This window comes from Rhodamnia argentea, chromosome 5 (assembly GCF_020921035.1).
Source record: "Rhodamnia argentea isolate NSW1041297 chromosome 5, ASM2092103v1, whole genome shotgun sequence".
Taxonomy (NCBI): Eukaryota; Viridiplantae; Streptophyta; class Magnoliopsida; order Myrtales; family Myrtaceae; genus Rhodamnia; species Rhodamnia argentea.
In genome coordinates, this window is record NC_063154.1 from 3462722 (window position 1) to 3526690 (window position 63969).

Consider the following 63969-nt stretch of genomic DNA (forward strand, 5'->3'; position numbering starts at 1 on the left):
GGTAGACTCTCTGGAACTTGTGACATGGTAGATTTCAGAGTAGGCATGGTAGGCATCGGGTTTTAAAAAGGAGGAACTTGTTCTGACGGGTAGGCTACTGATTTCAAGTGGAACCCGTATTATTGATAATAAAAAAAAAGTGAAATCAGTACGGAATCTGGAACCGCTCACCCCTATCATGTATGGCTATAAAAAAAAAAACACGCATGACCCAAACGCACCCATCGGAATTTGAAAAGTCCGGCCAGAACCTTATAATTATAAAAGTGTTGCGTTCATTTACTTTTGAGTGATTGCCCTCAATGTATAGCCAACTGAGTTTCCCTTGACATAACTTTAGCATGACATCGGAGTCATGGCTCGTGATGAACGTCAACTCTTCGCTTCACCTCGTATTTGCACCGTATAAAATTTTCTTCTTTGTTTGTTATATGCTGCAATAATATTTTCGGTCACGCGTATCATTTGCACGCTTAAGGCTCTCCCTGAAAACTTCAATGATAAGAACAAATTCGTGGGATTATTGACTTTAACAACGATAATTTGATTTGATTCAGATGAATTATTAGGGATATAAATGCATTCACTGTGTGTGCCCACTCGAATCCTATTCATAGGTTAAATAATTTTGAATAGATCTTATTTTGGTCGAAATCTCTCAAATACGTACAAACGTACATGTTCCTAAAAAATCTCGGTACGTAAATTCCTTTTGATAATGAGTATAGTTTTAGGTGTTAGGAGTGAGCACACAAATACAACGAAATCGAGAGTAAATGCGAGAAAGAGGAGTCGAGACACGGGATTCATCATGGTTTACCCTTAAATTAATGATATATCCAGCAGAGACTTTCATTATATTTAGCATCTCTCACATCTTTATTATAACTCTCAAGTATATGAGAAAGAGATTATATTAGAAGGCACAAGAAAATCTTAGAAGCCGAGAAAGTCCTTGGCCACTCAAGGCGCGCATGATAATAATTCTAGAGCCAAAATCCGTTTGGTTGCTCAACTTTTTTTTTTTTTTTTCACTTTTGGCCTTTTTTTTTTACTCCGTAAGTAGTTTTGAAGCCACTAGAAGAAGTAAAAAGAAAATTTTAATTCCTTTTAGAAGTAGAAAAATCAACTTCTGATCAGAGATTGATTTCTAGAACGTAAAACGTTGTCATGCGCGCCCTCGGTTGTTATTTATTGGGCCCAAACCAAAACTATCAATAAAATTTAAACTCATAGTATCCATAGCAAGACCCGTGCCTTCCTATCGAAGGGAAGTATGAACCACTTCCTAATATCAGGTTGTGTTTGTTTCACTCAAAGTTTCATGATAAAGAAAAATAGTTTCCATGAAAAAAATTAAAAGAAAATGGTTAGTTTGTTGTTTTTAGTCCACAATGAACGTTTTCCGTAGATCAAGATTCGTTTTCAGTTATTCAAACACCGAAAAGCGTAAAAATAATTCTTCAAAATCGATTTTCTTTTGAACAAACGGACATTTAGGGACCGTATGGTAACACTCCGGAAATGTGTATGGTAAAAAATTATTTCAAAAGTATTCCGAGAACACTTTTGAGAAACAAAAATACTTTTGGAGCAAAAATGAGAAACAAAAAAAACTTATTTACGTGTTTTGGAACACATTTTAGAAACAACTCGAGCACGAGCTTGTGCAAGCCACTACCGCCCACCATCGTCGGCGAGGAGTTCAAGCGAACGCCGCTAGCAGCCGCAGGTCGCCCGCCGCCGCCACAGCCCCCATCGGCCTCCACTCCCGCCGATCGCCGGTTGCAAATCCTTCCTTTTGGTGAAAAAATTTTTTTTTTAATACTTGCCGAATGCGTTTCTATTCTCGAAAATCGTAGTTGAGAACATAAATATAAAAAAATATTTTTATTTCAAATATGCTTTCGGGAATAAAAACGTTACCATATACAGTCTTAATTTATGCAGGGAAATTTCCGATTAAAAAAAATCCATCTACTCATAGAAATACGCGACACCAAACTCACCGGACGATGGAATCCTCTCTCCACTTCACCATTAAGCGATCTCCACGTAGTGACGTGGCGGCGCCCCATTGGCCTCCGCGATTTGCGCACGCAGTGTGTGAAAGGAAAGGAAAGGAAAGGAAAGGAAAGGAGGGGCGGTCGTACGTGGTCGTTGCATTATGCAGGTGGGTGCCTCGCTTTCCCACGAAACGACACCTGGAATCTGCACCCGTCATTTGTTGTCGTCGCCAAAACGGTGGTGCGGGGTCTGTCGTTTTTGCAGGGCCGCCGGGATCGAGGTCGCGTGCGACGTTATCGTTAGTGGAGGAATGCTTAATAAATGAAGCGAATAATGTGGGGTCACCGGGGGCATGGCAAAAACGAGACGTCGTTTTCAATCAACTCACCCTTTTGAGGGCGATGCCGACGGTCTATGTAGCAGCCCGTGGTCCCCCGTAGGCTTCAACAGTATTTCCCAATCATTTGCGTAACAAGTTCAGTCCGATTTAACTCACAAACTTTAGGGAGGGCAATGATCTTATATATATTTTTTAATTTTTTTTTGGTATGAATCGTATTAATGACTATAGTTAAAAGAGTATCTTATAGATTAGTAAAATCGCATGATGACACCTCTTAAAAATTGGAATGAAGAGAAAGCGACACGCTTCGGATGAGAATGCACAACTAACGACTTCCGGACCTACTAGATTCGTGTTGGAACATCTCGTTGATCATTTTGCATGTGTAAACTAAGGCAAAAATCGAAAAAATGAAAAAGAAGCAAAAACAAAGATGTTTATCAACATCAACATCAACTTTATCTCAAATTAGTTGGGATCGGCGGTCGATGAACCCAAAAATAAATGACATAAAAGTAAGACCGATTGAGAAAAAAAAATAATTATATAAAAATAAAAAATAAAAAATAAATATATATAGGAAAAAAGGACTAAAAAGAATAGTCCGGAACATAAAAATTCTGTCCCTCCACAATGCTAATAGCTTTCCTCCACTCCATCCTAAGATAAACCGTACGCCAATCTATTTCCAACTTCATTAAATCTCGTTTGACTACTTTCCTTCAGATAAGTTTCTACGACCTCTTCATTTTTTCATGTCATGCTCTCGATAACAAACTTTTGTTCTTATCGGAGCATCTAGAAATTTTTGAAAAACATGTCCAAATCATTTCAATCTATGTTTTTTTATCTTTTCTGTTACTGGTATTATTCCAACTTTTTGTTGAAAAACAAAAATGTTTACCATTGTGACCAATTTTACCCAATTTTCAAATATACCCAAAAAAAAAATACACGACCTTTCAAAACTTACCATAACTAAATCGAATTTTCTTAGTATAATTCTACGTAAGCAGCAAAGGAAGCAACATCCTGTTTTAATATGTGCACTTGATTTTAATACGTGTGTGCCCCAACCCAGAAGGATGTATCTCTCCAGTTGAGCCCAAACCCAGATGCGGTTTTGAGAACTTGGGCCGAAAAGTACTTGCTTGTCTTTGTTGTCGGGTGCTGTAGTCGGATTCAATTGGGCCCGAAAGTTGGTAAGGTATCGGCAATCTTCCTTCTTTCCCTCGATTGCCAGCGTTAATGCCGTTCACTTCCGAGTTCAGACAACGTTCAACTTGATTTCTGAACAGAATGTTCACTATGATTTCTAAACTTTTGATACGTGTACAATTTAATCATTGAATTATATGAAAATGTACAAAACTTATATTTCAATTGATTCAAATTTAGGGACAGCGTTGAACATTTTTACGTAAACCGGAAATTAAATCGAACATGTACGAAAAGTCGAAGGACTATACTGAATAAATTTAAAAGTTCAAGAACGATATTGCACATTTAGCTAAAGTTTAAGAATCACATTGAACAAATTAAAAGTTTAGGGATTAGATTGCACATTGGGTCAAAATTCATGAACCATTTATTTCATCAACATGGTTTGTGACTACCAAAACAAATCTCCGCTTACTCGAATAGCTATTATAGTCTCGAATAGTGTATATTCCCGAGAAGAATTCACTAATCATCCGAACCGACCAGCGATAAAGGCGACTCCTTTAGAGAATTGATTGATGAGCTCTGGGATTTGATACTCCAAGGAAGAACCATTCATGGGTACCACGAGAAGGGCTTAAGCCAAGATTTGCAAACCTCCATTCAAACCACACTCAGGCCACACCAGTATAGTTATATATACCGAAAGCCCAACAAGGGTGAGATTGAGTACACATTTATTGGCTTAACTAACATGCATAGCTCTCAAGCCTCAACCACACTTTCATAACAAAAGTTCAACCAACACTCACAACGCAGAAGCAGAGATTCATGCTGCATTGACCTTCAGCGCCCATCCGGTGACCACATGCTCCTTCGCCGGCTTGGTCTTCACGAAGGACTCCCGAGAAAACAGCAGCTGCAAAAACGAATGAAACATCAATTGTTACCTAAAGAGTGTCCACGTGAACCTGTCTATTTTCCACTCTTAAGGAGCTGCATAAGATGCTAGAGAAGCAAATGACAAGACCTGGACAACGATCGAGAAAGAAACGACGCGAAAGGTTTTCAAGGATTAGCCTAGTCCACTTAAAACAGCTAAGACTTAAACAATGCCCCTCCTACATCAAGAAAAGCGATGATGAGCGTCCTATCGGAGACGATATATCTAAGGTGGTCAAGTAATCACCAAGGCAATGCCATATATCGACCACCTGTTTCTTATGCAAAGAAACAAATATTCGATATTTGGAATGGTACAAGGATCTGTGGATGTGAGTTCCTGGTTTTAAGTTTAACGTCCCTGAAACAAACGGAAATCCACGGTTTATGTCAGCAAATATCAATACACCAGACAAATGCCTTGGCAACTAGATTTCTATGACAGGACGCAGCCTCTTGTCCTCTTTCTCACCTTTCACAACACTTCGACATGCACCAAAGGTTTCAACACAAAAGAAGTGTGATCACATATTGGAAAAGGAGGGCCTCCCCAGCAAATTTGGCAACAATACCGGCACAGGCGCTAGTAGCAATAAAATCATGTTGTAAATGGATGAAAGAGGGAGCGCATCAACTATCAACAAATTACATGTATGCAGCACACATGATGGCTGTTAATTTCTGTCCGTTTATCAACCTTTCACAGACACCTTCAAAACTTTACTTACCGACGGACAAAACTAATAGCTAGCACAATGGAACCTTATTCTACAAAAACTTAACACTTACCAACATAAAACAATTTGCAGAAACATAAAAGGCTCTTTTACCTTGGTGTAGCTGTGGACATGAGTCAAGCTTTCTGGGATTGTCCATTTCTTGAAGTGGCCAAGAGCAACCTCGAGATGGAACAATTTCGGGGCCAAATTCAAGTCAACCGCTGTTATCTTTACTCCAGCAATGTATGGACCCTGCACCCACAATTATACACACCAGTAAACCTACAGAAGAAACTGCAAAATTTTCAAGCAACTTCTATGTGCAGTTGGCTGTGAACATGTATTTTACATGAGCCTTGAGATGACCATCCAGGGCTTTCAGTTCATCAAGCAAGGCCTGCTCAGTGCCGTCACTTGGGTCCTTGCTCTTCACAAACTTCACGAAGGAGATGAAAATTTTCGAGCCCCTGCAATTTGAGAAGGAGGCGTGGCACTGGTTGAAATTCAAAACTCAAGAAAACAGAATCTGATCCATCTAACACAAGAAAAGAAAACAAGCTTTTCAAGACATTTTGACAATACACATCTTACTAATCCATACATATACCTAGCCTTAAAACGAAGTAAAAGAGAACGCTAAGACCCCTATTATTAAGCACATAGCAGGAGTACCCATCAATGTCTCTTAAATCAAGAGGAAACCTTCCACGAAACTGCTGAAGAAAACTGAGAGCAAGAAATTTCAAACAAAGAACAGACGGAAATAAACCAGAACGGTGAAAATATGACAGGAAAACAGACCCACATACAGAGAGAGAGAGAGAGAGAGAGAGAGAGAGAGAGTTACACAGATGCAAACTCAGGGGGAGGAGTGAGCGAAGGTTCAGGGTATTTCTCCTCAAGAATGCCAACAATCACATCAGAGTCGGCGATCCACTTATCATGGATCTTAATCAGTGGCACCTTCCCTTCTGGATTTATTTCCAAGAACCTACAGTGAAACATCCATCACAAAAAAGATCATCAAGACCAGAACCTCTACAATCCCAAGAGACAAACACGAAAAGCATGACATTCCTCGGAAAACTGCTTCATGAGAGAAAGATTTACCATTGGGGTTTATTACTGAGATCGACGAGGCGGCTCTTGTACGGGACTTTCTTCTCCTCCAAAGTTAGCATCACCCGTTGACAAAATGGGCCTAAAAGAAAACACGGATTATCACAAAAGCCCGATCAGCAAAGAACACAACCAAAATCCCCACACCCCACATGACGAAAACACCAAACAGAGTCGAAAATTACAGTCTCCAAGAACATCGGGTGCTCCAGTAGCAGACTTGACGCAGATCTCCAAAGCCATTTTGGTGGGATTTTCTTCTTTTCAGGAGTGAATGGGGAAAGTTTTCTTTTTGCCTCTTCCTATCAGGGCGTTGATGATGCAGAAGAAGCGGCAGGGGTTTCCAACGAGCGGGGTGGTTCTTCTTCCGGGGTTTATGTCAACTTGTGGGTCAATATAGCGTGGAATGTGCTCGCGAGCTGTAACTTGTGGCCGTCGGTTTCGAATTTTATATGTGACTCGGGAAAGTTAGGTGGAATCCCTCGAAAGTTCCCTATCTTCAACCGACATGTATGATGCATGCTCTTACATAATCCTAAATCTTTAAATTGTCTTTGCAAATATAGAACTACCATACAAAAAAAAAAAATCATACACGATGTTTTCCCATCTTAACCAGATATGGTAATACTAATTAATCATGTTCGATCGTTTGTTTTTTTTTTTTTTTGTTATTAACTAAGAAGGGCACGCATGCGAAATTCTTATTCAATTTGATCCCTTTTCGTTTTATTCAATAAAAAAGAAAAGGGAGCTCACATATTTGTTATTGACAAATAGAATAAAGATTGACATTATGAAGCAAATAAAAATAAAAAATCCATCCTTTTCACGATTGATCAATAGTACGACATGGATATGGATTGTAGCTATAATGTCGTCCACGTTCACGATTGGTCTTTCGCCTGTTGTTATTGCAATGGTGTAATCTCTATTTGGCCACCTTAGCTCCACGTAATTACCACGCAAAGTTTAAGTTGACAAGCACGTTATTTTCGGCCACTAGTTGCTAGGCACCTTTTATTTCGCCACATTTGTTCCGAAATCAAACTAAACAACATAAAAGTTCTCATCTCTCGTAATGAAAAGAACAAGGAAAAAAAGACACCATGAATGTTATTACTTTTCCACTCATAATTTTCTTTGGATTACATAAATGTCATAATGTTTTAAAAAGTGTTCATTTGAGTGCCTCCGAAAAGACTTTATCAATGTCGGGGACAAGCCATGGTTGGAGTTACGAAATGAAAGGTCATAGAGTCGAATTTCGGCGTCCTCAACAGTATGGGACATGATAGAGCAAGGCTATCGAAGGGAGGGAGGGAGGGAGGGAGGGAGGGTGGGTGGCGGTGGGAGTGGTGGCAAGGGTGATAGAGATAGGGGGTCCGATGTTGGATTTGGCAGGCAAGGGTAAGAAGGGGGACGAGGTGGCAAGACGAGACGATACCGCCGGCGTGGGACATCGTTTTGCATGCTTTCGCTGACTTGAACTCATCGATGAGCCATCACACGAAGTTCATAGAAAATTAACGTCACATCGATTTGTTCGACCACACAAATCACTAATGGCATTTAAGTAAACAATCTTTAAATAATGTGGCATTCAAGCAGTTGGAATAAAGTTATGGATCTTAAATGAACACCTCTCAAGTAATGTCGTAGTTCCTAAGAAAAACAGTCCATTAATCACAAAAATATAAGAAAAACCACCTCTCTTGCACATAAATTCCATTTTGCGTGGTCTCAATGAGACCAACATGAAGTCACAAGACTTTGAAAAAGAGCATAAGGGTCCCCAGGGAGTGCTTGACTTTATGTCATTTGTCAACTTTTCCAATAGAACCACTCCTTTTCCTCCACGTTTCTTAAAATTACACCACACATGTTCCTACATTAAACATTCATCTTTTGCCGCAGAATTCGCACGTTTTAATTTGGCACCAACATTTTTTCCATTTTTTTTTAAAAATTTTGGGTCCGTATTATGTTTTTTTTACCGTTTTTCTTTTGGCTCTACTGGCCATTCATACGTACAAGGGTTCGTGTTGACTTGCTGGCCAACGGTCAACGGAGAAAAGCAGGTGGCATATAGGGAACATCGAATGACAATTGAAAGTGAGATTGAGGAATGTTCAATCATTTTCTCCTCAACCTCTCCACGAAAAAAAAAAAAAAGGTCGTATTAAATATTCTCCTCAACAACTCCACCAAAAAAAAAAAAAAAAAGAATTGAAAACACAAATTGCATTGAAGCCCAAATGCGTGTCTGGGACGGGCGGGTCCTCAGCTACATCAGCAGCGGGCCACGGCCACTGGTGCCACTGTGGCATCGGAGGTGAGGTGTCGGGTAGTGGTAAGTCTGCTTCAGTGGCATCTAGGAGTTGGCCACTCGGGCAATGTACCAGCTGGGGCAGATTGTGTCGACGCATCAGCAACGGCTACAAGTTGAACTTTGGCCATTGTGGGAGGTGACTTGTGAATTGTGGAAGGGGGTTGTACTCTGGTGACCTGTTGGACTGGTACGTTGCAAGTGAAAGGTGTGTATATAGCTTGATGAGCTAGTCTCTTGGTGAAAAAAGTGGAGCTGTTGAGTTGAAGTAGTTGATTATTTTCCCTTGTTCGAATGGAGATTAGTCCGGAAATTCAGCTCATAAGCTCGATCATTTAGCCTCAAATTAAGAAATCGGATGTCCTGTTACACTCAAACAAGTGATGATCTTAGCTGATTCGATTTCAATCTCTCAAACTTCGTATTAATTTATCAGAACAACTCTATACTTCACGAGCCACATTTTTTTTTTTTTTTGTCTACCACTAGCAGTTTTTCATGGAAAAGGCAGACAGCTGTGGAGGATTAGTCCGAAAATTCTGAATGTCTTGTGGCAAAGTTTCATCGGTTCGCTTTAGCATTGTTAATGGCTGCTGCATTATTACCATCACGATGTTGGGTCCTTCAAATCTCCATTTATACTGTACTGAGTCCTTAGAACTCGGACAATGATCGACAAAAGTTAAGTTCAAACCAGCTCAGCAGAAGGTCCAGCCGAATATCTGGTTTGCCACTTTTGAATCATATGAGATGTCAGCTTGCAGGTGTTCCTTGAGGCACTGGTCCAACATACTAAAATGCGGAAGTAAGGCTGAGAATCCTTTTGCTGTTTTTTTCAACTGATACATGTGTAGTTGCAGTGGGCATTTGCAGTACCCGGTTTCCTCAGTTTGAATGATCACTGTCTCTGATCACAGAGACATTCGGTAAAGAGGATAGAGAGAAGGAATGGAAGACATCCAGCTTAAAAGAGACAACTTTGATGGTTGATGAACTCGTAGACTCGAATGTAGCTCGCGAAACAACAGCCTGCCATCCTAAGATTTGAATAAGAAATATCTCCTGCAAGGTCCAACCCTAATGGATTACAGGGGTGCATGTAAAGATTGTGCTTCCAGATGAAGAGGATGGAATTTGGATGCATGCATATGTATGTGTTAACGATGTTTCACTAGCTAAGGTAAACTGTGAACAGAAGGTACATGCTTTCTCTTGTATCTTCCCCACTAAGGTTATATCCACCATCAATGAACTTGATACTAGCATAGCCATTTGCACCATCATACAATCCTGTACCGCCAATGACTGCGATATGAGACTCTGAGACATCTGTCCGATGAACCCCGAAGAACCTCAGTCCATCTTTCAGCTCGTTGCCTGCGAAATGTGCGGTCATTGCCATCATGTGGCTGGTTCCATCCTCGGAGCTGGCAACATACACTCCTTGTGCTTTTCCAATCACCCGGGAACTGAAAACCAAGCCTTCAAATAAGTACTCACTAATCTCTGTTATGCTGCTGAGTTGCAATTCTTGAAGGGTGGCGATGGCCGGAAATGAAAAGCCTGTGCCAGCCAGGTCAAGTGTTCCAGTGGACGAACCGGCGACCACCGGGCCCAGAGGGTTGTTAGGCTGGGTTAATGGAATGCCCTTGCTGGGAGGGAAAAGGCCTAGCGGCTTTGGGAAGGGGAGTTGATTGTTGGGGAATTTACCTGTGGCCGGTCTCGAGTAAGAAATGTTGCTCAGGACATTTCTCATTAGGAATGTGACAGTGTGATGGCTTTGGTGGGGATTTGGGGCGGGATTGCCCAGGGTTCGGGCCAACGATGACTGGTCTATGAAGGTAAAGATGATGATGACCAGCAGTGTCGATGCTAGGTTGCCGGTGTTCTTAGCATTGCCCATTGAGGAAGAATAAACAGGATTTTAATCGTGTCTGCTACTTATGAGATTCTTATAAGGGGGGAAGCAGATGTTGGGTTTTGGTTTGGTTGTGTTGGAGTTGTTTTGTCATTGAGATGGCAGTAGGTGGTCATCTTTTGTCCTCTTTGAACCGTGAAGAAGAAGCAAATTTTCAAGGAATTTTAACAACTCAGAGAAATCTCGCCGGTCGGTTCTAGTTGCAAATTGTCGAACTCGGGCATGTTGCTGATATAGATCAAGCCACTGTCAGGGCGCTATCCTGCTTTCTTATGAAAACCCTTTTTGGCCATTGATTTGCTTGGAACTTAAGGCATGGTTATTGCGTCTTTCATGTTTTGAATTCCTCATGGTCACCTAGGTTGTATTATGGGTATTTCTTCTCCCAAAGCATCGGAGATCAATGCAGAATCGCCAACGCAAGTACAGGAAAATCGTTCGGATGCTAAGTTTCGATGCTTAGGAACAGGCTAATGATTACAGAAAAGATGATATTGTTCTGGAGAAAACGGAAACTCTTAGTTTAGGCATGACTTGTGGGCAATCACAAAGAATGATCTCTTTGACATAGAATCTACCATGGCAGGCGGTGCACTAGTTAAGAAACTCGCGCATTAGTTTGCTCTTGATGGTATGAATAAGCTGCAGCTGCAGCAGCACTATTACGAGCTTTCTAGCTCGCTTCTTCGGCGACATGTCCTCTTCCCTGACAAAGCACACCAGTCCTAAGTTGATTGCCCCTAACAAGGCAAGCGAAACTTAATCACTCACCCGATGAGAACCCTCTTAAAGTCGCATTTCACAATGAAATTATCACACGGAGAGCTATCTAATCTCTGTACCGCTCGGCCTCTCTGAGTTCTACATATCTTTTGGTTGCAGGTCATTCTGTTCTTTCAGTTCTCTCTCCAGCCTTGAATTCCCTAGTGAAGTTTTCTTATCCAACCATCCCAAGATGTCGTTGAAGACGATTTCGATATTCTCCAGTGGCTCTCCGTACAGCAAACCGTGCCACATGCCTGGATACAATTTGAATGTCTTGTCCGAGCTCAAAGCGGAGTCATAGAGTTGCTTGCTCTCGGATTTATCCGTCACTTTGTCTTCTTCCCCATGGAGAACTATGAATGGCAAGGAGACCTATTAAGTGAAAATGAGATGTTTTCAGGGAGCAGGGGAACAAACATTGTGTAGCATTGGAATCAAGAGATTGTTTAACCAAGTATTTTGTGGTTGACAGCCAAAAGGAGCCGATCGATTTCTTGAGAGAATAGAATGATAGACAGGAGGGAACGATGCTGCAGAACCTCGTTAAGCCTCTTCTCTAATTCCAAGCTGATCCTCAGACATTCGTAGCCCGTTTTCAGCCGAGGCCGTCCTTTGTAACAATATTTGTTTGCTCTTACCTGTTGCAAAAAAGTTGCAGAGTCAGTCACCATCTATAAAGATCTGTCATCCGACTCATGTTCGGTAGCCCACCACCGACCTTCACTTCTCACAGAACTTGCACAATTATAAAACGAGAGCTTGCTGATCATGATAACTAGTTCAATGTCGAAAGCATACAGAATCAACATTGACAAATTGATCATCGATGATTACTTCACAGTGAGTGGGCACTCAATGCCTGCTTGTGATAGGAATGTACCTGCTCTCTTACTTCAGGAACTTTGAAAGCGAGATCGATGATGCTCGGAGTCGGGACAATCTTCCAGGTCGGGATGACATTGATCAGTTTAGTGAGTATGTTGATCACCAAGGTCGGCGGCTTCGCATCGTCGGCGATCTGAAACAGCAATTGCAGCTCAAAAACAGCATACATTTTTTAAAAAGAACTTGAATGCACACATCTGTGCAAGCACTTTAATTTCTTTTTTATAAAAAAAAACTCTCTCAAAGTCTAGAATTGTAAGACCTTCAAAAACAGAAAACTACCCGCTGTTATTAAAATTCAAAACCTACTCACTGCCTAAAAAAAACTAGTCAAATTTTCATTTATGAACTGCACTTGTCAAATCCATTTACCAAAAGTTATAGTTGCAGTAACACATCATTCAGAGTTGACTTTAGCTGGTTGGTGCTGGTGCAGGCATACCTAACAGCACTATGATCACTTTGTGGACTTCCAATCATATGAAAAGTCTTTCAGGATCTTTCCTATCTCTCTGAAGTTGCAATAATAGAATAAAACATTTCATCTAAAGCTAGAGGAATCCATAATTTTATGTTTATTAAACCGACCTGTTGAGGGCGACACAAGCGGAATTTTGAGCTGGCCAAATGCCAAACAAAAAATTTTCTTTCGTCTCGAAAGAAAAAAGGAAAAGTGGGAAAAAAAATTATGTGGAGGTCAATAATTTTGATCTTCAAGAGAGTGGGAAAGATAGGAAAAGATATATGAGGGTTGAAAAGAGAGTCGAATAGTGATGATTTCTTATCGAGAATCCGTACATCTCTTATTGTTTTAATAAGTTTTTGGAAATAAGGGACGCGAGATCGGTTTAGATGTCAAATTCAACGTGCGTGTAAGCGAGTAAGGCGAAGACACGTGTGCAAGCTCACCTTACACATGGGAGCGACCAGGACAGCTCCATCCCAGAATTCTGGCTTCTTTCTGTGTAAAAGAAGGGCAACTGCTCCTCCCATGGACTCTCCCATCAAGTACCTCATCATCTTCTTGTTCTCTCTTCTTTCTGTACATCAGCACAAACAAAATGGAAATTAAATAACCAAATAAAAAAAGGGAAGGAAGGAAGGAAAAAAAAAAAAACATAAGCAGGAACAAAAGTTGGGAGTCTGGAAGTTGTAATGTAAATTGGCCATTAATGTGTGTTATATCAGCAAGAGAGGGAAACAAGATTGAGGCTTTGATTACCAGAGATGCTGGTAAAATAAGTTGAGCAGTCATCCACAAGATCATCAAAGTTGTTGATGAAGGCCATCAATCCGTCCGATTTCCCGTGCCCTTCGTAGTCGATCCCGTAAACAGCGTAACCCGCGTTCACCAACCGGACGGCGGTGCCTGATCAAACGAATTGAAAATAGGACCCAAGGTTGAGATCAAGGGTCTTTGAAGAGAATTGCAAAGGATGGTCAGAAAGAAAGCAAAGGGGACTAACTCCTCATGGTGATGCTGCACTCCATGCCATATCCATGGCACATAAAGATCAGAGCTTTCGGCTCTCGGCCCCGAGGAAGCCAACTGCATGTGAAGAGCTTCAGCCCTCTGGAATTCGTTATGTAATCCTGCAACATCAACAACGGAAAAAAAAAAAAAGCAGCTAAATAATAAAGGGAAAATACCAGATGTTCATCGTAAAGAAAACCAGAAGAACCAACGAAAGTTTTCTTTGAGAGAGAGAGAGAGAGAGAAACCTCCTCATAGTTGATGTTTTCAGCTTCAGGCTCCTGCAGAAAGACATCAAACAAGTCAAAAACCCCCTCAAAAAAAAAAAAATTCAGAGAAAAGAGAAGAGGATGTTCAGACAAGAACACACCATGCGACCAAAATCTGAAGATGATGTCTCGGTGAACACAGAAAAGGGAAGAGGGAAACTGTGGAAGGGAAGGAGATAAGGCTGCTGCTTTTTTGCATGGACTTTCTGCAATATAAGGAGAAGAATAAGGCTAAGAATACGAATTGATATATTGCATTTGTGTATCTGTCTCCTTCATTTTGTTTGTAGCTGGAAACTTCGCCACTGCCTTTCTGCTAATTAAGAATAATTAATTACCTGCCTTTTGGGTTAAGGGTTTTGTGATATGACCTTCCTTTTATTTTGGTCCAATTTTTTTCTGTACATAGTGAGGCTCTGGATTCACCCTATTCTTCAAGCAGCAACCACCTCCACATGATTATTCTGGCCCTTATTCATTCCTTCCACTATGATTATCCAAGGAAAAAATGTCCATTAATGTTCAGAATCAGATTTCAAAAATTACCCTAATAGAGATTGATTCATCCGTTGGGGGATATCTATCTTTTGAAAGTCGTAATTATCCCACACCAATACCCTATTTGATGACGAAGGGAGATGAGAATGGGCGTAGTTTCTTATCTTTCGGCTATTTATTTTGTTGAAACCAGTGCGAGAGAAATTATATGTTCATTAAATTGGAAAGAATCTAAATCGATACGACTTGCCCTTTATCCCTTTCGTAGACGCTGAGAAAACGATGAGATGAGGCCAAAATTGATATTTAAGTTTGTGAAGAAACATTTCAAAGGGGCAGTTCTACCATAAGGTTAAGAATCATTAAAGTCTCCGGATCCTTTTTGAGTAATCTGCAATATTTGAATGATGGCCGATCTTACCCAAAGAATTACCCCGATAGAGATGATTGGTTCATTGGAAGTGTCTATCTTTTTAAACTCGTAATTATCACATGCCGATACCCACTGTTCGATGACGAAGGGTGATGAAAATGAGCGTAGCTTCTTATTTTTCAGCTATTTATTTTGTTGAAACAATGCCAAAAAAACACTTATATGTTCATTGAATTGCAAAGAATCTAAATTGTTCCAACTTGCCCTTTGTCCCTTTTCATAGACACCCAGAACATGCTGAGATGAGGCCAAAATGGATATTTAATTTCGTGAATGAACAGTTCAACGGGGCAGCTTAAGCATAAGGTTAAGAATCATTAAAGTCTCCAAATACTTTTTGAGTAATCTGCTGCGCTTGAATGATGGTTGATCCTATCCAAAGAATTACCCTAATAGAGATGATTAGCTCATTGGGGATATCTATCTCTTTAAAGTTGCACTTATCGCATGCCGATACCCCTGTCCGATTGGCTAAGGGACATGAAAATGAGCATAGCTTCTTCTTTTTCAGCTATTTATTTTGTTGAAGCAGTGCCAAAAAAAACTTATAAGTTCATTAAATAGCAAAGAGTCTAAATCGTTCCAACTTGCCCTTTGTCCCTTTCAAAGACACCCAGAAAACGATGAGATGAGGCCAAAATCAATATTTAATTTCGGGAAGAAACAATTCAAAAGAGGCAGTTCTAGCACAAGGTTAAGAATCCTTAAATTCTCCGAATCCTTTTTCGAGTAATCTGCGGTGCTTGAACGATGGCTGATCCTATTTGCTTCATTTGCTATCGCATCTTTCCTTGAAGCTTCTTTTTTTTTTTCAGTTTGAAGCTTCGTTTGCTTGCTGATAAGTATTATGTCATTTTCTAGGGTTTCTCAGTTCAAATGCGTCGATTGTCAGTATATATGACGTGAGCAGAATAATTAATTCTTGGGTATCTTCTTTTAATAAGTATTCTTTTGAATTTATATTGCGCATTAGGACCTCTACATAACGAATGAGTGAGTCAATTGTCAAATGTAGGGGTAAACAAACCGGATAGGACCGGCCTTGACTAGACCGAGACCGGCCCAAACCGGCCGGGTTAGTCCAATCCTTGAGGGGGGCCGCTCGGTCCCCGGTCCCAATAAATGGGACCGCGACCGGGCGCTCCGGTCCTCTGTTCCATGTGGATGGGATTAGACCGGACGGCTCGGATCGGACCGCCCAAAATATATAAAACACACACACACACACACACACGGTATTGTCATACTTATATAACATCCCTTTTGGAAATTTAGTTCCTGTGTCATTCGTATTTGTATCCAAATTCATTTGCACATGTCAAGATTTTGTAATGGAACTATCATGTGGTTATCTTTGACTACGTTGCATCATCTTCCTTTGGGGTTTCTAATTGAAGATGAACGGAGGGGGTATTTGCACAACTATGAACTTTGCAATAATTTTTGTTTCTTGCGTGAATTAATGTTGTGTTCATATATCATATAATTTACGAGCATGAGTTTTCGGGTTTTGCTACGTAAACAATAACCTATTAGGCTTTTTCCATTTTATCCATCCTAAACAATTTCAAACTACTAACATTACATGTACAAGGTGTGCCTCGGAGCAATGTCCTTTATGGTTATCACATGGATGGTCCATTGGGACCGGACCGGACCGCCGGTCTTGGGCCGATTCGGTCCTAGTCCCCAAAATTTGGGAGTCGGGACTACTGATCCGGTCTCCGGTTTCATATCGAGACTGGATCGGCCCGGACCATGCACACCCCTATGTCAAATGTATTCAATTATTTAGATCGCTTTCAAGACGTCGTCGCTTACAAGCTTACAACTCCTCATTCTGGACGGCCCAAAAAGAAAATAAAGAGAGAGAGAGATATTATTAATTAGTGATCGGTCAACGGTTTGAAAACTCTTCTCATTGGGCAGTCAACAAGTTGAATGATTAGAAAGTGACATGCTCAGCAAAATATAGATAAAGAAACTTAGATTCACCGATATTACTTTACATGCTTAACAACTACAAAGAATTTGCAAAATTTATACGCGGAGCGTTGGAAGTTCTAAAACTTATAGCGAGAATGGAATCGAGTCTTAAAATTTTCATAAAAAGCGCTATCAAATCATAAAACTTATCCAATTAGTACAATCGAGTACTTCCGTTTACTTTACCCAGTTTAATCAATAATGCTGATGCTGACATAGCTTTTTCTTACAACAATGAATATGCGCTTTCACGCATATGGACAGGTTATGTATGCCCATTTATGGTACTTTATTAACCTACCCCGCTGGAAAAAAAAATTGGAAGAAGAAAAACTTTTATAATTCGAGATCATGCTTTTTGGGACACGATGAAAGGATTCGCAATCGATTTGCTAATCACGAATAGGTTATAGTAGGCTCTAATTGATTATAATTTTCTAATTTAGGCTCCGATTATTTCGCGAATAGTAAATGGTTTGCAAAATATATATATTTTTTAAATAATCATTTGTATCGCTTATAAAAATTGATTAAACGAAAAATATTCTTATCGTCTACAAAAATATTTAGAAATGAACTGCTATCGAAAATATTTTCCCTTCTAAGCGATCCCAATCCCGAAAGAGAAGTGTTCTTTTTTTTTCTTTCTTTTCTTTCTTGAAATTAATAGTTGTTATTAGTTCTTTTTGCGTAACATAAAAAGAAAAAACGCTAATTAAGAAAAATGGTCGCTTTCTTTACCAAATTCTTCTCTGAGGCATCATTTTCAGTACAACTGACTTTTCAGCTGCCAAGAGTCGGTTAGTCGATGAGATTGCGACTTCTCGACGCGTACAAAGCAACGGGTGAGTGAGAGAGCTCACGGGGAGGCAAACCAAACACAGTTGGTAGCTAAGTGCTTTTTTTTTTTTTTTTATTATTACCTATAGACAAGTGCGTTGGAAGTCCTAAACTTGCCACGAAAGTGCGATCGAGTCCTAAGGCTTTGAAAAAAGTGCAATCTAGTCCTAAAACTTATTACGAAAGTGCAATCGAATCCTAAAACTCTTAAAATGTTCAATCAAATCCAAGTCCTGAAACTTTCAAAAATGCAATCAACGGAAGGGTTTGATTTTATCAATTTGACAAGTTTGAGGGCTTGATTGCATTTTTTAAATATTTTAGGACTCAATTGCATTTTCATGATGAGTTGCGAGACTCCTAACGCACTTGTTCTTATTATCCATTGGCCCAGTTTGTTATTGTTATTATTAATATCGTTATTATTCAATGGTGGACATGCTTTAAATTTTAATTAAAGGTAGGCTCATGATGAATTTAGAATTGGCTCATGATCAACGTGACAATTCAACCAATTAGAACGAGCGAATCCCATGGACCATGTCCCCTTCTTGTTGGATCTATGGTGTGATGCGCATCACTTCTTAATTTGTATGATCGAATCCGCTTCTTTTGTCTAAGGATATATGCTGATAAATTACTTTATTTGGAAATTTTGTGCTAATCAATAATTACTAATGAAACTATATATACTTTAGTGCCAACATTGCAAGCGCTTCATTAAATGCCCCTCGTTTGTATGAACAATAATTCTAATCTACCCACCTTATCTCTAATTAGATTAATCTTCTCGTAAATTTAATACTCGTAAGACCATTATTATAATTAATATTTTTTTAAATCACAATCTTTTTCTAACAGTGGCAAAAACAATAATAATAAAAAGAAACGGGTCTTAAGCCCAATGAGATATAATTTATCAGGCCCAATCTTCGTTTTTTTGGTTTGGAGGCCCAATGAGCTTTACTTAGCCCAAAATGCCATGACGACTTCGATTGCGTTCCTGAGGCCCAATACAGCTCATCGTATATATTGGCAAACCCTAGCGATTGCAAGACCCTCCCACTCAATTTCACCCACCGTCGCAGAGAGGCGGCCATTGAAGCTCAGACGAAGCAAAAGCAATAGCAATGGGTAACGATTTCCTCTCATCCTCGCTTTCGTCGTTTGGAGATAGACCCTCTGATTTCTTGCTTTTTTTCTGACTGTTCTTTATTTCAATGTGAAGCGAGGATTAAGGTTCACGAGCTGCGACAGAAGCCGAAGGCGGATCTGCTGAGCCATCAGAAGGACCTCAAGGCCGAGCTCGCTCTCCTTCGCGTCGCCAAGGTCACCGGAGGTGCGCCGAACAAGCTCTCCAAGATGTAAGTCTGCAGTCCTTCGTCACGTGCTTATGTGCGATCGTGTGCTGTATTGCTTTGTTCGAGAATGTGATTGTACCGGTGAAACGATCGGTAGTTTGAGTTATTCGCAGGTCTGCAACGGGTAGGCGGTTCTAGGACATTGTGTCCATAGATGGTATAAATTTGCTTTCGGGATTTGATTTGTGAGATGAGGGTTACTTGATTGAATTTGAGTACGACGCTGGAGATGAATCAGCGCTCTCCGCAACATTTTCATTGTGAATGTTTTAGTGAACATTGTTTCTTTCTGAGTTCAACGTGGTTGACCGGGTACCCTAGGATATGTGCTATTTGCATCCTTTGGATGTGTCTCTTGGTTGGATGGTGTTATTAGGAGGTGGGATGAATCTGATATCAATGCCAGGAAATGGGTGTCTCTCCTTTTGATTGTGTTTCTGTAGAGGGGGTAATTCTCTCATTTAGTTAAATGATGCGGGCCTTGAGCGTCTTTAAAGCTTTTGTTTGATCTGACGGTTACCTAGGGTTCTTGCTCTGTCCTTGTGGCTTGATATGAGTTTTGGGTTTCATGGTGCAGAAAGGTGGCAAGGTTGTCGATTGCGCAGGTATTGACTGTGATCTCACAGAAGCAGAAGGCTGCATTGAGGGAGGCCTACAAGAAGAAGAAGTACTTGCCGCTTGATCTGCGTCCAAAAAAGACTAGAGCCATCCGAAGAAGGCTTACCAAGCACCAGGTGATGCACTGTTTCTACTTTCTACCTTCATATGAAAAACACTTTGGAATTGGTTTTGCAAAATGCCAAGTGAGCGAATTTGTCCTGATGGGACTGACAAGATCTTCATTGTGTTTGGATTAAGGAAGTGGAAGGAGTTGACGTGAGTTGCGAAATAGTGACACTCAAATATGTTGGGTATCGAAAGTTGGGAGGAATGCGATAAAAGATAAGAAGAGAAAGGGAGTGGAAGGAAAAGGAAAAAAAATAGAAGTTGCAATCACTTCATACCATTGGCTAAACTTAGTTGTGAATAGCATATAGTCTACATAGTTCAATGAATTTATTACCATCCAGATGATTTCCCTTCTATTCACACTCATATAGGAGAAGTAAATTACTGTTTCCATTCACCATTGCTTTGTTGTTTTCCGCTGTCCTCTAACTTAGATTACCCAGAGTAAATAAGTTCATCATGTTCGCCTTCCACGAGGACTACGTAGCTTCTCTTTCTTTTGTGATGTTTCTATATTTTATTTAGAGCCTATCTTCGTCTTTTGATTTATTTTTACGGACCAACAGGCGTCTTTGAAGACAGAACGGGAGAAGAAGAGAGAAATGTACTTCCCCGTGAGGAAATATGCTATCAAGGCCTAGGCGGCACTCACCATGCAATTTTTCCATTCTATATCCTCCAATAGAGTAATTTTCAGCTTCTGTCTCACTCTTAGTTTCTTCTTATTTGACCGATATCCAGCTAGCAGAGTGATTTTGTTTGCCTTTGGACTCGTTACTGCCTCACCTAAAACTAGAATACTAGGTAGTGTTATTAAGTCTAAAGCCATGCCTTACTAGGTGGTCAAGTGTAGGGCAGTGGTGGCGAGGGACGACAGGTTGCTGTGATAGAAAGAGAAGTTATTGAATTTCAGTTTTCATCGCCTTATCGTCTCATAGGGATGATCGCGTAAGGGTAAGGGTCTCGACATCGGCATCGAAGGTAAGTGCCTAGGCAACGCTGCAGCCAAATTGAAACTTTGCTAAAAACCTTGCGGTCTTGTGGAAGGAGGGAGGAGACCATGAGATGCTTTATTTGATACGACTGCTGGTTAATTTGTCTTGCAACTCGTGGTCATTAGGTTTGCGAGTCTTGACCTCATTCCGCTCGAACCGAAATAGCTCTAGCACGAGGTTAGACCGGAATAGCTCCTAGCAAGAGGTTAGACCGACTGACTTGGGGGACTTGTGCCAACAATCACTCAAATCCCACTTCAACAACTAGATCAGAGTAATTCGAGTGCAAATCAAGGCGCGATCTAAGCTTTCCTTTTCCTTATGTTGCGTTTGCAAGCCTGGCTTAGGACTCTGTAGTTTTGAACCATCTGTAATTATGCATGTCCACGTGTGTATATTTCCAAAAGCTTCAACCTTCCTCCGGATTATAAGCGTGATTTTCTTTTTCGTTTTTAAAATGTTGGAAATTTTCAGTTGAGGACCCAAGTTGTTAATTTTTCCTCAAATACTAAAAGTGGATTTTATTTTAAATAAGGGCTTGAATTGGCTTTTGTTTCAAATAAGGGTTTGGAGTATTATTATTTTTTTTAAATAAGGACCTTAAGTGATCATGATTGTTTCGAATAAGAATCTGACTTCATCGGTCAGCTATATATTTTGGTTGCTCAAGGACATTTTTGTCCAAAGATGGTTTGAGCTACAAATAGAAAAACTAAAAGTTTTCCAAAAAAAAAAAAAAAATACATGTGGGAGGATTGCTTGTGGTCCTTGCCTCATTGCTGGTGGGGTTGCCGGCGCCTTCCCTTGTCGTAATCGGGAGAGAGGGTCATGGCAAGATATGGGAGACCCTCTCCCCTTTTTTGGAGGGCTTGCTGGCTCTCACCTCTGGTCATGGCCGATACGAGTCTGGGGTCATGGCCGACCCCCCACAAGCAGAGGGGTTGCCCTCCTGCCTATATTTTTTTGTTTCTTTTTTCCCGTAAGTTATAGGTTTTTCTTTTAAAGTAAAACCATATGGTTTTCTCAATGACGCACGCAAAGTATATTGTCTCGCAATAAGACCGACAGGACTAATTAATGATGTAATATCTCCTGTAATGGCCAATTCAAAGGGGAAGACCTGAAAGCCAGATCATCTGCGCATGTTCCAAAGTCGTGACGCATTAAAGACCAGATCATGTGCACATGCTCCAAAGTCCTGGCGCATTAAGCACGTTCTTCCTAGAAAACAAGAAATGGCCTCATTTTCCCTCAACCATGGCATCTGGATCAAGTAACGGTGGGATGTGATTCAGGAAGCAACCTGTTCGTGGACTGCTTCCTAGCGAATTTCCAAAGACGCTCAAAGTTATGCCTGAAAGACACTTGCGTTTCTCCAACACAGCATTTGCTCCTCATATTTCATCGGAAAATCTAAAGTAACCGACCCCAACTAGAACAAAGTCGTGCGATACGATGTCAAGATTTTGATCGGCATGTCTATTAGTGTTGAGTTTAGATATCGTAGTCAATCTAAAACTGATTTTACTGCGTGATTGGGGTGGAAACATTGAACATCGCATCATTTCACGTCGTATATTGACTTTGTGGCGATGTTAACGGAAGTAAATTCGCTTGTACACGAAGTCAAAGTCATTTTATCTCCTCGTCGTTCGGAACATTCGGGCGGCTTTCTCCAGAGTCAAGACAAAGCCGTTTTCTTGAAAATCTCTGTCTAGCCTTAGTTCATACGATATGTATAGAGGTGGATCACAATCTCTTAAGATCTCCACATTCTTGTCTTTCTTTCCACGTACCAAATTATGTTCTTTTTATTTTAATAGCGCTTAGATGGGTTGATTCCGTCTTCGAATTCAACAAGAGAATCGCTATTATCATTCGATTTGAAAATCCACGGTCTATCGTATGCATAATTGCATATAGATCACTTTGGAAAAAAGTGGTGAGGAGGTGCGACCGGTGTTGCCACTTCCTATGGGTATTACCATGAGAATATCACGCCCGTAATGACATGCGAAACTCTCTACGCCGAGTCATTAACCTACATGTCATATTTCAGGAGCACTTTGAAATCTCTCTCGCCTTTGCTCGACAGAGAAAGCAAAGCTTTTAGTATAATCCTTGAGCTTGTCGATTTCGTACGCCTGCAGGTGAGGCATGTGCACGAAAAGATTGAGCGTCCGATAAGGAAAGAGCACAACACGTGCCGGGAAGTCATGAGATCTAGTTAATTATCGATCAAAACGAGGGTAAATTACCAAAAAAGCCATAAAAATATTGTTATTGTGTCAATTCAATCATTCCGACAAGTACTCACGTGGTGATGTCGACGTCCAGCGGCTGACTAGTGGAAGAAGGAGAAGAAAACAAAAAGAAAAAATAACCATTCAAAAAAATACCAAAAATTCTTAGAAATTTTCACGTCAATGCCGGCACAGTCAAAATTGGCTGAAAGTACCAAGTGCAAAAGGTTTAGGACTGAATTGATAAAAAAAAAAGAGTGTAGAATTGAATTGTCATAATTACAATAAATTTAGAACTTTTTTAGTAATTGTTCCGTTGAAGCAATGGCAATTGAAGAGAAAAATCAACTCGCCAGCAAAAAGAAGAGGAAGAAGAAAAAGCCTATAAAATTTTTAAAAAGTCAAATAAGGAGCTGTTTCGTTAAACTCATTTGATTATCAATTTTTACAATCCAGAGGCATGAAGAAGGACGTGCTGCGCCTTTTTGGTTAACGTAATTGACCCATTAAAATTAAACCTCCTCTGTGAAACTTTTCTCAGCTTGGGATTTTGACTACATGTCGCTTAAAACATGTCGCTTAATCCATCGGCATCATCATTGACCGAAAAATTCTTCATGTTATGATTTGACAATGTCAACGTTAACGTTAGTCTCAAATGAGAGAATATTAAATAAACGGATCAATACTGACGCAGTCCATATTTTATGGTCTAGACGACTAAATTATATGAACCGGTAATCGCAATAATTGTTATCGAGCGCAGACCATGGAGGCGATGACCGGTTCAGATCAATCTTTTAATTATCTTAATATTATTTATCCACATTTTTTCTTATCCAGAAGAGCGATAGCCCCACTGTTCGAGCTTTCTTGTTATGACAAATATTAAAAGTCCTTTCTTGTTATGACAAGTATTAAAAGTCCATCTAGGTTTCAAAAACTCTTCGGACCGTGTTTAAGTGGAGGTCGTGGTGGTGGGTTCCTGCGCTAGCCCCTCCCGAGGACTAGTCGTGCCAAAATATTTTTGAGCGAGCTCGCCCGGCCGGGAACCTCGTCATAAAAAAAATCCTCTTTTCACGAAAATGGAACCATTTGAAAAATATTTTTTCCCAAAAATCGCTAATATCGTTCGAAATAATTAACTAATTAAAATTATTTTAATTATCGATAACTAATAATGTCTACTGTCATTTCGTCGTAATCTTGTGTAGTTAGAAGTGTGGTTAAACGATTGGTTTGCACCGGAAAACTCCCGCCCTTGTCGTGTGGAGAATGCAGCGGCAAGATTGCGTGCGGTCCGTGTACGCAATCGGGGCGAGATCGGTCCCATGACGGGGGGGTGTTGACCGACCGATTATTCAAATGGCCCGGGCGAGCTTTGAATGTCTTTTAGTGGGTGTTGACTGTTGACCAGCCCGCCGTTCGTGGAGAGAAGAACGGGGAAGGGATGAACGATGATAACGATATCAGGAAGACCAAGCACAAAACCCAGATGGATTAGGTCAGCGAAACTTGGCATCTTCCAATGAACAGGACTCTCTCTCTCTCTCTCTCTTCCTGAAATGGAAATCCGAAAAGATGAGGCCGGAGTTTGGCTTCGGAGGCACTTAGCCGTTTGTTCAAAGCAAGGGCGAGGGCACGTTTGGTGACCATTTCGATTCTCCGATTCTGTTCCTCCGAGCAAAAAAGACGAGAAATAGTTTGGTAATGTAAATGATTTCGATTCTAATTCTATTCTCGAGAATAGTTTTGAAGCAAAAATAAGAATAAAAAATTATTCTAAAAAAAAATCACTTTTGAGAATAAAAAAAAATCTCAGTTCTTTTTAAAATATTAAGTCCACACGGGCTTTCATGTAGACTTCTAAATGTAAAAATAATTAAAATTAGAATTGAAAATTTACTAACAACTGATTTTTTAAATACATTTTTTAAAATTAAATTTAAAAATAAACTTTAAAATTTAACCAAAAAAAACTTAAAATTTTAATAGGGAGGAATTTTAAAAAATTAAAATAAAATAAAAATTTTAAAATTGGGGGAAATTTAAAATATTCAAAACACTATGAAAATTTTTAAAAAATTTAAAAAATTAAAACAAATTAAAAAGCATTTTTTAAAAAAAATTAAAAAAAAGATGAAGATTTAAAAAAAAAAATTCACCATCCGATTGTCTCGAGAATAGAAATTTTGAGCAATTACCAAACGTGTTTCTGTTTCGAAAATAAAAATTTTGTACAATTACCAAACGTGTTTCGATTATCTAAAAATCATCTAGGGAATAAAATTAGAAAATATGATTTTAATCGGAATCGTTGACAAATAGGCCGACGAACAATCGAGAAAGATAATACACTTCCATTGGCATTGACACGTAAGTCATAACCCATCGATGAACGAGACCCGATCGGGCATTGTGAAGAGAATTGCGCCGCAAAGGGGATAGGTCTCCTGTTTGATCCCTTAGCACAAGTTCATTTCAAATGGCCACATATCAATAATCACCTAGCAAGACCAAACGTGGGGATTATCACACTTGATAAAAGTCTAATCGATTGCCGAATGAGGTGGAACACCTAAAAAAAGGGTAAAAAAATAGAGAAAAGTGAACATTAAGTCGTGGAAAAAATGATATGGAAGATATCTTCATTAAAATGATATTTTGTATCATTTACAAAAGATGAATGAATGAAAAATATTTTCATGATCCACAAAAATGATTAAAACATATATTTTTATAAATAATGAAAGCATTTTTATTGATTAACCGTCTCAAGCGATCATATTTAGCAAAATATTATCCAAATTATTAATTTGCCACCGCCAACCACCACTGTGACCACCGCCGCCAAGTCGCCGTCTCCGGCCTCCGGAGTAAAATCTAAATAATAATGTTTTATTTTTAAGAATTATTTTTTAAGAAATTTAAAAAGTTTTAAATTGAAGTTTTAGAAATTTTTCTGTAGCCGACAATAATTTTTCATGGATGATCTCAAAAGTAGAAATTTTCAATCAAACGAGTTTCTCTAATTAGAAATCAACTTAGAAAAACCAACTTCTTGTTAGAAGTTGATTTTAACGATAGAAATTATTTGCCATGTTTCCATGCGACCTTAGCCATCCTCTCTCTTTCCCTTTCTCTCTTTGCCAATTCGGTTTCTGCAGCCACCTCCACAATACGTTCAACACGCATATGGCCGTATGCGTAATTGAATTTGAGCACATTTTGCCCAAGGGAAAGACCCCGGGGGACAAGATTTCTCAATCCGAAAAAGAAGACCAGAGGCGTAGAAAATAGTTGTTGCCTAGGAAACCAAAGTCTTTTCCAGACCAGATCAACTATTGCTGCTGGGAACGCTGAGGTTTTGTCCAGCAAAAGCTCTCCGGCAACGTTGCAACCCATCTAGAAGCCCTCACGCATGACCTAGGCACAAAAGTGCACATTCATGCTGGTGGTTTCAGACAAGCTAATAACCCTTAATGCCCCCTCCAATCTAAAGACTTGCCTTCACATCATACCTGTCAAACGTGAAGGGGTTTATCAGAAATGAAAATCACACAGAAGAAAAAAAAAAAAGAGATTACCAGTTCATCCCAAGATTAGGTACGCACTATATGCCCCCAATTCAACACTTACAATGATAAAACCGAGCAAAATATATATTGCCAAAAAACGAGCTAAAAAATCTAAAACTTCTTAATTTCAACCATACGGGCCAGCTTAACTCGGTTAAAAAATATACATGCCCCGAAACGGTCTAAGTCGGCCTGGGCGCCTCGACCCTGGTCAAATGTTGGATAACACTTTAGTTTCCTCTCACTGATCCCGGTGTGAGAAACAAGGGTCTCCGAAGCATTCGCCAACTCCAACAAAACAGTCTGAGTTGGGTCGTAAATGGTCCGACTTAAATAACCGGTTTTATGATCCGTGCACAATCCACATTCCTAAAATACTTTCATATTTAATTCAGTCTATGAAAAACTCATGCCCAAACTAAGGTGAGAGTGCGAGATGAGAAAGCTTGAGATCGAGGGCAAGCGAGTGAGAATGGAAAGAGAGTCGGAGAGATTGATTGGGTTTAAAAGTTATAAATCCATCTATGACCCATTCATTGAGTATAATCGATCCATATAACAGCTTAACTCGGTTAAGAAATGTGTTTGTGATCCTGTCTCGAAAAGTCTGCTTGACATGGCAAATGTCTTAGCACAAGCAAGGGAATTTCTCGGTTCCTTCCGGTTTGACCGGGGACCCTTCAAAACTCGGTCAGTCAATGCTTCTTGGTTTGAAATGACAAATCCAAGTAAACCGCCAACATCCCCAGAGCGGACGACCCCGAGGAATCCATGGCTTCTTCTTCCTCTATATTACCCCCCTTCGAACCAGAAGCCATCAACCCAACCCTCCTGCTCTCTCTCTCTCTCTTCTCTTCTCTCTCTACCCCTCCCCGTAAGACACATTCAACACGGACAATCCAGAGATGGGGTTGATGAGAATGCCGGAGATTTCAGAAGATAATGCCTTCACGCCGAGACAAGCCATGTCGACCTCCATCTCCTCTTCCAAAACGCTTTCGTCCTCTCTCTCATCTCGAGCTTCTGGCAACTGGAAGCTCGCCCCCATTTCCGACTTCTCCGGTCCGGCTGTGGAGGAAACTCTCCGGAATGCCGAATCCGTGATCAAGAAATGGGACTTGAACTCGAAAACCCCCTACACCCAGGTCGCCTCTCTCTTCGTCCACGACAGGGAAGAAGCCAAGAGCTTCCTCAAATCCGCCAATGACCTCCGCGAGGCCATGCATTTCCTCGTCACTAACCATTCGAGCTCCGACAAGCTAGTTCTCGCGCAGAGCCTCACGCAGATTGCCATGAAAAGGCTCGAGAAGGAGCTCTACCACATCCTCTCCACGAACAGAGAACACCTCGATCCCGAGTCCGTATCCCGGAAATCTTCCCGCCATTCTGACAATTCCGAAAACGAGAACGGGATCGTTTCCGATGACGAGATGGTGAAAGTCTCCGAGTCCACCATGGAGGACGTGAAATCCGTGGTCGATTGCATGATCAGCGCAGGGTATGGCACAGAGTGCATAAAGATCTACAAGCTCATGAGGAAGTCGGCGGTCGACGAAGGCATATACCGGCTCGGGATCGAACGGATCAAGTCTTCTCAAATCCAGAAGCTAACCTGGAGTTCGCGCGAGCATCTGATCAAGAACTGGCTGAACGCAGTGAAAGTCGCGGTGCAGACGCTCTTCAAGGGAGAGAGGATCCTCTGTGACCACGTTTTCTCTGCATCCAGCAAAATCAGGGAATCCTGCTTTGCCGAGATTACCAAAGAGGCAGCGATCAACCTGTTCCGACTGCCGGAAATCATGGCAAGAATCAAAGGATCGCCGCATAGAATTTTTAAATTGATCGAGCTCTACGAAGCAACTTACGAACTTTGGCCCGATATCGAGTCCATATTCAAGTTCGATTCGATGTTGGCTGTCAAATTACAAGCCCTCTCTACGCTGGTGAAGCTTGGAAACATGGTCCAAGTGATCCTATCGAACTACGAAGCCACAATTCAGAAGGACTCCTCCAAAATTCTCCCCGAAGGCGGCGGAATCCACACGCTCACTCAGTCGGTGATGGAATTCACGACTTCCCTCACCAATTACAGCGCGACTCTCTCCGACATCTTGACGGACCATCCACGAGCTGGAAATCTGAATCTGCCTGCGTCGTACTTCGATGGCCCCAGCTCCGGCGATCTCCCGACGTCGCCGGTCTTGGTCCGATTAGCGTTGCTAATCCTTGTCCTGCAATGCAAGCTCGACGCCAAGGCCGAGCTCTACAAGGACGTCTCACTCTCCTACCTATTCCTCGCCAATAATCTGAACTACATAGTGGAAAAGGTGAGATCGACCAATCTCAAGTACCTGCTTGGGGACGAGTGGGTGGCGACGCACGCGGAGAAGGTGACGCAGTACGCGGCGAGCTACGAGGCGGCAGCGTGGAGCAAGGTCCTCTCGTCACTGCCAGAGGCAGCGGCCAAGGAAGGATCCCCGGCGATGTCGCCGGATGCGGTGAGGGCGTGTCTCCAGAGGTTCGGCGCCGCGTTCGAGGAGGAGTACCGGAAGCAGACGTCATGGACCGTGCCGGACGGGAAGCTGAGGGACGAGATCAAGGTGTCCATCTCGAGGAAGCTCGTGCCGGCATACGGGCAGTTCTGCGAGGCCTGCCTAGGGATTGCGAGCGGCGACGGAGAGGCGGAGAGGAAGCTCGCGAGTTTCGGGGCGGATGATCTGGGGAACTACTTGTCGGACTTGTTCCACGGGAAGGCGGTTTCGAGGGGTTCGTCGCAGTCGCTGTCGTGGCGGTCTCGAGGGTGTTTGCTACGTTGATTTGAAATGGATCGACTTGTTTCTTCCTTCCTCTTGTGCGACGGTGGAGGATGTGAATAGAATAAACTTTGCCGACGATGGGTCGTCGTCGGCTGCTTTCTTTCTGTTTCGGTTGGTTCCTGAAAATTTTCCCGGGAAAATAAGCGTCTGTCTCAAATGGGCAATGAATTTCTTTTACGACATTCACGTAAAAATCAAATCTTTAACGACAATGGAAATTCGTTACGGCAAAGGATCCTAAAATCATTATTAACTACATTTGACATGCTTCTTCAAAACTGTTTTAACTAAAGAGAATTACGCAATTCAAGAGCTTTGCAACGAGTGAAATTGCGATTGGCAACAAAGAAACTCTATTTAATTCAAACCATATGGCTCGAGACCCAATATTTCTAGAATTAGTATTGTTTCATCGCGATGTAAGGATACTCATTAACAAAAACTTTCAATATGTAAAATGGGGCAAAAGGACAATTTTAGTGCCAAAAGTTGTGTACGAAGATACACTTCGGTGCCAAAAGTTTCAAAAGGATCACTTTAGTGCCAAATCGGAGACAAAAAAATCACTTTGGTGCCTCCGACGAGAATTTCTGATGAAAAAAATACGTGGCATTTTTAATTAGTTTTTAAATTTTAATTGGTATTTTAGAAAACTAATGAAGTCCACGTGAACTTCAAGATTCAGAAAAAAAAAAAATAATAGAAAAAATTTAAAATAAAAAAATTATTTAAAATAAATTGAAATAAGCTAAAAAATTAAGAAAAAACTAAAAAAAGAAGCAAATTAGGTGGCGAGGGTTATAGCAACCCTCGCCGCCCGGCCCTCGCCTAGGGCCAGCAGGGTTGCCAAGCCCCGGCCATGGCTAGCCATTGCCGACGATGGTGGGGCGGCGGTGGCAAGGCTATAGCCCTCGCCAACCGATGGTTCCCTTTTTTTTAATTTTTTTTTTATTTAGCTTATTTTTCAAATTATTTTAAATAAAAAATTTAAATTTAAAAAGAAAATGCCACGATGTAGCTGCGGTGAACCACGACATTGTCATATATTAATAAAAAAAAGTGCCACGTTAGATTTCCAGCGAAAAATATCGGAGTTGGCACTTAAGTAATCCTTTTTCAAAAAATTGAGTACTAAAGTGATCCGTTTGAAACTTTTGGCACCAAAGTAATCTCCGAACACAACTTTTGGCATCAAAAGTTTCCTTTTGCCCGAAAAATGGCTATCTTAAACACAAAAAATGCTCACATGAACCTAATTGAAATTAGGACCGATTGAGGTGGGTGCAATCAGATCTAAAGTGTAGGAGCATTAGGAAAAGTGGTGGGTTCAAATTAGAGGTGAGCAATTCCATATAGATTTCACATAGAACATGAAACCTACCCATTTGAACGAGTCATTCATTTTTTAGAAGCTTGAAACTTACCCTATCATAAGTTCTAAGGTCGGTTCCAAGATCTATCAAAGTTTCACATGTATTTTTAATTGAATGATTGGAGTGAATTATCACCTTTAATAACTACAACTTACTATTATAATCCACTAACTTCAAATTATGTTTAGACACAAAACATGAAATATTAATAAAATAAAAGATTCGGTCATAAATATCACCGAAAATGAAAATCTAGACTAATAGTTCCTCATTACACATTCATCAACGAATGCTAAGGATCATGCGAAGACATATACCAAGAAAAATGGCTCAATATCCAAAAAAAATCTCAACTTAGCATTTGTCCTAATTATATCCAAAACTTTTTTTATCTCATAAAAACCCCCAACTTTTACTTTTGTCCCAATTCTACCGGCTTGATACCCAAAAAATCCTCAACTTTAACGTTTGTCTCAATTATATCCAAAACTTTTCTTGTCTCATAAAAAATCTCCAACTTTTATTTTTGTCTCAATTCTACCACCGTTAGCCTTCCATCCATAATCACCATTAGTTAATCTATGTGGCATTTTCATGTCGTTAATGAACTACACCTTAGAAAAGTTGACACAAAAAAATCCCTCAGCTTGTTTTCTGCTGTCTACTTCCCCTACACATTGCCGAAAGATACAGAACCACTCAAGGCGGCACGTTTCGGATTATCTCGGCACTTAATAACCCAAAGAACAACTAGACGTGGAGATATGATTAGTTGAACGAATGATCTCAAATCTCGTCATCCCTAAAACATATTGTTTCCGAATTTCAAAGATTCATTGGTAAGTTTGGTAAGAAAATTCGAATCACGTAAGATTAATTAAAGGTAATTATGGACGGAAAGCTTATGGTGGTAAATTGAAACAAAAGTAAAAGTTGAGGGTTTTTTATGAAGAGAAAAAGTTTTGAATATAATTGGGACATATGTTAAGTTTAGGCTTTTTTGGCTATTAGGCTGGTAGAGTTTTTTTTTTTTTTTTTTTTTTGGCTATGAGACAAAGTAAAAGTTGATGATTTTTTTATAAAAATTTTTGGATATAATTGGAACCGATGCTAAAATTGGAAAAAAAAAATGATATTAGGCTCAAGAAAAACACAAAAACTTAAAAGCTGAAACATACCCTTTAAATCTTGGAACCTGAAATCAGGCAAGTTTTCACTAATCTGATTTGATGTTTTTGATTATACCCTGAAACCATGTTGAGTCGTAGTTCAAATTAAGAGGAACGGGGCTTCTTCATTTTCTCTGTGAAAAACCAGTTTCCAGCAGCAGAGGCTCTTGCCAGGAGAAATTTGGCAGCCTTGCCATCCCAAAAAAAAAAATTACTTTGGCAGCCTTGAGAGTTCTTTTCTTGTTGGGTGAAGCAGAGTCGCACACCCGTTTGAATACCGTGAGAAAATCTGGCACGAGAATGAAATTCGAGAGTAAACAAATGTACAGCATCGCCCGCAGTCCGTACAAGTCTGAATACGTGAGGTCCCTCTCTCTCTCTCTCTCTCTCTACTGTGAAGTGAAACCTGCTTTTTAGGATGCTCAGTGCTCTTTTAGGATGCTCAGTGCTCAAAACATAATCATACATTCGGCTGACATGTTGCCTCAATTTATGATTCTCGGACACCCATTCAGAAGATGAGCAAACGAAAGAGGAAAACGACTCCTCCCCTTCCCCCTTAATTCACCCAACCCTCACGGCCATCTTGGAGCACTCGACTCGTCTTCCTACTCCAACTATGCACACTCCCTCCCTCTCATCTTGACCCAAACTTCGTCGCTCTTCTTATCCAGGACCGTCTTTCTACCCGGAAAACCTCGACTCGGCCCGGCTCAAGCTACATAGACCAACTGAAGTGCAGCGCCGAACCCAAATGTCCTACATGGTTTAGCAGTTGGATCAGCTGAATTCGCAGAAGCCGATGGCTGCGTCTCCAAGTGATCTAATGCCGAATTAAAAGCTGATCTAACTAGGCCTTGCTGTAAGGGAACCATTTTACGTACCTGGAAGCCGAGTGTCTAACCTACGTTCGATAACCATGTAGGATTTGCAAATATATAGGTCTTCGACATGATCGTGTCTTCGGTACTCTCTCTCTCTCTCTCTCTCTCTCTCCAACTCTAAATGATAGCAGTTTACAGTTCGAGTATCTAATGGCAAGAAAAGGCCACGCACAGTTTACAGCAACCATTACATTGCCTTGACATATATAACATAGGATGATGGTAATGCAGATTCTTTACGCCACTTCAGAACTTTTCTGCGAGTTAAACTTCCGGCGGCAAAGATTGCTGTCTATCTATCTGATAGGATGTCGTTGACAGACAAATCCATCTGACTCGGTGAAAGGATGCTTCTGACGGCGCCATTTTGTTCGGAACTCTTCACAGTAAAACGGGGGAAATAAGATGCTCAGGAGCAGGGATCAAATTTGCTGTCTTTGTCATCAGTCGATGAATGAGGACAACGCTGCCGCATGCGCATTCTGTCTTATACTACACAGTTTCGAATTGAACTTCATTCGATACATGAACGCGCTTCGGGAATTTGTATCTCTCTCCTCATTTGAAGGGAAAGAAAAGAAGATTTGAGAAAAAAAGTTAAAAGTAAATGAGTAACTTTGGGGGTGTTTCTTGAACACTGAGGATCCATGGCATGCTGACTGGCACTTTTATTGACTATGAGGAAGTACAATTTGATACAAATTTTTTTTTTTTTTGGGTCCAAAGTGCAATTTGATACATCCAAAAGAGCCTCTGGTCTAACCTAAATAGGACAGGAACGTCAGACCGTACCATCGGAATTTTCTTCCTAGTCATTTTCAAAACCGTTAGTTAATGGATGGAAGAGAAGTACAAGAAGTTGCACTGACAGTCCTTTTTGTGGCCCGTTTAACTTACTCCCACTATGATGCAAAAAAAAAAAAAAAAACTTACTCCCACTAAATTACAACATGTTTTGACACTGCTTGCAATAGGCAATTGCTCCCTGAATTGGGGACTCTACTTGCATATACCCTTTGCTGCTTCTGCTCAGAAGCTGAAATTTGCCGAACCTGTTGGCGTCGTTTGAACATGAAGACGAGGAAGAGTTGGAAGACGACGATGACAAGGAGGAGGACGTCGAGATCTTGATCGATGAATGCCGCTTGTTTGATACGGTAGACGTCCTCATGTGCTGAGATCCGCCACCATTCTCAAAGGCCTTTTCTTCATTAAAGCTTCTAACTGCGCTGGGAACTCTGCCGAACTTATTTTTCCTCGTCGAATCGTCACTCCGTTCGCGGGACTCGCTCGTTTTCAAAGCATGGTTTCGGGCTGCTTCTGTGCAGGACTCGTTTGAGCAGCTGGATTTGCCAAACAAGGCATTGACGTAGGCCCGGGAAGCCTTGAGCTTAGACAAAGACTGCTTGATCATCTTGATTCTCCCTGTCCATGACTTGATCTTCGCGCTTTCCTTCTCAAAGTTGCTCGTTGCCGCCGCCGACATGCCAGCGAGATACTCATCCAAGTTGAGCTCTCTGCTGATCCTGAAGGACTCGGAGGGCGACACGTTGCACGAGTCGAACAGCGTGCTCATCGCCGTCGGAGTAGGGGCGGTCGACACTAGAGGAGTGCTGTAGAACTCGTCGTAGTATTTGTCGTCGCCATCGAGCTCGAGGAGCTTTTCGACCATCTCTAGGCGAGGAGGGAGGTGGAGAGGGAGGAGCTTGCCTTTGTAGAACAGCTCATCAGCTGGTGAGGTTGAGGCTTCTTTGCGATCTAACGAGGTTGAGGACATCTGGAACTCGAATTCTCTGTGGGTTTGAGCAGGACTAGGAATGATGGAGTGGCCATGGAAGATGGAGTATGAACTCACTTCCATGTCTATGTACTCTTCCTCTAGATGCTCGTCATGTGGCGGAAGACTTCTGGCCATAGTATGTAGAGATTCTCTCTCTCTCTCTCTCTCTCTCTCTCTCTCTAGGGTTGCTACTGAGGTTGTTCAAGTGGAGAATTCGTGCACAGGCATCCTTTTATAGAGATGCCTGATGAAACACAAGGCCAATCTGGGAATCGTTTATTACCATAAATTCATGGAACACTTCCATGGTACTTCGAATTACTGTATCATCTTATGAACGTTTTGCCATAACTAAATTAGAAAAGAATTGTAACATATCGTAAAATTGTCTTGCGACATTATGAAAGTTCGTCTTAATCAACTTTCATTGTTTAAAAAGGATGATATGACAAATTAGCATATCTTAGAAATTTCCTAAGTTCAGGGTGGCTGGAGCAAAGCAGTCTCAGGTCATAGGTGACTTCATCAAGAGCATATTTGTCGTTGGGACCGCAAGACCTATGAAGTGATTAGAAGTAATGTAATCACTAATCACAAAAGATAAGGGGATGTGAAAAGGTGGGCACTTCTCATAATCAGCATTGCTTGATTTAACTAAGTCGAGTAGCTGGGAAAAAGAGAAATGATTTTGTATTAGGGTACGATATTGGAGGAGGGACCCCCACTTTGCTTTGCCCACAAGCTTAATTTAGGCTCCGTCTGTTTCGAGAGAAAACAAATCATTTGGAAAGAATTTTCCCAAAAATAATTGCTTATATTGTTTAAAATAATTAATCAATTAAAAATATTTGGCATATGCGCGCTGGAAGTCTTAAAACTTGTCACAAATATGTAATTAAGTCAAAAAACTTGCAAAAATTATAATCAAGTCCTAAAACTTGTCAAATTGGTGCAATGGAATCCTTCTATTAGATCGGAAATGGTTGACGGGGGTTTTAATGCGGGGAGGGCTGCGAAACTCTCCTAGATCTTGGCGGGGGTGTGCAGGCCCTCTCCGCCTGCTTTCCAACCTTTTTTTTGGTTCTTTTTTCTTAATGTATCCTATTTTAATTTAATTTAAATATAATTTGTGCAAAAAAACATATTTGGATCAAAATTAGGTCGTTTTAGCCATGTCATCGTCACGTAGGATAGAAAAAATAATTATAAAAGTCATGTCAGCATGTTTCATCAACCAAGTCAGAATGAATTAATGGAAGAACTTGGTGGAACCAATTCAACAAATTTTAGGATTTAATTGCACTATTTGCAAGTTTTAAGAATCAATTGCTCTTCCCGACAAGTTTTAAAACTTCCAAGTACACTTATCCCAAAATATTTTTATTGTCAACAATAACTTATGTCTAAATATTTTCATGAAGGATGAAAATATTTTTGTTCAATTTTTTTTTTTTGTAAGAGATACAAATGATCGTTTTTAGAAAAATATTTTCACGTTGTTCATTTTTATCGTGAAACAAACGAAGTCTTATAAAGTCTTGCCATTTTTCTTCTGTTTAAAAACTCGCGTGCAATTCACTCCTTCCAAAGATTTGAAAATGCAGGAGGAAGACAAAGGCATGTTCTTGGGGATAGAAGGATTGCTAACAAAACGCCTTACTTCTTGAAAGCGAGTTCTTTTCAAGCTAGGAGGACGCACGAGATGTTGCCAGATATAATACACTATGAAAGCCGATGTTCGCATGCACCACCACTGAATAAATAAAAACTGGGGTTAACCCTCTAGCCATTGCATGTGGCTTTTACTTCATCTAAAGAAACCCTTAACTGAGAAGGAAAAGAAACCCTAAGAGCCTGAAAATAACTTTACCGCCACCTTTTTCTAGGTTTGATCGCATTCGCTGGATTCTCTGTGTATGGTTCTTGTTCCAGTCTTTTGAATTGTGTATTCTATAGGAGAGTCTCATGGGCATATCTACTGCTGAATACAAACCACGTACTTGGTAACATTCATACAAAACCTAACAAGGGCGAATTACAAACGGTTTTCTAACCCTTAAAACCATGATTCAGTGGGGTCCCATAGTATCGAAATCTTTAGGGTTGTGTTCATTTGTTGATGGAGTCCCATGGTATGGAGAGAGAGAGAGAGAGAGAGAGAGAGATATGTTGACCTGGTGAGGACAAAGACAAGCACAAAGAGGCGACATTGGATAGTGGAGCTAAGAAATTTATGGATGCACTGCCTGCTAAGCTCGAGACCGTCTTGGTCCCCGTCTACCCTTTTAATACAGTCCGCACGTTCGACCAAGAATTCTCTCTTCTGTTCCTTTCGTCGATCAATCCTTTCTTTTGCTTTTGTCGCCCCCCATTGAATTGATGATGTTCTTCAGTTCAAAGTTACAGGGTACTTGTTGCCTAAAAAAGAAAGTCAGGGCGGGTACGTACTTGCAACATCTGTCTTTTCACCCAATAATCGCAGAGGGACTACTCCTGTAAAAATAGCTTGGATTCACCATTCTGGGCAAGCGACTTTTGCTCCTTTATTTTTTTAACTTGAAAATGTCCCGTTCCCAGACCGAGTTGCTTTCTGCACGAAACGGTCCAAAGGGCAAAAGTTGCTTCCTGTCCAGTGGAAGGAGCCTCGGTAAATAAATCTTGTGGTACTTCATTGTGCTCATGAATCTCCAGTCCAGTCTACAGTTTTCCTTCTACTTTTTCCTCTCTCTTTTTTTTTTTTGGCTTCTTTGGGAGGGCAGTTTTCTTCATTTGGAAAGAGAACCAAGAATTTACCAAATCTTTACTTTGGGGGCAAAACGCAAATGAGGAGACGGGTAAATGGAAGCCACAACTTGTTCCATTGGAATGACCCACCACCACCAGAATATCTGGACACCTACTATGGTTCGAGCAGACCCAAGGATTGACAAGGCGGACCCTCTCCATCTCGATTGAAGGGGGTCTCCATTGCCGGGTATCCCCCCAGCAGGAACAAAAAGCATGACAATTGCAGCATTGAATAGGGCTCAAGCAGCTCCAATCCAACCTTTTTCCCGGGGGGGTCAACTTTAGGGCTTTGGCTTTTTGTCAAAGAGATTTTCCAGTAAATCCACTTCCTTTTGTACCCTCATTTCCTGAGCAAGCAAGGCCCCTGCGCAATGATGACGCTCCGCGAAAGATGATACAAGCTCCAACTTCCATATCGGGAGGACCTTTTGCCATAAAATATCAAAACAACAATCTCGGTGCCCCACGTTTCGTGATTTTCTACTTCCCTCTTGTAAAGAGAGAGGGCGGCAGGCACGGGAGGTCCACACCGGGCAACTTCAGAGATAAAATCCAACCCCACTTTGGAGCAGCCAAGCAGTTTAGACCACAACTTTGACCAAAATCGAAAGCCATGAGCGGTGCAAGATGCAATGTGGTATCACGTCGACGTCTGTAGCTCGACCAGCACTAGATCGTTGCTTCATAGAAACAAGGAGGATCATCCAAGGATCTGGCAAAGGATTCGTGTTTCTTTAACCTAAACAATATAGTACTTCCATACGGGGATCTCCAACGAGTACTAGGTTACATCTTACATTCCAGGAATTTACAGAAGAATGAATAAATTTAAAGTTTGTAAGGCTGCTCCTGCAGCTTTCGAGAGACGAGATCCATAGTTGTACAGTATGAAGCATTTTCATTAGGATTTCCTTAGGAAAAACCACTTTTCACATAGATGATAGCTTTAGACTTGTAGTTACTGGTCGCTCAATCGCCAGATCTCAGCTCTCTTTCAAGCTCGTCAAACTCCCAGCCACCAATCTCCTCTGTTGAATAGTCCTTACTCACCTTCCCAAACTCGGACTCCAACTTGGCTAATTCTGCTTCAGTGTCTAGCACTGGCTCTGCATTTGACACAGGAGACTCACGATGCTTAATTACGTTGGTTTTTGGAGTCTCGTCACTCTGTGTCACAGAATCTGGCAGTACTGCAGATTGCGTCTCTCGAGGAGTTTCTTCCTTGGGGGTTGGGGTCTCCATTTCCAGATTGGGTCTCTCAATAGATTCGAATTCTGCTCTCAACTTTTCAATGTCATCAAATAACTCCTTCACTTTCTGGTCGTCTTTCCTGAATCAGAAAGTTGCAGAAGTTCCTGTTTCTGTGAGATGAGGAATTCAAACAACAGGACAGAAAGAATCCAGTTATGAAAGACAGCGGCAGAATTATTAACCTTGATATTTCACTTCGTTGAGTATAGAATTGCTCCTTCATATTATCCACTACACTGAATGTCGTTACGATCTGAAATGACAGATGGAGATGTAATGATCTCTTTTAACGGATTTTTGGTTTAGAACAGGGTGTACACCGAAAATATGAGTAGGATGACCATATTGGCTGATTCATAGAAGATTCAAAATAGCACCTTGAAGGCAATAAAATCGAGGAGAGACTATAAGACATAAAGGATAAAACTGAATAAAGCTATTTCAAGAAAAAAGTATGCATGTTGCTCAAGGGGTCATTAACATACACATGACACCGAGTTAAGTCTAAATTTGATACAGACCTATCAGCAAATATATCACTTCACGTAAATTAGATAAACAGACAATAGCACCAACCGGACAGGCAAAAAATGTAGATTATCATATTTGCAGCACGAATTGCTCATTTAACTTAGGCAAGAATGGGCAAAAAAGAAAAGTTAGGGCAAGACCAAAGCTACAAGATGACAGCGCAAGTACCGACATTTGCACAGTTTCTACAGTAAAGCATGATCTACTACCCAACCAAGAAAGGTTAGAATGCCAAACAGAATTGTACCTTGGCTTCATAATCTAAATACTCCTCCTCAAGATGTTTCCTGGGGTGAACTGTTTTAGACTCCTCATTTCCCGCACTAGAAATGACATCAGAACTGTAAAGTATCCAAGGCAGATTACATACTTGACAAGTCAAAATGTATCATAAACAACTTGTTATGTTAATTGAATTACCCTTCACTCAAGTTCTTTAAATTCTCCACAAATTTTTCAATACGAATTATAGCAGGTCCCAGCTCTTTCTGCAAATCATAACAAATTTTTCAGAAAGGATGATTGCAAGGTTGTGGATGAGAAGAAGAGAATGTGCGGATAGATTAAGCTCCTTCAAGAAGAAAAGAAAACGAAAGCTCCTACAAGATTCTGCTTGGATAACGGCACTTAGAAAATCAGAACATATAAAGTACCTTGTAAGTGGAGAGGAGCTGAACAGCCAAGTTCACAAAATAGTCCTCATGTCTCTCCAATTCATCGCTATGAGTACCAGTTGAAAACCAAAAATATCTCGTGTAAAGATGGATATAGGTGATAAGATAGCAATACTGCACTTTTTAATTATGCCAAAAAACCCTCAAGTTGGAAACAAAAGCACAAAGAGAACCTAAATGACGAGAGAGAGAGAGAATCTGAAGTCCATACTTGACCAGCTTCTCCCTCACTTCTGCATATGAGCATTGGAGAACCCAAGTATCTTCCAGAAAATTAATCCATGTACTGAGAACCTCAGCTTCAACCTTACATGATGTGATGGTTTTTGACAGCTCATCTTCCTAAAGTACAATCAACAGAAAGTCAAAAGGTAGTTCAATAATAATAAAGGAAACTCTAAAATCAAATCAAACAACATAGCCAAAACCTTAGTTTTCAAGTGCACAACAATTTGATTGTTTGCTTCATCAAATTGGTCTCTCTCTTCCATAATATTACGAAGGCGAGCTTGAGCAGCAGCCAAGGAGATATTAACCTACAAATGTGCCAGTCATCAAAGTTTCCATTAAATGAAAAAGGAAAGCACGGTAATTACAGATTTACAAGAGAACAAACACATACACAGACTGATTAGATGGAGTTGACCAGAATCTAAAGTAAGTCAATTTTCAGCCTTCCATTAATCAAGTTCGAAAACAACAGTTGCCATTTTCCACATCTTTTCTCTGAAAGTAGAATAAACCTAGGAACAAACCAAAGATCTACTTTTTAGTCACACAAAGGGATCATTTATCAAGCAAAGTCCATTTATCCCCCCTAGAGCTTATGCTGATTAGATTGTCAAAAAGTACTCACGCACCAAATCATAAGGGCATCTTTAGTAGAAATAGGTGTGCAATCATAAGTAGAAATTACATCCACACAGCTCATTATGCAAGCAAAACCATTATCAACAGACATGGTTGTGTCTTGGACTGCATTGATGCGACTTTTTGTGAATAGGCACCATGAGATATCATATACCCATCAACCCTACTCATATTGCAAACCTACAATGAAGGCAAGTTCGTCCTTGTCCAGTCAAATTGAAGACATCAATATATTGTGCAAGATGATCACAGATTACCCAAATAGAACTTCAAAATCCAAACTAATTTGATATGCAATAACCAGGGACAACTTTTGAATAGCCAGAGTGAAATATATAAGAAGGCCTCATAAAGGACTATAAATGTATGGTATAATCGTTCAGGAAGACTCATCATATGGCACCACATCAATAGCAAGTCGATCAAAATTCAATGAGCAAAAAGAGGCGATAATAGTCTATTCTCTGAAATCTTTGTCTAAATATACATTTGAGAGAGAGAGAGAGAGAGAGAGAGAACCTTTTTCAATTCAGCCTCAAGCTGATCTCTTTGTTTCTCAAGTCCAGAAATCTCAGATGCAATTTCCTGAGGGTAAAACATAGGAACTTTTCATAGCTGTATAAAAGAGACAAGACTCGGACAAAAGGATGGTCAACTCGGCAGATAGATTACTGGTACTTATAGAATAGAAGTCCAAAATTAGAAAAGGAAGCATATAAAGCTTACAGATCACTAACTCTATCTTGGTTCTGCCCCTCTAAGAGATACGAAGCATATAATTCAGTAAAACATTCAACTGAAGAGATTCTCTCGCATACTGATAATAAGAGCAAAAAGACTATAAACAGATGCTACACAGATGCACCATTCAAAAACTCATTTTTCTAAAGCAACAACAAGCGGACACTAAACTGGTAAAATAAACATCAAGTAGGAAAAAGTTCACAAACTAAATTTCACAACAAGAATACTACAATTGGAAATACTCATTATGGTCCCAGATAGAGACTAGGACACCAGCTTCTTGTTGTGTGTTTGTATTAGAAATTTAGACAATAGAAATGTGCTCTAGAACCAGATCACCTTCTCTTTCTCACCGACTTCACTAGCCTTAGCCGCACGAACTTGTAATGCTTCATCTTTCTGTGATCTGATAAAAAGGCATATGATGTAATTAACATTCACTAACAACTAACCATAAATCAGCCCGCAATGACATTCCAGTATATATTTAAGTATCCTACACTCTTAGTGTCATCAACAACAAATTACAGGAAAGGCAGCAACTAGAACTTATAGTCTCTACATTCTAGCTTCTCATATCCTAAAGCTTTCCAGATAAACATCACAAGATAAAAATTCATACTATCCCTGATTACCGGAGATCTTTGATATGGTGGGAGTATGATACTTGATGGCCTATTGATAGAGCAAGAAATTTAGCTCCCTATCCAACAAATCTACACACATGCCAGATTTTATATGGGTACTAAGGAAGACTATATATTTCTACATGCAATTGAAGAGAAAAGCTGTTTGACTTATTAAGCTCGCATACATGAGATGACAAAATGCTTATTTTAAATCAAAGCGGGTTTCTTGCATCTTTTGAACTGAGGCTGAAAAGAGGCTGAACAAAAATTAAAAAACAAATTCCTTATAACACTGAAAATTTGAGGACATTATCAGGTTCGATAAACCAAAGAAAAATGAAAAACCTAACAGAGAATACCAATTCATACTCAAAAGCACTAGAGCAGTTGCAGAGTACACCCGTTGTGTAGACTTTAATGCCTGCTTAAAGCTGGCCTGGCCAATTATAATAAAAACACGCCCAAGCCCAGTGCAGAAAGATAAAAGGGAGGACCAGGCCCAACCACATGCGTCCTTTAGAAATCTTGGGGGATAGTGGTAGAAAGGACTACTTTCTTCTTCTCCATCTAGAATATTAAGCAAAACAACAAACACACAAGACCATACTTTCCCAAAACATTACTCCAACTTAGAATAGGCCACAGAAAGACTAAAGGCAAAGGTTGTTTATGCGAATTTATGAACAAGATTTCACTATTTAAAAATAGATAACGTATTGTGGTTGGCATGACCAAAGTATCAAATGAGAAATTGAAGAGAAATGTTGTCAAAGAATTGGTCTTTTAATTCTATAGGGATAAGAGCTAGGTTGCTTAAATAAAAAATTGCTCCCAACAGAACTCATGATTGATGGATGAATTTCAAAAAGGCAAAGAAACTGCAAAGGGTAGAACAACAAACTAGCAAGATAACTAATCACAGGGGTTGGGCCTACCAAAAGATTGCCCCCACCCCCCCCCCAAAAAAAAAAAAAAAGAAATTGTGTGAGATCTAAATCACATAATATGCTCACAAATGAAATTTAAACCATTAGAAGGAGCTTCTGTCATGAGTGAGGAGAGCATGTCAGAACTGACCAATTAAAAGTGTGGAACCCTTTACATAATCCAAAGTACTTCACAGTACGTCAATAATAAATTATATGCTCATGTTATACAGTTTCCTCTTGTTTATATTGACAAAGAAATCTACAAAAACGCCGTTTTCTTGATTTCCCTTACTTCATCAGCTGAGCACCTTGAAATAATGTTAGTCCCGTAAATTTTGCCTTTTGACTTCATTTTCAAGAATTATACTTAGCATGGACCCATGAGCAAACCACATCAAGCACTAACACAAATGATGTCAAACTACAAATTAGGAAAAGGCACGTGTATGATAAGACTAAATCTCTTGCCTGTGGTCTGAAATGCGCTTTTCAGCTTTTGTCACTGAGCTGGCAAGAGACTCTGACAAGACCTTCAACTTATCAACCTGCTCATATGTTCCAGAAAATTGTGGCAAAATCAGAAAGCCCGGGCCAAAAAAAAACAGTGCACAGTACTTCGCTGTGTTTAAAGAAAAACGGAAAACTTATAACCCAAAGTATGCATCAACACACAAGGAAGCATTGGAAAGGGGTAAACAGACAATGAAGAGGGTTGGTAATTGCTCTAAACCTTTCCTCGCCTGATGTCACCCTTCAATTTAAAACTCTCTTATCATGAGGTGCCGCTAGCTGGAAGTGATGTCATGGTCAAATGGGTACTTGAAGCAATATGATATTGTAGGTAAACTCATATTGTCTATGGTTACTCCTTGATGGTTGGGGGGATAGTGATGAAAAAAGCCAGCAATGATCCTGTGGTTGGGGTGGAAACCGAAGGAGCAATAGTAACATGGTGAAGTGGCGAAGGCATAGGCAGAAAAGGACATGGTATTACCAGAGCCAAAGAAGGTAGCTTAACAGTAATGCCATAATCCAAACAGCAGAAGAATGAGCAAAAGGCTTCACTGGATGCTTGGGCAAAAACGAATGTTTAAACCTAAGTCTACCCCAGGAACACAATTGTGTTAATTGAAAATGATATAAGAAGGGAAGCCCATCTTAGGTAGTTTAGACAAGCAAAACAACCTTAAAAATTATCCAGGGTGAAGATGCAACTTCATTATTGAGGTGCAAATTAAATTACGTAGGAACAGCCCCAAATAGAAATAGACGAAAACTTTAAAGAAAGAACTCAAGTACTTGGATTTTTCCGAAGATTTGATGCTCAAGAAAGGACTGTTGAGCATGCGAGTGAAGTAAGAAAGAAGTCCCCCATTGGACCAAAAGAAGCAATTGATAATACCTAGTTGCCCATAACTTAATGGCTTAAGCTTTTGAATGCAAATGGGTCCACCTAGGTTGTAAATTGGCTGAACTTATGGGCTTCCTCTTAAATCTCCCCATCATGAAGGCATAAACTTCCTGCGGAGCTTCCCCAACAAGGACAATGGTTAGGAAGTCGGTTAAAACCCCACTGCCAACTCCATCTATTGGGAAGAGACTGTATTCTTTGTTTGTTGCCATCACAATCATAGTTTTTGTTTAGTGAAAGGGCCAATAATTCACTCAGTTGCAACCTTATGTCACAAGGGATTGACTAGTTCATTTTTCATTTAGGCATACCAGAACATGAAACACCAACACCGTCGTGAAATTTTCATGACAACATACACTTCCTGTGTCTATGACAATAATCCTACATTGTGCATCAAATCATCAACACCACACAACTAGAAGGGGACTAATTTAGAAATTATATGAGCATCGGGCTTCGATTATAAGACTTTCATCGCACATAGTTGACAATGCACATTGATCCAGACCTTTTGGGCATGAATCTCCGAAGAATCTCCATTATTTAAATTCTTTTTCTTTAGCAGAAGCCCTTCCATCCTTGAACAGACTCGGATTTTTGCAAGAGCTTCTTTCAACTCCTACAGGAAAATAAACATAAGAGTTAGTAACTCATTTCTCTGTCTATCAGTAAGGTTTACAACATCATCAAAGACACCGTCTTATCCAAGATGTGCAAAGCAAATGTTATGGCACAAAACAAGAACCAAATTTAAAACCAAACGAGTCCAATTAACCCCACAATAGTTTTGTGCAGATTGATTAAGAAAGCCTAGTCGTCAACAGGAGAAAGTTCCATAGGACAAAGCAACTTACCACTATGGTGGTTAAAGTTGCCTCTCCAGGTGCTCCATCACTGTCTGCACTGGAAGCCTTCTGGGAAACACTCAGTTCGTCAAGTTTTTTCTTTAGTCTAGAGGTTTCAGCATCTATTCTGTAACCAAAAACCAGGTGAAAGCACGGTAAAAACTCCTAAACACAGTCTCACAAGCTGATAAATAACGCTAATATGTTATTAATCTTGAGGTAGAGTAAATGAATATCAGAAAGCAGAGAGGGGCATTTAGGGATATTTTTTCAGATGGAAAGTCAACTCAAACTTACGAGGAAGGTGCCCACGGCAGTAGACTCGCAATTTAGATGTGACTAACGAAACCACCATACAAGAATAAAAATTATCCCTAAGTCATCTAGAAGCCAGCCATCAGGTTTGGAAAACTTCATGACAATCAAATAAAGGCTTTCCAACACTAAAAATTGAGGCCTTGAACATCTCATAGTATCACATGGACGCCAAATTTAATGCCTTACTCAAGTAGGAGAGCAATGAGTATACTGATGAGACCTCAAAGCCCCCAAAGCCATGTTAAACTTTACAATTAGAGATTTCAATAACATCAATCTTGGCCCTAAAAAAAAGCCACAGAGACTAGTACTTCCATTCTGTCCATGTAACCAAGTTAGTAGGTCAGGGAAGAAACTTTAACTGGTTTGAGTTCCCAAAAGGAAGTATGGCTATATGGTTTTGGAAACCAAACAGTTAACAAAACTTTGTCTAAAGAGAGATGACCAGCTCAAATTGGGTGAACAAGTACATTAAAGTTGGTCGCCATAGGAAGAAAGTACATGGGATGTGAGCAAAACCGCACGACCCCTAATAAGTTCTATAGTATTGATATACATAGACCAACCATTAGTTGACTAGACATCTCAATGTGAAGCCCCTCAAGAGTATATAAGAAGGTTGTCAGCCTCCTCATTAGCATACCTTCCAAGATCAGAATTTACTTTTAAGCCTGAAATGGCACTCTGTGCAAACTGAAGCAGTTCCTCTCGCTTCACCTGGACAAACAAATTATAACAAAAAGCAATCACACACCAAATATATAGGAGCAAACAGGGATGACTCATGAACATCACAAGGACAAAGCAAGTCGGATGCTAATATTATAAACCAACCGTGTGGTATCAGTTTTGAATTTCAGCACACACCAGAAACTTAAGTTCGTACCACCCTAATAACTAATTATGTTGTGTTTGGTTTGCCCTGGTGCAATAGTATGGGCATTACACACGAAATGCCCACTCCACCACTTGAACAAAGAGAGGCTCCAAATCACCATTCCTTTCCTTTTTTAACCAAAAAAATGTATAACTGAAACTTATGTCATGCGAAATTATTTATTACTAATTGGTGTAGTCATATACAATGGGTAAAATGCTTCAATTACTTTTTCTATATTATATTATAAAGTACAATAAGGATAATTTGATTACTGAAACAATTAATGTTCTTAAGAAATTTCAATTGTTGTACCAATGCAAGTACAATATAACTTAAATTTATTCAAAAATTCTCATTCAATTAATTCTGACAAATTTTTTTTTCTTACAGCCAAACACAAGAATCCTCATCACACAAATTCCCACAATTAACAAAACAAAGATATTAAAATCATCATTCAATTCCATTCCATTCACTTCTCTGATCCCATTACATTCTGCTGTACAAAATGCAACATCAGTCTCTCTTCGTTACATTTAACTAGAGATTGAAAACTCATTTACTTTAAGGTTGTCCCAACTTCGATTGCCAAAGTTATTTTCTTGTGAAACTCTGTTCAATTACAACCCTGCACACGGGTCAAAAGGCAGAAGGACAGAGAATGGAGGGACTAAGGAGGCTGTTTTAGGTTGGTAAAAAAAAAAATCTGATTGTCACAAAGATTAAATCAGTTAAATAGTCATCCTAAGAGCTAAAGCAAAGCAAGTATTTGTGGGATAGGGTTAACATAATCACCCCAAAACAGATAAAATTGTGAAAGTTAAACCAGAGGACCAGAGCCATTGCACATCCCGTTGGCAGATAATTTCTAGAGGCTACAAGATTTGTTTACAGGAAAAATTACCAACACTTCATCTCGATAACCCGAGAAAGCTTGTGCCAAATCCTGTATACTGCTCACAATAGCGTTATGAACTTCCTTTCCTCCAGTAAGACACAGCCTGCATCACAAAGAAAACCTTAAAGTACTTCGGAAATAAACCTATGCTAAAAGATCCAGAGTTACTCGTTTGTACATAACTTAAAAGGAGAATCATCGGCTCAAGTTACAGATAACTCAACAACACAAAAACCAGTATCTCAATGAGTTTTAAACAATAGCACATTATGATACCAAGAACCAGAAAGTTGAAGCTCCTATGATGGGGAAGTGCATAACTCAGAACAAGATATTGAGATATTGTGCCAGTTGGCATGGTGCATATACTCACCCAAACATGTCAAGGAGCAAAGCAACCTCTTCCTCATTTGGAGCTTCAAGAATCTGAACAAACACAACCGGTTGACAGTAAACTCTAGTAATAATTGGAAAAGCACTTGAAACCTCAAAACAGTAAAGCCAACCCCAAATCAAATTTAAAACAAAAGTTTACTTAAACCAATGTCCCATTGTTGCTTCATTTGCTTTGATATTCTAATGACTTACCTAAAGCTTCATCAAAGTATTGTCTTTGCTTATTTACTAAATGATTGTAACATGGCATCTTATGTTCGAAAGACCATTCTTCACATCACGCCACTTATGCTACACGAACAAATAGTATATAAATAGAAAACGTACCATGGATAAAATAATGCCCTCCAAAGCCTGACTCTGAAGAAAAACATCACGAAAATTCATCGGTTTGCCCCCAACATCAGGATCATAATAGAGAACCTATGATGGTAAGGAAAGGTCACAGGCAAGTAAATAAGACAAGATAAACTAAATACTATCAATAGTTCATCCAATTAATGTCATCCATCTTTATTGAATTTCAGCTCAAAAGTACTAAAGACATATGTCCACTGGCAGTATCATCTCTATGATTTCATTTGGAGCAGAAGCATGTAAAAGAAGGATGTGGGAAACTCACTTGACTGAGAATAAATTAAAGGATTTAATCCAAACCTTTGAAACTTGTGCTTCCTTATAGAATAACATGGCAGAAAAAGATAAACCACTCCCCACTCCCTCCGTTGCAAGACATGGGACTTAATTAGTTTCAGCAATACTCTGTTCAGTCATGGAACCATCCCAGAATACGTAGTCACACCACACCATCAAAATCCTGCTTCCTTAACACTCATAGTCATATGAACTTAGAATATCAAGCTACAGAATGCTCGGTCCTTAGAAGCACCGTGAGCACAGGAAGCATGTTTTTTTCCAGTGGAAGCAGAGTAGAAAACAACTAGCAACACACTCAGGCTAAAATTAAGAGAGACAGAAAGAGGAGGACATATGCTGTATAACACACTGCTTGCTTACCATTGACAGACTTTTTGGACTATCCTGCGCTTCATCAGGAGCAAGATTCTGCTCGAGGTTCTTTTCTTTCTCTTCAGCAGTACCTCCATATGATTTTTCAACATCCTTGAGCACAGCCACCCATCTTTTAAGTAACTGAACTCTTTCAGGACCTCTGTATGAAACAGCAGCATCTTCCAATCTTTTCACTGTATTCTTCACACTTTTAAAATTTCGAGGCCCCTAATTGTTCAATGCAACTTGAATAAGTTAAATTGCAAATAGGCCCCTCCTAATTTTCCCACAAAAGAGATACCAAACTAGTTCAGGATATCAATTACTGCTGAAATCTTAAAGTGAAACAATTGTTGTGCTACATAAACGACAGCAACAGTAATAATATCTACTTAACGAGATTGTCTTTCTAGGAGGTGTAGCAACTTCTAATGTACTTGCTTTAAGGGTCCCACGCTTGGATAAAGCAAAACTTGCAGCTAAACAATCATACTGGCGGTAGCATCAATTACATATAGCATTGCTAAAATAGGAGAGCAGTAAAACCAGAACCTCTTCAAATTAAGCAAAAACCTGCTATAGACGTCGAGAAGACAAGCACAATGATATGCGCCAAAAGATTTCCTCGAACACAATAATCGCAAGACCGGAAACTTAAAGCGCGCACGCGACTGCGCGGTAGTAACTAACTGAACGGAAGGAAACGGCAGCTAAAATTTAGCTTGTCCGACGAAATCTGATCAAATTGAATTTCCAAAACAAGCACGCTTACGCAATAGCTCGAGAACAATACGATACCATGCGATCTTGCAGGATCTTGGCTCCTTCAGAGACGGCCTGACCGGCGTGGTGGACCACGGAGTCGGCGTAGTTCCTGACGGCGCGAGTGATGTTGTTCTTGTTGCCGACCTCCACCGCTTTGCTCACGGCTGACCTAAACCACGACATCGTCGGCTTTTTTTTCACTTTTTTCCTCTTTTCTTCGAGGGCGGTGGATATTGGCGCGAGATGAGAGCGAATGCGAGGAGACTGAAGAGAGGTTTCGGCTCAAAGGAGTAGGTCGATCAGTGTGATACGATGAGATATGAGAAAGGGGAAAATGTAGAGCAGGTCTTGGGGAAGACGAAGAAGAAGACGACGAAGCAGTCAAGCCAGGATCGAGACGGAGCTCGAGGAGAGAAACTACGTCGTTTCGAAGGGAAAGCTTTCTTTCTTAATCTGCACCACCAACTAGTCTCTTCTCAGTCGTCACTCTCGTCACTGGACTCGCCACCGCGTTAAGGTAGCCATCATTTCTGATCAAATTGCATTCGCCCGCCCAGTTTTCGGTACTTATTGCGAAATACCCCTTGATTTCTCAAATTTATCGATCTTCACCGTGAACTCGCCCAATCGATTTCAATGTCCCCAGACGTTGACTTTTGCCAAGATGAGCACCGGGCACGTGACCCACGTGACCTTTCTTTAGGGGCGCAATTGTCCGCTCGAGCCCTCCGTGCCACATATTAGGGGTGTTCGATTCTTGGATGTCTGACCAAAAAAATAGAAAAATCTTAGATGGGTCGGATCTCAGCTGGTGTTTGATTCTTAGATGGGCCAGTCCTCAGCTAGAAATGCGAACCGATCCTATGGCTTAGGGTTCCAAAATTTTGGAATTGAGAATCGGACCAATAAGGATCAATTTTATTCAATTTTAGAACACATCGGTCCAATCTAATCTATGCATAAATTTTCAACTTTTAATCTTTAAACAGTCTTTAGACCAAAAAAAAAAAATCTCTAAACAGTTTGAAAGCGAAAAAGACAAGATATTTTTCATTGCAAATATATGTGGGATACCTTTTTAGGATGAGTGAGCGTCTCTTCAGTTACACGTCTTTTCATATCGTGCCCTTTTAGTTTTCTGCGGCAGATTTATTTGTTTTTAATGGACATGTTCGTTCATGGCCTTTCATTCGTGGCTTTTCATTTTATAACACTGTAAATTGAAATCGAGTATCTTCTTTGGAAAGAAGAAAGAGAGGAAGGACAAACGGCGTTCTTTAGTTTACGGACTTGTTTCAATCTCCAAGTATCCCGGTTTCGAGAAGTGTTCAACTACATCTTGTTCGTATAGTGTTAATATAAACAAGGGGTGAGCAAAAAAAATCGTTCGGACCATATCGAGATCGATGGTCCGGTTCCCAATTTTAGAGGGATCTAGTCCGGTCCCCGATTCCTAAAATTGGAACTAGTGATTAGGCGGTCCGGTTCTCGATTCCAAGATCTAGGACCGAATCGGACGGAACCGGTCTTTTTTAAATTTTTTAAAAGTAAACTTAATGTTTACTTGTTAGGTTTAGGGTTTGCTTTGCTTCATTTCATGCGTAGACCTCTTTTCTTGCCCTCCAATCTCCACTTCTCTCGCGACTCACAAGTCCCAGTAGTTGATCATGCCTCTATGCCTCACCCTAGGAGCTCGATTGCTTAGCCTTCGCCTTTCACGCGTGCGTGCGCCTGCGCTCAACGCCTCCAACATCTTTGGGCTCGCTCAATCTCACTTGCCCCGCGTCGCATTCCTCTTGCTCGACATTTCTTGCTCAAGATCTCGGCTCGAGTCTAGACCCTCGCCTCCCTCTTTCGCTCTGTTTTAGTCAATCGTGGCCACAATCGCGTCTTGTCAAGGTAAATGCTCAATGCTCTCTTTTCTTGGCCCTTACTAGTTTTGTATTGACTTACCGGTTCCATACTTCGTTGTTTCTGGAATTTAGTGCTTTGGGGCCAAAAACAAAGCTTTGTATGTCTCGATGGCCTATTTTATTACATACGCAATGTAGTGTTCTTACCAGCTCCATACTTTGTTCGGTAATGCGTCCAGTACATTTTGAGCTTGGATTGTGGGTAGTGAGCCCACACTTTTGCTTTTTGAGCTTCCAATGTTATTGTCTAATGCATTAACCGTAATGCGTCTATCCCCATCGGATATCGTGAAATGTTATTAAATTGTTGTTGAGATTTTAACGTTATAGGTGCATAATTTTTTCACGAACATAGATTCCTTTAAATCACACGGGAACCCGATCGGACCATCGATTTCGAAAAATGGGAACCGAGACCATCGGTTTGGTTCTCCATTTTTTATGGAAATCGGACCGGATCGGGAACCGCTCATCCCTAATATAAACAGGCTCAGAGTGTTGTACTAGAACAAAGAGAGGAGGAATAGACATCGTCTTTAGTTTACGGAAATTGTTTCAATATCCTAGTGTGCCGGTTTCGAGAAATGTTCGACCACGTCTTGTTCGTATAGGGCTAATATAAATAGGTTCGCAGCGTTGCACTTTGGAGGGCAAATTCGCAAATCTGCAAAACACTGTAAGCGGAACTAATAGCCTTGAGGAGATTCAGTACCTCACATCCTATTTAATTGTGTTATAATTGTATTGATTTGTAATTGTGTCTTCAGTACTCAATAAGAAGAGATATTCAATATCGATATATCTACTTATTGATTTGGTTATTATTAAAATTACTACATCTTTCTCGGAATTTTTTATGTCCGTTTATGTTTTCTCATTAAAATAAACAATAATGAGTTTATGTCCAGCATGATTCACGGTTCACCTTCATCTTCGTCTTCATCTTTGTGACTTGTTCGAGAACATTTTTTGTCTTCGTCGAGCAGACCCTTTTTTTTTTTTTTATCTCTAAATAATCTTATCGTCTTTGATTTTTTTTTACCCGAATTTCCTTGTCGAACTCATCCGGCTTGTTTTGAAAGATCCCAAGTGGTTTGTTTGTAAGAGTGCAAATTTTCGTCTCATTTGTCGATCTGGAAAAATCCCGAGCGTGTTTGGGGAATTAATCTCTGTTTACCGGGGACAACAGTAAGTTAATTCTTAATTGTGAGGCTAAGTATGAAAGAAAAGGAGAGTGTCAACTATGTAGTATCGACAAGCAATACAACACAACGCGTTGAGACATCATTTATAAAAAAAAAAATAGAGAATTTCAACACTTTGTGATACATTGTATATTAAACGTATATACGTGATAAATATATATAAAAAATGTTCAACCAAAACAAAATATATAGATAAAAATATTAGTAATGAGTTTCTTATTCTCTTTTGATGTTAGGGATTTACAATTAGATTTTTCTTTTTGCTGGCTAGTATATTAATTTTGGGATGGTTGGATATATGACTTAAGTATATATATATATTTTTTGATAAATTGACCTTTTTATCCCTAACTTTTTGAAAATGTTTAAAAATGATCTCATGCATGTCAAAATAGTGTGTTGGGATGCTAGACTTATCGTGGGCATGTTTGGAGTGCTGACCATGTGTCGATTGTAAGTCGAAAAGTGTCGGATACGACATAAAGACTCTCGAAGAGTGTCGGTGCTACCTAGAATGTCAAACGTTAAACACGGAAACTAAACAGAAGATAGAAAGAGTACAATAACGAGTGCAAGTGAGGGAGTGAATGCAGATGACGAGTCAAATTAAGCAAATAGCACAAAATAGAGAAAGAGATTGGTTTGGACAGGAATAAGAAGAGGAGGAAGAAGCTGAGAAGTCAGGATGGAGCGTCCTGGGTACAAAATTAAAAAAAGAATAAATTGACATTTTTACCCCTAACTTATGATTTGTTTTTTTTCCTAACTTGCACTCTTATTCGATATCTACTTATAATTAAGGAAAAATTGTATTTTTATCATAATGCATTCTCCTTTTCCCTAACTCGCACCCAAACGGCAATACAACTCCATCGCCTGTCCATTTTAAAACCCATTTCGAGAGCGCTGGGCCAATTTGTCCATGTAAGGGTCCATCCCCATCCGAGATCCCCTCCATATCCATCACAAATCCGAAGTGAACCCCGGTAGAGCACACGGGACTAGGGGAGGGTGCGAAGGGAGGAAAGCCACTCTCGCGAAACCCTAGAATGGAGAGATCGAGCCATCGCGCCAGGGAAGAGAGGGACCACAAGCACCGGAGCCGTGAATCCGATGAGAAGCGCTCCTCGCGCGACGACAAGCACCGCGACTCCGATCACCACCACCACCAGCACCTCCACCGCAAGTCCAAGCGCGGAGATCGGGAGAGCTCTCACGACCGCGAGAGGTCCCACGACTCCCGCGGCGGCGGCGGCGGCGACCACGATCGCGACGGCGACTTCCGTCGCGAGAGGTCGCGCGACTTGGGGGACGAGAGGGAAGGCAGCAGGGACAGGGAGAGCAAGCGGGAGAGGGATTACGAGTCGAGGAGAGAGAGAGAAGGCAGCCGGGATAGGGCCAAGTACGGGGAAGCGAGGCGCGAGAGGCACGATGAGTATTCGCGCGCGAGGGAGGGGTCGGTGGAGAGGAGGCACAAGAGGAAAGAGCGAGAGAGGAGTGAGGACGGCGGGATTGATGGAGAGGATACGGTAGATAGGGTTTCCGAGACGGAGAAAAAGCAGAGGAGACGGTTCGAGGATGCGAATGGTGATCGGAGGGAGGAGAGGAGAGAGCGGAGGAAGTTCGGGGATAAGGTGAATCAGGAGGGTTTAGAGGACGGAAACCGCCTGAATGTGAGTTCAAATGTTACTGTTAATGTGAATGAGGTTAAGGTGAAGGAAGTCGGTAATGGTCGGGGTGACGGCACTGCCAATGGCGGTGTATTCACTGCAAATGTAAGTATCCTCTTGTTCTCTTAGGTCGCTGCTTTTACCATGCAGATTCAAATGAGGTGTTTTGTTGCTCTTTCATTTCGGATTTCATTTACTAGAATTCTCACTAATTAAGTGCTTTAGGCGTGATTCTGAGGATGAGATCTAGGTTTTCGATGTTATGGAGTGCATTCTTTAAAAAATTTAGAGACTGATAACTGTGTCTGCTATTAAATTGATTTGCTGGTTTGAGGGACTGGCACCAATGCCTACCAGCAATGATGCCGATGCAAGACTTCTTTGCAATTTGACTTTTACTTGTTATCCTAGTTGTTCCCTTTTTATCATAGCCACAGACACGTGTTTGGCACGTCCTCGCACGAAGTCGGATGATTAGTAACTTGTATGGCTCGACTTATTTCAGTATACTATATTGTTTATGTCATTGAAGATTCTGGTTATCCATGGTATATTTTCTTGTAAGACAGGCTTCTTACAGTGCTTGTATAGTAATCTTCTTTGCATGTTCCTTCTTTCTTTGCTGCATGTTCGTTTATTTTTCACCCTTTTGCAAGAGGAAACTGTGCTGGTCTTCTCTATTGACCTGACTTGTTTTCGAAATCAGGGTGCGGCTCCTGAATCACCCACCATGACATCAAGGACTTTGCCTAGCTCCACTCTAACCTCTACTCATCCCTTCCCTACCAAGGTATCTTCAATTTCTACCACAACTGAAAATAAGGGAGTTAGTATTACCGGATCTCATGAGGTTCCTGGAAAAACTAGTACAGATGGGACATCTTCAGCAGCTGGAAAAAGTGGAAGTTTATCCCTTGATGCTTTAGCAAAAGCTAAGAAAGCTTTACAAATGCAGAAGGAATTGTCAGAAAAGCTGAAGAAAATTCCTTTGGTAGGTTCTCCTGTAGAGATAGCTTTGAGTTTTCTTCTGGTTTTGTAGTTAAGCTCCTTTATTTATTCTATGGTTTTGTGCTTGTGAATTGTGAATGTCTTCTGCAGCTAAACAAAAGCGCAAATTCAGTATCAGATGGTACCCAGGTGCCAAAGGAGGGGACGGATGCCTCTCCTTTGGCTTCTGCTAAGCCTTTATCAACTGGTTTCACGTCCAGTTCATCGTCCTTCCCTACTGCTGATGCTGCATCCTCTGTGAACCCTCCTACCAGTGGTGTTCCAACTGCTTCTGGTTTGTTAAGTGTACCCAACTATGAAGCTGTAAAACGAGCGCAGGAGCTTGCAGCAAAGATGGGATTTCGCCAGGATCCACAGTTTGCTCCTCTCATCAATTTATTTCCAGGGCAAGTGGCAGCTGATCTATCTCTGCCCCAAAAGCCTACCAAGGCCCCAGTCTTACGTCTGGATGCACTTGGCAGAGAGATAGATGAACATGGAAATCTAGTGAATATTTCAAAACCAAGCAACCTCAGCACACTGAAGGTAGACTGGTGCTTTTCGCTTATATCTCTAGCTATTACTATCTGGATTTCTATCTTTGGTGCTCTTATCTTCACTACCATGATTTTTCTCAGGTTAACATCAACAAACAAAAGAAGGATGCCTTCCAAATTCTAAAACCAGATCTGGATATTGATCCTGAATCGAATCCTCATTTTGATGAAAGGATGGGTATCAATAAAACCAAACTTCTCAGACCGAAGAGAATGAGTTTTCTATTTGTTGAAGAAGGCAAATGGTCAAAAGAAGCGGAGATCATGAAGTTAAAGGTGCTTATTTGTTTCATCTTTCTGATCCCTGTGCCACTTCTTAAAGATTTTAACATCATAGTTCTTCCTATGATTAGAGTCAATTTGGAGAAGCTCGGGCAAAGGAACAGAAAGCTAAGCAAGCCCAATTGGCAAAGGCAAAGTCAGCACCTGATATTAATCCTAATTTGATTGAGGTGTCAGAAAGAGTCGTTACCAAGGAAAAACCAAAAGACATGATTCCTGAAATTGAGTGGTGGTAAGTGAGCATTCTATGTTGTGACAATTAATGTTTCTTAAGCAACCTGTTGTACCTCAATCACTCTTCTTGATGTGTGCAGAGTTATGGTATTAGTGCCATTTGTTTTATATGTGCCCATCGGGTCAGATTTTTATTACGTTTTTGCTGAATGTATTCATTCCAATCAAATATGATGCCAAAAGAAATTGCTTTAACTCTCGATCTAATGCATATATTGCAGATCTAACTTTTTAGGACATTGCTTTTCTTGGGGGGAATTTTGTTGGAATGTTTTGCTAGTATCATAGTGCTCCCTTTTGTTGTGATGAGACTGTCGATGACTTAAGCACAAAACTTGATACCGAAATGAAAGTTACAAGTTTCTTGATTGTTAAGTTTTTATGAAAAAAGCTTTCATCAAATTACTGGTTAAGTTTGGCCTTCCATTTTAATAGAATAAAAATAGGTCAAAGATTTCAGAAAACTATTAGTCCCAAAAGGTCTAATCTAATAGTTAGAAAGATGGACCTGGATAATTTTATGTCACCAAAGCACTTGGGCTCCTGTAACGCAAATCACAAGAATAGATTTCACTGTTTATGGTGGATCTATAGGCTAAAATAATGATTTGTTTGTTAAAGTCCTTTGTGCAACCTCTTTGTATGGAAGGCTGGTTCCGTTATAATCTCAAACGAGCCTTTGGAAAATTATTGTCCTGGTTGATGTTATTTGAAGTTCCATTACAAGCTTTTTGTGTCTATGTAGGGATTTGCCTCTCCTGCAAGCTGGTAACTATGGTGAAGTAATTGATGGCATCATTGCTGATGATAAACTGAAGATGGACAAGATCACTATATATGTGGAACACCCTCGTCCTATTGAGCCCCCAGCAGAGCCTGCCCCTCCACCACCTCAACCGTTAAAGTTGACCAAGAAGGAACAGAAAAAACTTCGTACACAACGTCGGTTAGCCAGGGAAAAGGATAGGCAAGAGATGATTAGACAGGGCCTGATAGAACCACCGAAACCGAAAGTCAAGATGAGCAATTTAATGAAAGTTCTTGGTTCTGAAGCCACTCAAGATCCCACTCGGCTTGAAAGGGAAATTCGTGCTGCAGCTGCTGAGCGTGAACAAGCTCATGTGGACAGGAACATTGCTCGTAAGCTAACTCCTGCTGAGCGGAGGGAGAAGAAAGAGAAAAAGCTCTTTGATGACCCCAGCACACTGGAAACTATTGTCTCTGTCTACAGGGTTAATGATCTCTCACACAAGCAGACCCGATTCAAAATCGATGTCAATGCTCAAGAGAACCGGTTGACGGGATGTGCAGTGATATCCGATGGGATAAGTGTTGTCGTTGTTGAAGGTGGAAGCAAGTCTATCAAGAGATATGGCAAACTAATGCTGCGGCGAATAAATTGGGCTGCTGCTGTGAATGAGGAGGATGAAGAGGAAGATGACAGTGAGGAGAAACCAGTGAATAAGTGTGTATTAGTGTGGCAAGGAAGTGTTGCAAAAGCAAGCTTCAATAGGTTCACCGTTCACGAGTGCATCACTGAAGCTGCTGCCAGAAAGGTCTTCTCTGATGCCGGTGTGGGTCATTACTGGGATCTTGCTGTCAACTTTTCGGACGATCAGATGTAAATTGAAGACATCAATCGTGCAGGTATTTCCATTGGGGGATGTGCTTCATGATGAGCTGGTTTGCTAGTCTTCGTCTGAGCAGGTCATAACTGATTTGATTTTGTACTCTTCATTATGAGATGGATCTCCTTTCTATGATGCTTATCTTTTTCATGTCCATGAATAAGAACCTTCTACTCAAAGGGCTTCTGGTATAAACTTGCGTAATTCAGGATGAGCTCAGCTAGATACTCTTCATGGATATTTGTGTTCTGCCTTGTGGTTCTTTCTTCTGGAGTATATTTGACTGTTGTCAATCTATGTGATATATTTTTGCTCTATTTCCCCTCCTGAATTCCTTTTACCTTTCACATCCTCTTTCTTTTGTCCTTTTCTTTTTGTTCTTTTTTGACTTTTTCATCAACGGTTTACAGAAATATTAGGCCTCCTTTATCGATGAAGTGGCTGAGGAACTAACTTTTATGACATCCTGATAGTTTTTAGTCGAGAGAGCTTGATCTATGAATATCGGATTCCAATGGTAAACACCCTTTGCCTGTGTCAATCTTATTCTTTCTTGAAACAATGATTCTACATTGATGGGCAATCCTCGGTTCAAGTGTGGATCATGTCCCTGGTGCCGGCTTTAGCTTGTTCTGGGGAAACATTATGTACCTGATAAAACTCAGGTGGTGGGAGGGTACGATCTTGCCATTGTCTTGAGGAGAAATGGGTGGAAACATTATGCTTACCCCGACAATCATCTGGAGAGGAGAGTTTTCAAGGGAAGTAGAATAATTTACTCCTGTTTGTGGATGATGTTTGAGAGTCACTCAGAGCTAGTTCATGGCATGTGCTGAAGAACCTCGGTGAGGTCATTAGAATGCATGCTTACCTCCATAATCATCTGAGAGAGAGAGAGAGAGAGAGAGAGAGAGGTGCGTAACAATGACACTGATGGGTAACATCGTCTTCCCAAAAATATCTGTGCATGTGAATAAGCAAAAGCAGAGGTGGTTTTCTGGAAGGAGTGATATCAAGGCTAGGCTTGACTGAAAAGGGCCTAGAGACGAAAAGAAGGTGGTGCATCATGCGCGCACATGTAGGATCCTATGAGTTAGTTTTGACTTTGGATTCTGTATTTATAGAGGTGACAAAGTTAGCTTGCGGTTGGGTAAGGAGTGGCCCATCTGCATCAACTAACAAATGCACACGCCCATGACTTTCCATTTCCATCTTCTCAGTTCCACTCTTCTCTTTGTTCCACTCTTGACTTCCCCTTATCAGACGGCAAGCCAAACCTATTTGAGATCGATTTGCCGTCTTTATCTCAAAAGAAACGACCTAATCCCCGAGTAAGGGCGGTTAGCATTCCTTTGGATCTTTGAGTTACCTCGATCCCATGCAACACTTAGAATTATATCAACCACTCACTCCCTTTTAGTTTTTAGGTTACAAAGGTCTATATCATGGATTAAAAAGTTGGTCTCATTATGATATGATTGAATCGTGCCTCTGTTTTCCGTGACTTTTCTGTTTTTTAAGCCAGCCCCTTTTGCATTCGTTTGCATACATCAAGGATTAACTACATAGATAAGTGAACGACTTTAGTTGAGAGAGAGGGAACGGACGGGACGAGACAAAATGTTCGGAGTTATATCATCGAAAGTAGAGACTTGTCGCCAAAGGAAAAGAGAAATAGATGGCCAATGGGTCTTCCTAGCCGTTAAACTAGTTCAACTAAGGGCGACAAAAAGAACATGTTCAACTAAGGAAAAGGTGTAAGGGGGTATCGAAAGAAGTTACCCTGCCAATGTGACACGATTCTTACCCAATTTTTATCCAAAGAAAGCTTCGTCTATCAACGACATCGATGTACTCACCAAAAGCACAACCCTCACATTCATTAGGATTCGATCATCGCCGGCCGAGCCATTCTTTCACATCGCCTTGTATCAAATAAAAAAGCCAAACACAAAGAAAAAGGCTTCACTTGCACTTCGCATTTACAATTAGCGCTTTCTGTATATGTTGTATCTTTAGTCGTGGTGTCGTGTGCTCTGATCCGTCATTAAATATGCCCTCATATCCCATGAACAAATCATCATGCTTCTTTGGCCACCCCCAACAGAGGAAAAAGGGCCGAAAACAAGGAAGGAGAGAAAGCGCTCCGCCTCCGCTTATCTTAGTGAGATGTCTATCTTTTTTTTGGATTATGTTGTCTGACTTTAGCTAATCTCTACCGAGCTGTAATTTTCAGAAGCAGGCAATGCTTGTAATAATCAATATGCGAAAAACTACGTGAGGCCACACATCATGTCGTATGTCGACTCTTTGTTACGAAAGAAAAACACCATAATTGCAGAAAATTATTAGAACCACAACAAAATGATGTTGAACCGCAAGAAGAAACTTTCGGCAACCTGTGATTGCGATTGCGATTGCATGGCTTGCCTCCTTCCCATTACTAGAGGTTTATTTAGATTGCGAGTTACGACCCCCCCACAGTTGATCTACACCCTACCAACTTTTTTCCACACACACCAAAAGACCAAAAAAGACAAAGGGCAAAAAAAAAAAAAAAAAAGAGAGAGAGAGAGAGCTGTAAGTAATCGACCCGAGAGTCTTCCCAACACCCATTACGCCACGTGTCGCGGGGTCAGGGTTGGCCAATGGGAAGAGGCCAGGTGGCGTATGGGAGAAAAGAAAGACGTATGGACATGAGATTAGGAGGATGTAGGTGACCTTTCTCTCACCTCCCCCCACCCCCAGAAACACTGTGCAATCACACCCCCATGCACTTCCCCCCATGTGAATGTCTTGTTGTATATATATGCTCTCTCTCCTATTTTCACCCCCAAAAAAAGCGCGCCCACACACAGTCTCTCTCTCTCTCTCTCTAACGCCGTCACTCCATGAGCCCTCGCCCATCACGCCGTTAACCCCGCAGCCGTCCCTCTCGCTCTCGCGGCGACGGTCGGTGTTCTTCTTCATCACACTCCTTCCCTCTCCATCGCCCTTCTGGATGCGTGCTTGGATATAAAAACGAGGGGTCCGTCCATCCCGTTCCATGTCTCGCATTGTCGTTCCGAGTCTCCCGCCCGCCAGACCCTCCCGCCTCTTCTTCTCCAACGCCATGGAGCTCCACGACCTCCCCCGCGCCGCCCCCGCCCCCTCGCCGACCCTCGCTCAGCTCCTCAAGCGCGTCGGCGACGCCCGCAAGGAGGCCACTGGCGACGGCGGCGAGACGCCCGTCCACCACAGCGCCCTCGACGTCGACCCCAGCGATGCCAGCCTCGAGCCGCGCTCCCTCCCCTTCGTCCTCCAGTTCAACAACCTCACCTACAGCGTGAAGGTTCGCCGCAAGGTCACCCTCTCCTCCCTCCTCCCCCGGAGCCGTAGCCGCCTCGGCTCCGCCGCCGTCGAGGACCCTGTCGCCGGGGAGAGCCTCTTCACCCGGAGCAAGGTCCTGCTCAACGACATCTCAGGCGAGGCCCGCGACGGCGAGATCCTCGCCGTCCTTGGGGCCAGCGGCTCCGGGAAGTCGACGCTTGTTGACGCGCTCGCGAACCGGATCGCGAAGGGAAGCCTGAAGGGGAGCGTGACCCTGAATGGGGAGGCGCTCGAGTCGAGGCTGTTGAAAGTGATATCGGCGTACGTGATGCAGGATGACCTCCTCTTCCCGATGCTCACGGTGGAGGAGACGCTGATGTTCGCAGCCGAGTTCCGCCTCCCCCGGACGCTGTCCAAGTCGAAGAAGCGGATGCGGGTCCAGGCCCTGATCGACCAACTGGGCCTGCGGAACGCGGCGAAGACGGTGATCGGCGACGAGGGCCACCGAGGAGTCTCCGGCGGGGAGCGGCGGCGTGTCTCCATTGGGACTGACATCATCCATGACCCGATCATCCTCTTCCTCGACGAGCCGACCTCGGGACTCGACTCGACTAGCGCCTACATGGTGGTAAAGGTGCTGCAGCGGATCGCCCAGAGCGGGAGCATCGTGGTCATGACGGTGCACCAGCCCAGCTACCGCATCCTTGGCCTCCTTGACCGCCTGCTCTTTCTCTCCCGCGGCCAGACCGTGTACAGCGGCTCCCCCTCAAGCCTTCCACTCTTCTTTTCGGAGTTCGGCCACCCAATCCCAGAAAACGAGAACCGGACTGAGTTCGCGCTCGACCTGATCCGGGAGCTCGAGGGGTCCCCTGGCGGCACCAAGAGCCTCGTCGAGTTCAACAAGTCATGGCAGAGCATGAAGCAAGCTACCGGAAACTCGGAGCCCGACCGCAACGGGCTGTCCCTGAAGGAGGCGATCAGCGCCAGCATCTCACGTGGGAAGCTGGTCTCCGGCGCAACGAACGACGTGAGCCCGACCTCCATGGTCCCCACCTTCGCCAACCCTTTCTGGATCGAGATGGCGGTCCTGTCCAAGCGGTCCGTGACCAACTCGCGGCGTATGCCGGAGCTTTTTGGTATCCGGCTTGGCGCCGTCCTCATCACGGGGTTCATCCTCGCCACCATGTTCTGGCAGCTAGACAACTCCCCCAAGGGCGTCCAGGAGCGGCTCGGCTTCTTCGCCTTCGCCATGTCCACGACCTTCTACACCTGCGCCGACGCGCTCCCCGTGTTCCTCCAGGAGCGGTACATCTTCATGAGGGAGACGGCATACAATGCGTACCGGCGGTCATCCTACGTGCTTTCGCACTCGCTCACCGCGCTGCCCTCGCTGGTGTTCCTCTCGCTCGCCTTCTCGGCCACGACCTTCTTCGCGGTAGGGCTCGACGGGGGGCTCTCGGGCTTCCTCTTCTACTTCTTCATCATCTTGGCCTCCTTCTGGGCAGGCAGCTCCTTCGTGACCTTCCTGTCGGGGGTGGTCCCGCACGTGATGCTCGGGTACACCATCGTCGTGGCGATCCTCGCCTACTTCCTCCTCTTCAGCGGCTTCTTCATCAACCGGGACCGCATCCCGCCCTACTGGATCTGGTTCCACTACCTGTCCCTGGTGAAGTACCCATACGAGGGGGTTTTGCAGAACGAGTTCCAGGACCCGGCCAAGTGCTTCGTGAAGGGGGTCCAGATCTTCGACAACACGCCGCTCGGGGCGGTGCCGGAGACGGTGAAGCTGAGGCTGCTGCAGTCGATCAGCAGCACGCTGGGGATGAACATCACGGCGTCGACGTGCCTGACGACGGGGACCGACATCCTGCAGCAGCAGGGGGTGACGGATCTGAGCAAGTGGAGCTGCCTGTGGGTGACGGTGGCGTGGGGCTTCTTGTTCCGCATCTTGTTCTACATCTCCCTGCTGCTGGGAAGCAAGAACAAGAGGAGGTAAAAGGATCTGGGTGGACTTTTCTCCTCCTCCTCTTCTTCCTCTTCTTCTTCGATTGCCAAGATTCAAATTTGGCGGGAAGCACCCTCGTTTTTCTATTTTTGTTCTTTTTTTTTTTTTTTTGCGTTGGGTTTTTTGTTGTTATAAAATGAAGTCGGGCTCGAATTTGTAGAGAGGGTATGGACGGTGGAAACTGTTGCATATATCCTAATGTCGTTCCATTACACAAAAAATCCCAACATCAGTCCGCCATGGATTACATATGTTATGTGGTCGGGCTATGCTGTCGTGCTTTGGAGTAAATAAGATTCAAATTAGAAAGTTGGCAGTTTCACGATTTGAGATCGTAGAATAGACAGTCACACAAATTATATGAGCCAGTCGAAGAGTCGGCGTAGGATTTGGTGTTCATGACCGAAAACCGAACCGAAACAATTAAAATTCACCAAGGGTTCGGCGTTCATGACCGAAAACCGAAACGAATCAAATAAAATATCCAATTTATGACCATTTCTCTGAATAATATTGACACCCGATTCGAAAGCACGGAAATTTTCCCGGGTCGGGTGTTTTTGGCAGCCCTACCTGCTATACCCCATCCACGTGACCATACATGCACAACAGCTAATGATA

General features: G+C 41.4%; 9 protein-coding genes across 12 annotated transcripts; 4 read left to right on the forward strand and 5 right to left on the reverse strand.

The window, feature by feature from the left end:
• Window positions 1–4148: 4148 nt before the first annotated feature.
• LOC115752102 (glutathione S-transferase DHAR2) lies at window positions 4149–6706 on the reverse strand. The gene is made up of 7 exons (XM_048279344.1): window positions 6597–6706; window positions 6477–6551; window positions 6283–6373; window positions 6020–6163; window positions 5522–5639; window positions 5284–5424; window positions 4149–4430 (listed from the first exon to the last, which is right to left on the reverse strand). The coding sequence occupies exons 2-7, from the start codon at window positions 6532–6534 to the stop codon at window positions 4341–4343; spliced, it is 642 nt and encodes a 213-aa protein (XP_048135301.1). The 5' UTR covers window positions 6535–6551; window positions 6597–6706; the 3' UTR covers window positions 4149–4340.
• Window positions 6707–9791: 3085 nt separating this feature from the next.
• Window positions 9792–10523, reverse strand: LOC115755119 (dirigent protein 25-like). Its single transcript, XM_030694417.2, has one exon. The coding sequence runs from the start codon at window positions 10521–10523 to the stop codon at window positions 9792–9794; it is 732 nt and encodes a 243-aa protein (XP_030550277.2).
• A 474-nt stretch (window positions 10524–10997) lies between these two features.
• Window positions 10998–14211, reverse strand: LOC115752070 (caffeoylshikimate esterase-like). Its single transcript, XM_048279574.1, has 8 exons — window positions 14033–14211; window positions 13911–13943; window positions 13655–13781; window positions 13411–13557; window positions 13098–13228; window positions 12184–12321; window positions 11843–11941; window positions 10998–11675 (listed from the first exon to the last, which is right to left on the reverse strand). The coding sequence occupies exons 1-8, from the start codon at window positions 14033–14035 to the stop codon at window positions 11400–11402; spliced, it is 954 nt and encodes a 317-aa protein (XP_048135531.1). The 5' UTR covers window positions 14036–14211; the 3' UTR covers window positions 10998–11399.
• A 4498-nt stretch (window positions 14212–18709) lies between these two features.
• Window positions 18710–20593, forward strand: LOC115752120 (60S ribosomal protein L35-like). Its single transcript, XM_030690173.2, has 4 exons — window positions 18710–18822; window positions 18917–19052; window positions 19627–19783; window positions 20345–20593. The coding sequence occupies exons 1-4, from the start codon at window positions 18819–18821 to the stop codon at window positions 20417–20419; spliced, it is 372 nt and encodes a 123-aa protein (XP_030546033.1). The 5' UTR covers window positions 18710–18818; the 3' UTR covers window positions 20420–20593.
• Window positions 20594–27416: 6823 nt separating this feature from the next.
• On the forward strand, window positions 27417–29623 carry LOC115752062 (exocyst complex component EXO70H1). Its single transcript, XM_030690112.2, has one exon. It carries the CDS (start codon window positions 27500–27502, stop codon window positions 29408–29410), a length of 1911 nt encoding a protein of 636 aa, XP_030545972.2. The 5' UTR covers window positions 27417–27499; the 3' UTR covers window positions 29411–29623.
• Window positions 29624–33779: 4156 nt separating this feature from the next.
• On the reverse strand, window positions 33780–34751 carry LOC115755048 (probable membrane-associated kinase regulator 4). The gene has a single exon (XM_030694306.2). The coding sequence runs from the start codon at window positions 34749–34751 to the stop codon at window positions 33780–33782; it is 972 nt and encodes a 323-aa protein (XP_030550166.1).
• A 3365-nt stretch (window positions 34752–38116) lies between these two features.
• On the reverse strand, window positions 38117–54067 carry LOC115752051 (uveal autoantigen with coiled-coil domains and ankyrin repeats). Its single transcript, XM_030690091.2, has 19 exons — window positions 54042–54067; window positions 49592–49799; window positions 48800–49021; window positions 48110–48205; window positions 47760–47812; window positions 47393–47489; window positions 46252–46325; window positions 45300–45417; window positions 44954–45064; window positions 43500–43576; window positions 41813–41879; window positions 41249–41314; window positions 40288–40395; window positions 40071–40201; window positions 39839–39905; window positions 39606–39673; window positions 39433–39526; window positions 38837–38907; window positions 38117–38733 (listed from the first exon to the last, which is right to left on the reverse strand). The coding sequence occupies exons 2-19, from the start codon at window positions 49739–49741 to the stop codon at window positions 38373–38375; spliced, it is 2031 nt and encodes a 676-aa protein (XP_030545951.2). The 5' UTR covers window positions 49742–49799; window positions 54042–54067; the 3' UTR covers window positions 38117–38372.
• On the forward strand, window positions 53541–58355 carry LOC115752024 (protein RDM16). 4 transcript variants are annotated; one of them, XM_048278416.1, is made up of 7 exons: window positions 53541–54451; window positions 55053–55337; window positions 55445–55879; window positions 55972–56166; window positions 56244–56404; window positions 57152–58053; window positions 58215–58355. In XM_048278416.1, the coding sequence occupies exons 1-6, from the start codon at window positions 53726–53728 to the stop codon at window positions 58029–58031; spliced, it is 2682 nt and encodes an 893-aa protein (XP_048134373.1). In that variant the 5' UTR covers window positions 53541–53725; the 3' UTR covers window positions 58032–58053; window positions 58215–58355. The 4 variants fall into 4 exon arrangements, with proteins under 4 accessions (XP_048134373.1, XP_030545909.2, XP_030545918.2 ...); XM_030690049.2 differs by lacking the exon at window positions 58215–58355 and having other exon boundaries at window positions 57152–58208; XM_030690058.2 differs by lacking the exon at window positions 58215–58355 and having other exon boundaries at window positions 55137–55337; window positions 57152–58208.
• A 2518-nt stretch (window positions 58356–60873) lies between these two features.
• On the forward strand, window positions 60874–63573 carry LOC115752044 (ABC transporter G family member 6-like). The gene has a single exon (XM_030690077.2). The coding sequence runs from the start codon at window positions 61081–61083 to the stop codon at window positions 63337–63339; it is 2259 nt and encodes a 752-aa protein (XP_030545937.1). The 5' UTR covers window positions 60874–61080; the 3' UTR covers window positions 63340–63573.
• Window positions 63574–63969: the final 396 nt, after the last annotated feature.

Coding starts and splice junctions, on each gene's coding strand:
- LOC115752102 (XM_048279344.1), bottom strand. CDS start 6,534: ATGGCTTTGGAGATCTGCGTCAAGTCTGCTACTGGAGCACCCGATGTT. Junction 6,374..6,476: donor ACCCGATGTTCTTGGAGACT/GTAATTTTCGAC, acceptor GTTTTCTTTTAG/GCCCATTTTGTCAACGGGTG. Junction 5,425..5,521: donor ATGGTCATCTCAAGGCTCAT/GTAAAATACATG, acceptor TTGTGGGTGCAG/GGTCCATACATTGCTGGAGT.
- LOC115755119 (XM_030694417.2), bottom strand. CDS start 10,523: ATGGGCAATGCTAAGAACACCGGCAACCTAGCATCGACACTGCTGGTC.
- LOC115752070 (XM_048279574.1), bottom strand. Junction 13,782..13,910: donor AAAACATCAACTATGAGGAG/GTTTCTCTCTCT, acceptor TTGATGTTGCAG/GATTACATAACGAATTCCAG. Junction 11,942..12,183: donor TTCCTGAAGTAAGAGAGCAG/GTACATTCCTAT, acceptor TTTTTGCAACAG/GTAAGAGCAAACAAATATTG.
- LOC115752120 (XM_030690173.2), top strand. Junction 19,053..19,626: donor CCGAACAAGCTCTCCAAGAT/GTAAGTCTGCAG, acceptor TTCATGGTGCAG/AAAGGTGGCAAGGTTGTCGA. Junction 19,784..20,344: donor GAAGGCTTACCAAGCACCAG/GTGATGCACTGT, acceptor ACGGACCAACAG/GCGTCTTTGAAGACAGAACG.
- LOC115752062 (XM_030690112.2), top strand. CDS start 27,500: ATGGGGTTGATGAGAATGCCGGAGATTTCAGAAGATAATGCCTTCACG.
- LOC115755048 (XM_030694306.2), bottom strand. CDS start 34,751: ATGGCCAGAAGTCTTCCGCCACATGACGAGCATCTAGAGGAAGAGTAC.
- LOC115752051 (XM_030690091.2), bottom strand. CDS start 49,741: ATGTCGTGGTTTAGGTCAGCCGTGAGCAAAGCGGTGGAGGTCGGCAAC. Junction 47,490..47,759: donor TTGCTCCTTGACATGTTTGG/GTGAGTATATGC, acceptor TTTGTGATGCAG/GCTGTGTCTTACTGGAGGAA. Junction 39,906..40,070: donor GTGAGGGAGAAGCTGGTCAA/GTATGGACTTCA, acceptor TGGTACTCATAG/CGATGAATTGGAGAGACATG.
- LOC115752024 (XM_048278416.1), top strand. CDS start 53,726: ATGGAGAGATCGAGCCATCGCGCCAGGGAAGAGAGGGACCACAAGCAC. Junction 55,338..55,444: donor AGCTGAAGAAAATTCCTTTG/GTAGGTTCTCCT, acceptor TGTCTTCTGCAG/CTAAACAAAAGCGCAAATTC. Junction 55,880..55,971: donor GCAACCTCAGCACACTGAAG/GTAGACTGGTGC, acceptor GATTTTTCTCAG/GTTAACATCAACAAACAAAA.
- LOC115752044 (XM_030690077.2), top strand. CDS start 61,081: ATGTCTCGCATTGTCGTTCCGAGTCTCCCGCCCGCCAGACCCTCCCGC.